At 36.6% G+C, this 72089-nt stretch overlaps 1 protein-coding gene across 5 annotated transcripts; it reads right to left on the reverse strand.

Annotated features, from left to right (window-relative positions):
- Positions 1 to 12231: 12231 nt before the first annotated feature.
- Positions 12232 to 45215, reverse strand: LOC131079684 (NAD(P)H-quinone oxidoreductase subunit N, chloroplastic). 5 transcript variants are annotated; one of them, XM_058017703.2, is made up of 4 exons: positions 44418 to 45198; positions 25494 to 25610; positions 12825 to 12910; positions 12232 to 12701 (listed from the first exon to the last, which is right to left on the reverse strand). In XM_058017703.2, the coding sequence occupies exons 1-4, from the start codon at positions 44979 to 44981 to the stop codon at positions 12623 to 12625; spliced, it is 846 nt and encodes a 281-aa protein (XP_057873686.1). In that variant the 5' UTR covers positions 44982 to 45198; the 3' UTR covers positions 12232 to 12622. The 5 variants fall into 5 exon arrangements, with proteins under 5 accessions (XP_057873686.1, XP_057873688.1, XP_057873690.1 ...); XM_058017705.2 differs by lacking the exon at positions 25494 to 25610 and having other exon boundaries at positions 44418 to 45215; XM_058017707.2 differs by lacking the exon at positions 12825 to 12910 and having other exon boundaries at positions 44418 to 45204.
- Positions 45216 to 72089: the final 26874 nt, after the last annotated feature.

The raw sequence follows: 72089 nt of genomic DNA on the forward strand, positions 1-72089 counted from the left end.
CCACATTGAAGCCTATTGGTTCACACACACACACACACACACACACACACGCGCGCGCTGCGCGCGCGCGCACACACACACATGTATATGTATATGTATATGATACATATGTATATACAAAAAAAATAAAAATTACAACCATAAAACTTATATATATATATATATATATATATTCTTAGGCTAAAAAGCCCAAACTGAAGTCTATCGGCTTATATATATATACAAAAAAAAATAAAAAAATATTACAACCATAAAACACACACACATACTACCCATCTCATTTCCGACTTTCCCTCTGCGAAAACACACACCTGTTTAAAAAAACCCATAAAGGAACACTTTAAAATCCGTGCCCAAAACGTGTCGTTCTCTAATACACACACACACATACATACACATGCACATACACATACACATACACATACATATACATATACATATACATATACATATACATATACATATACATATACATATACATATACATATACATATACATACATATATATATATATATATATATATATATATATATATATATATATATATATATATATATATATATATATATATATATATATATATATATATATATATATATATATATATATACAAAATCAAATGCACAATTACAAATAAAATTAAATGACCACAACCGTGACCTCCTACATATTTCGCACACAACCTTTTAAACGAATGTTAATAAAAAAAAAATAAAAAAATATGTTCATTGTCTTTGTAATTTAATAACCGCAATCATAAAACTTTTATATACACACACACAAATTACAGACAAAATCAAATTCACAGTGTAAATTACAAACAAATTTAAAAAACCCCAAATACAGATTGAGCCAAAACACACACACATTACAGACAAAATCAAATCACAGTGTCCATGAAGCAAAATCACCTTACCTTGATAACCTCAAACCTCAAATGCAAAACCCGAAATATAGTTTGAGCCAAAAAAAATCATATATATATATATACATGTATGTAGATACATATGTACATAAATACATAGGTACCTGTGTACATACATACATACATACATACATATGTATGTATATATATAAATTACAAGCATAATCAAATCACAGTGTCCATGAAGCAAAAGCACCTTACCTTGATAACCTGAAACCTCAAATGCAAAACCCAAAATACAGATTGAGCCAAATCTTTGAATACCCTCTTCTCCAAATAGCCATCTATGAAGATACAATATCCTCTATCAAACCCTAGCGGAAGACACATGAAAATGAACATCTAATCAGAATATAATAGATACTATATATATGCAAAAAATTACACACAAAATAATAACCATGTTCGTGAAGCTTAAATGCCCTACCTCGATTACCTATAACCCCAAATGCAGGACCCCAGTTCTCCAATAGCCACCTATGAAAACATGACACTTATGAAGACGGTATATCCACTATCAAGCCCTAGCAAGAGACACATAGACACCGATACATCATTACATTTTTAAAAATTACAAACACAATCAAATAACCATGTCCATGAACCTTAAACACCTTAACTCAATTATCTGTAACCCCAAATGCAGGATGCCAAATGTAGTTATAGTAATGTCTCTAAATACACACTTCTCCTACCCACATGTACCCAAATGCACATACAAGAATATCACTAAGTAGCCACTTCTCCTACAAAATTTCACAATAATCACAAGAGTCCTCCTCAAAGCCCTGCAAATACCAATAGAGACAATTTATGCAGTGCCTAACTTTAGACAATACCACAAACCAAAATCACCCTTCTGCACATTCAACAAATGGTTTGAATACCCTCTTCTTCGCCTAAACCCAATCACATTACGAATGTTCTCTATCTGCAACCCCTTGTTTGTTTAACGCACACTCTAAAAAATTAGTCTTTCAACAACCATCAATGCTCAAAGCAATGAATTAACTTCCCTGACACACATACCGCTGCCAACCCCAACCATCTCATTTCCAACTTTCCCTCCACCAAAATGCACACCACTAAAAAATCAAAAGCATATAGTAACTTTTTGAAATCCGTGCCCTAAATGTGTCCTCCACAGTTTCCACAAAACCTCTTAAATGCATGACATTAGAGCAAAAAAATGAAAAAAATATGTTTATTGTTATTTTTTTAGGCATTGTCAACAATTTCTTTTTCTCGGTTGGTTGACAATTTTCCGGGCTAATTCCTTCGCCCATCTCATTTCCAACTTTCCCTCCACCAAAACACACTCCACTAAAAAAAAAACCATAAATTATCCTTTTACATACCGTGCCCAAAACGTGTCCTCCACATTTTCCATAAAACCTCTTAAATGCATGTCATTAAACAAAAATAAAAAAGAAAACAAATATGTTTATCATTTTATTTTATTTTAGGTGGCATCAACAATTTCTTTTTCTCGGCTGCCTGACAATTTACCAGGCTAAAAATTCCACACTGATGCCTATTGACTTAAATATTTTCTCGAGTTTTCCGTTGGTCGCTACTAGAGACTTCTCTCTTTGCACAATGCATTGAGGAGGTGACAGGCATAGAGTGGACCCATGTTTTGGTGCTAGAGTTTTCTTTGATTTGGTTCACATCTCATCAGCCCATTTTCATTATCAGTTGGATCGACTTCTCTTGTTTGTTGTCTGTTTCCCATCTAGCTGGCTCAAGTGGACATTTCCTTGGCGTCAATTTGTGTTTCAAAGTCTCAAGCTTTATCACTAACACATCTTGTTTATCAGGCCCACGTTTGTTTTGGTTGACCAATTTTTATTGCGTGGTTCAAGGTAGTAGCGTGTGGTGCAAAGTGCATGGGAGGTTTTTCATTTCCTGTAAAGCAATTCTTTTTTGCCTGTATATACATTGGCTCTCTATTTTGCTATACCACATAAACACAATGACTCAGCCTGCCAAGTCATCATTTGTAAAGTGCTCAGACATCTGCCAACTCAATATCATGTCAACAAAATGCTCTATCAGATTTGACGTCAATAGATACAGTCCGATATCAGTTCAGTGACTCGTGTTAGTAAGTGATTCATCTAAATTTTGCTATGTCAGTGAACATATTTTTTCATTAGCACCATTTGAGTCAAAATATTGTTAGAATGCCACTACTTTGTGCCTTTCCATATTAACTTACCATAAGTGTTATGCACTGCAGTATTTAAAGAGCCAAAAATATTGACATAGCTAATGTGGGATTTTGTTTTTTTCCCACCCTTCATGGTTTACTATTTTGAGTTCGATAGGCGAACTTCAAATGGTGATATCTTGGGCATATGACCTCCTCTTTTAGTGCAATATTTTTTTATTAGGGGTAGCATTCCGTTCTCTTCATAGTGGTGTAGGTGGTTTTCCATTTCGATGCACATATTTTTCAAAAAATTCATTTTTTCATAGTTGTAGCTGAGTAATCCTCTTTTTTGCAACTTCAAAGGCTTTGTTCGAGCTCATACAAACTCCTTTTTAAATGGCGTTTTTTTTTAAAGTGCATGATTTTTGTCTATTTCACTTTGGTGCTATTAGTTTGTAGTCATTGTGAGTAGAAATATCACTTTCCGAACTTGGTCTTTTTTAGGCCTATTTTAACACTTGTAATGCTTACATCTCAATTAGGTCTTTTGCATTAGTAATTTGAGTATGATATAGCCTACTTGAGGTAGTTGTAAAACATTAAAATCAAAAGTCCACTTTGCCTTTGTTTTGCAAGTGGCCATTGCAAGCGCACTAAATATAAAGTGCTAAATCATCATTTGGGGAGGGGATTTGATATAGTGAATTAGGGGAGTGTCTTGTGTGATTGTGATTTTCTTTCTATCCTTGTTCTCTTTCATTTTCCGTTATGGGTTCTCCTAAATTTTCACTTCTAACTCCACATAACTATGCATCTTTGAAAATACATGCTTGGAGTAACTCATTACATTGATGGAACTATTGAAGCACCATCGAATCCTAAGGCTAATCCAAATACTCAAATGAAATGGCTCACTAAAACTACTATGGCTCTTGGAACTTTGAGCAAGTATGTATTAGATGATCTTATCTTTCATATTGATAAGTGTAAGACAATTAAAGATGCGTTGGGAAAAGTTTGGTCAATTGTTGTTAGTGAACAGATTTGTCCTTCGAAGATAACTATACAAATAAACTCAAAATGCCCAGAATGAAGGACAAAAAGTACTAATAGTTGGATAGATTATCATTGAAGTGATAATCTTCCTCTGAATTGAGAGGTACAACTCCCTCTTAGAAGATTTACAATGAATTAAATTGCCGAGATACTTTTAACTAGAAAGCAATAAAGGAAAATAACATTCATCCATAGCCATGAAAATGAATGCCAAAGACTTACAAAACAGATATAAATGAAGACCATTAAATCAAAGTTTAATTTTCTGCACTTATGAATAGCATTTAGACTAAAAACCAAGAGAGAAAGTCGTTGCTCCAATATGGCTTACTTTCAAGCACACAGACTTGTAATAAATCCACATACACAATTGATTATAACAGAAAAGACATTAATAAATAACCGCAAAGGCTCAAAGACCAGCTACAGTCATGAGAAGAATATCAGCAACACAAAGATTGAAGATATCATCTGCATTTTTATTCATGTCTGGAAATCAACTCAAAGATTGATATTTTCTGTACAAAGCATTGCTTAGAAAAGCTTCAACTCCTCCCTTACAAATAAAAATCTAATCTCCCCCACCCACAGGCTGTTGGAAGAAAAGAAAAAGAAGAAGAACCCTTGCTCTTTCAATCATTTCGCCATAAATAGCTACATGAGATCATTATTCGATTTTATAACCGAATCTTGAAAAACCTTTTCACTTACGCTTTTCACTTTCCCCATTACTCTTTTTTTATAACATAAAATACTTATAAACATTAGAAATATAATTCTCTAAAGTTTATAATAATATTTGTATAGGTGGCACTTGAATATTTTAAACCAAGATGAAAATATTCAATATACTGGGCGGGCTGAAAATATTTGTGACAATCAAAGTCTATCTTGGTATGGGGGCCATAACTTTTGTTTCCACCATTGGATCTTTCTCAATTTTGGATATGTTAGCTGAAACCTAGTTTTCTCCATCCTGACCAGAGAGATTTCAAAAACGATGTCTGAGTAAAAAGATATGAGCTACTATGTGCGGCTCTATATGACTGTCATAAAATCAAACCTGTAGAGCTTGAACCTTGAACCTCATCGAACAAATTGAACATCACTAAACTGTTTGAACATCCCTGAACTGTTTGAACTGTATGAAGTTGCTCGAACTGAATGAACTGTTTGAACCTCCCTGAACTGTTTGAACTGTATGAACCTGCTCGAACTGAATGAACTGTTTGAACAGTATATGACATATCACTTGCACAACGCTTAAGTGAACGTTAGCCCGAAAATGTCTTAGACACAACTTAGAACCTGCGGTACCTAAATGAACACTATGAACTCTGTTCAAGATGGTTCAAGGGGTTCAAGAGGTTCAATAGACCATTGAAATGTAATGCTAAGGACTTAGAAATGATTTACAGGAGGATTAGGGATTGAACCAACAAATTTTTAACAAGACAAAGACTCAACTAAAATTTTTGCAAGGCGACTCACTCTTGTTATGAGGGACGAATGACAAGGTAACAATTGTATGGCCAAGTTGATGAGATTAGGGGCTACAAGCTTGACAATGATCTTACAAATTTGGATCCTAAGGATTTTGATACAATCCAAGACTATGTAACTAAGACAAATGAGCTAAGAGCACAACTCAAGGATTGCGACATTGAGAAGAAGGATGTACAATTGGTCTTGAATTTGTTGGACAAGCTTCCTTCAGAGTATGCAACTTTTGTTTCTAGTTTCCACACTCATCGATTGACAATGAGGAGTACCTATACTACACCATCCTTCGATTCATTCACTGAGATGTTGATGTTTGAACTAGAAAAGTTGAACACAATGGGTATTGTCAAGTCATCCAAGTCACATGCTTTGGTGGCTAGTCATGAGAAAGGTTCCAACAAGAAGCAAAAACAATCAAAGCCAAAGCCACAAAAGGGTAGAGCACAATCTCCCTCTCCTCAATAAAGAGATTCTACATCCTCTCATAAGGGGAAATCATCTATGAATGAGAAGCTTACTTGTGCATGTTGCTAGAAGTGAGGACATGATGAACACTATTGTTACAATAAGGATATTGATGAATTGAAACATCTTCTTGAGAAGAAAAGAATTAGTTTACCTTCTATAATGTCTACTTCAGCGTCTTCTTCCAAAGAATAAGAATTTGATAAGGGAAAGAGTCACACTTTTGGGACAAGTAAAGGACAAGCTCTTTGTCCTACTACATGTCATGATTTAGGGATATGGCTTCAAGATTTAGGAGCTTCTCATCATATGAAATATTCGTAGTCTATGCTCTCTTCATTTGAGCCTTGCAATATGACACCTATTTTGATGAGCAATCATACATATATGAATATGATTAGGAAATGATCTATTATTATTGTGGATGACACCTTGAATGATGTGTTGTGTGTCCATCACTTGACAAATAATCTTCTTTCCATCTATCAAACCACACATGGTGTAGCAAGGAATATTGTGGAGTGCACTCCTGATTCAACTATCATTAGAGACTTGGAGAGTAGATCTATTATTGATGTACTAGGGTGGTGGATCATGCATCTCGGTTGTACTCCTTTTCAGACTTTGTTCCTATTGACAAATTTGATTCTTCCGATGATGATCACATTTTTAATGAGTATTCCAATATTGAGGAGAACTTTGGTTACTTGATCTTGGGTGTTCACACATTTGATCCAATTTTTGAGCCTTTCATTTCACATCTACTGTTGCTCCTATTGATGCTTGTATTGCTATAGTTTTGGCTTCTTATGATTCAGTGCAACAAGATATACGTTGTCTTCCAGATATAGTTCCTTGGGATGACTATTTGACATACATTGTAGGTTTGTTTGTGGAGTCCTACATTGCAAATTTGGGAGACATCATTGATGATATTCATCTTCTCTTTGATGGAGATGATCCTTCTGTAGTTGTTGCAAGGGAGCACTTTGACCCTCTTGTTCATTATTTTGAGTTTGATGTGATTGTGGATACTTATGTACAACATTTGGAGGAGGTCTCTTTATCTTTGGAGGAGACACTTGAGTCTTTGGATAATGTTCTACATTCATCTTCATTAGATCCTAGATTGTCTTCTTCAGCGGTGTGGCCTAGTACACCTGATTTGGAAGGGGCAACTTGTAGCATCAACATGGGGACACTTGAGTAGCTTTCAGAGACTCCATACATCTTGAGTTTTCTTCCTACATCTCCCTTTCAGGATTGGGGAGACTTCATACATACACCTTTGGTTTTATTTCTTCCTAAGCGGAGGAATGTTTTTCGACGATCATGGAGTAGCTTCTTCATCCAGTTTCAAGCTACTACCATTGGTGCACATTCTACATTAAGGGGGGCTACTTGGTCTCTCTTCTTCTCTTTTATGGGGGTGGAGATTTTTTCTCACATGGGGTTTTGTTCTTCACATTCTTCTTTGAGTCTTTTGTCTTTTCATCTCTCTTTTGGGGGGTAGTTTTTTCCCACTCGGTCTTCTCCCTTTCTTCGTTTGTGAGAGATTGCATTGCATTTGTACATGGGTACCTAACATGACCAAGTAGCAGGGACCAATCTTGCATTCTTATCCTAACTCTACATTCCCCTAAGTTGCACTTAAGGGTGGGTGTTGGTGTAATTAAGACATTTTACTTTGGTTTATTCTCTTTTAGGTCCTAATTACACTTAAGCCTACTTAGGGAATTGCATAGGAGTACTTGGAGCATCTCCACTTTAAGTGGCCTTATCACTTTATCACATTATTATATCCACCTTTAGTAGTTGCACTTTCCATCTTTGGTAGGTGATCCACCTTTAGTGGTGTTATCATGTGATCACTTTTTCACTTTAAGTGGGATGATAGCTTTTCGCTCTTCTTATCATGTCATGAGACAACAATACTTGTAATTGTCTCATTCAATCACCTTGGCTATATAATCAAGCGGGTCTCCTATGTATTTTAGTCTAGCTTATTGCATTATTGATGGGAATACGGTTTGTTCTTGTCTCTATTGTTCTCTCTTGTTATTGTGCTATTCAATAGGCCTCTAGATCTTGGGTGGCTATCTCCATAGCTAATTCTTACAGGTATAATATTTTCCACACTTCCATAGGCCTTAAATTTTTCTTTTTGTAATTTCACCAAAATTTATATATCTTCATGAAATATTTCTCCCTTTAATATGGAGAAAATAATTGCAAATACCCAAAATAGTGGTTGCCACACATTTTCAAAATCTATTTTCATTTACCAATACTTTATCAATACTTGCAAAATAATTATTAAGTTATTAATTGTTATAAAATGGTTTATAAGAATGCTTTCATGCAGTCTATAATAAAATAAGTTTATTTAATCTTATATTTTGAATAGGTTAACCCTCAATAACACTTTGTTTTAACACCTACCCATATGTTAATAGGGGTATATATTGTCAATTTTTATATAAGAAAAGAAGAAAAATATACATATTTATGTTACAAAAAAAGATCATGTATTTTAGACTATATGAGGATTTTTTTGTCGTAATTTATAATTCTAATGTTCTTAAATGATGCTATACACGAGGTCTTATAAATATTTTTATTGGAATGTGGGACTCCTCAAACCAACCTCTCTCAGACTCATTACATAATGCTCACAGATCTTATAATATAATGCTTTTACAAGAGGAAGAATTATTGAGAAAAGAATTTGTAGTATGTCCAAATAACTCATATTATATTGTTTAGGTCTTACACCCAACGTTTAGCCAATAAGAGGTATAATTGTTATGCATACTCCTCACTGCCAACTCCTTAAGGCTAAGCATTGCTTTGAATTTGAAGAATTTAGTATGCACAATGGGTTTGTAAAAATGTATGCAACTTGATATTTGGTGTGATAATATTAATTATGAATATCTCCATTTAAATAATTTTTGGAAGATGACTTAGCCAAATGATTTCTTTGGCTACTTTAATGGCACTTTGATATTTTGCTTCCACAGAGGGGAGTGCTATTATCGATTGTTTTTTAGAATTCTATGCAATTGCACCAACATTAAATTTAAAAACACCTCGTGAAACATATCACTAATCTATGAAATTCCCTATGAAGTCAAGATCATGATATTCATATATATGTGCATGTTTAGCATTAGAATATTAAAGACCAAAGTTGATAGTGTTTTTAATATATCTTAAAATATGTTTTGCCATCTTTCACATAAGGTTCCCAACTAATTGACAATAAAGAGTAGGGCTAAATTTTTCACACGGAGGATAAGTGTCAAGTTTAATATAATTTCAATAGTTATGATGACTAGTTTGCAATCAAACAAATTGAATTTAGAAATTGAGTATGTTTTGCTTGAGATATAATAATATAATGACAATTTTGAAAATTTGACATACTTTAGTCACTATGAAAATAACCTAAATCAGTTATTTCAAAGGCAAGATTGGGTTTATGCTTGTATATGCATATTACATATGTAAGATTGTTTGTGATGAGCAAGTCATCTACATAATTGATAATAATAGAAATATGATTATTTCCAAATTTGAAATAAAGATCATCTTCGAGATATTTAGGTTTAGAAAGAACTTATTAATTTGGAATACCAAGCTGGAGAAGGTTTTTTGAGTTTACATACATAATTGTCTTTATTTGTTTGTAAAAATATTTGAGGTTGATGCATACATGTCTCTTCTTATAAATCTCCAATTAAGAACATATTGAATTTCCCATCTATTATGGACAAATAGAGCAATGAGTAAACAAATAGTGCTCAGTTTTTCTATAGATGCAAATGTTTCATCAAAGTCTATGTCATGTTGTTGAGAAAAGTCTTTAGCTATTAACTTGGCTTTATATTTATCAATATTTTCTTAAGGATAATATTTAATTTTATAAAGCCATTAATGGTTAATAATGTTATGTTTAGAGGACAAAAGTCTTATTTTAATGAAAGTACTGTATTCTAGTTGCATGACATTTTTCGATTTTAAGTTTTCAATGGCTTCTTCAAATGTTTGAGGTTCAATTTTATACAATGTCATTAAGGCAACATGTGTATGTTGACTTGTCATTTTGTGAAGATAGGAGGGTTCTATATTTGAATCTTGAATTGAAGATTGAACCCATTTAGATTTTTTGAAAATATAATTATGATTAATTTAGAGAACAATTGATTATCATTTTCTTTAAAAGTAGAAGATTCACTGATGTTAATAGGACGAGGGAGATTCTAGGATGTGAATATTTCAACTCATAATCTCTTTTGAAGGGATGATTATATTTATCCCATACCCAACATAAATATTGAGAAGATGGAGAGTTAAGTTTCTATATTTTTGTTTCGGTATGAAAGTAAATGCAAGACTTCCAAAGATTCTAAGATGAAATATATTCGATTTTAGATTTGACCCATTTTTCAAGGGAGTTTTGAAAGATGTAAGGATTTACTATTTAGAATATATATGCCACGTTCATGTCTTAAACCCATATAAACTTAGATGCATTAGTCGAATGCATCATGGATCTAACAATTTTAGTGATTATTTGATTATTCCTTTTGATTACATTGTTTTGTTGAGGAGAATGAGGATTAGTTAATTCTCTTAGTAATGTACAAAATACCCCTAAAATGTCAAATTCTTTATTTATGCATTAGTTCTATCATCAATTTTGAAAATTTCTATTTAACAATTGAATCGATTTTTAATTAGGACTTTGAATTTTTTAAATTTAAAAAACATCATTTTAATTTTTAAGATAATACTCCCAAATCATTCTAATTTTCAGATAATATTCCAAATTATTTTGATTTTAATTTTTAATTTTTATGAACATAGAGAAACCTGTTTAAATAGATAACTTGAAAAGATTCTATCAAGTCACTATAAAGAAATTCTAATGGTTTATGTGAAATTTTATTATGACTTTTTTTTTGAAAGACAGTATGTTATTTATCTAGGAGGCATCATTTATAATTTTCAATTTGTTTTCAATTTTAGGTAATTCAATTATTAAATTATGACCAAACATTTCATTTAAACTTCTAATATTTAGGTGTCTTAATTTTTCTTGTCACAATTGTATTTTAATTTTAATTTTGCATAGATAAACAATTTTTTATCTTTTGAAATATTATTAAAGATAAAGGAACAACTTTTTTAATACTTTTGGTTATAATAATTCAATTTTGATATTTGATGTACCATCCTTAAGAAGAATAGTTTTGAAATTATTTTTAGTGAAGTTGAGAACAAGATAAAATATTGAACAAATAAAGCTTCTCCAATAGATCATTAAAGATTTTATCATGGCTCTAGATCTCCTCAAAAACATGATAATGGGTCTACTCCCACCTTGGGACCTCCACAAAACCATGTTTAATTTTTAAAAGAATAATAGAATTAATTATCAAAAGAATAATAGAATTAATTATCAAATATCAAGATAATATTAATCTCCTAATTCAATATATTCAACATCCAAAGAAATAACTAAATTCTTTTTGAGGGTAAACGAGGCCACACAACTGTTGAATATAAATTGCCTGGTGCAAATTTTGATGAGAAAATCTCTTAGAAACACAAAAATCAACTGTGGCAGTCTTCCAAATAACATCAAATAAAAAGTCCTGCTAGAAAACAACACAACCAGTTTGCATATTAACTATTACCAGCAAATGAATTTCAGCAATTTTCTATGTTCTATTCTTAATGAAGGCTTGTCAAAGTAAGGGGCTGCTGTTAGAATTTTATCCACACCAATCTTCTCTGCTTATTTTTAACCATGCTACTACGTGTCAGGCTGTAGATAGATTTATATCTGTTCTCTTACCTCAAATTTTGGTTTCTTTTTAAGTATCAAGATTCAAAACACATGCTTCTATGCCTAGCCTTTCAGATAACTTAGGTGTCTTATTTGTTGAGTTCAGTTTTCAAGTTGTATTATAACTGAAAGGGAAAAGCATAGAAGTATGCTTATCATATTTGAAAATACAGAAATTTAGGCAGTGAAGAACATGTCAGGTATAAAACTCTATTTACATCTTGGCACATGGCATAGTTACACATCTTGGACGGTATGTTTGTTTAAAGTGAGGAAGAAATGGTGCAACTTGATCATAAGTAAGTGTTTTGTTGTACAAAATGCTGTAATTAGACTAGCCAACAAAACAAATATATCAGCGAGACAATACAACTATGGTGGACAATAATTATCATCCATGAAATGAAGTGAAGAAGAGATGTTATGGATGCCTGCAAATAATACGTACATTGAACTTATACACAACAAACTGGTATAAGAACCAAATTACAATATTCCATAAATGATCATAAACGACTGTTTTATCATATGAGATGCTGTAATTAGAACAGCCAACACAAACAAATACATCAAGGAGGCAATACAACTATAGTGGACAACAATCACCCATAAACCTACACCACTTCCTTTGATTATGGGCAACAAAGAGAGTGACACTTCTAGCTATCAACTTTAAGCAACTTTTCCTGAGAAGGAAGGTCTATGATCTCTCTTAATGGTTTCCACTTAAATTTGCGCCTGCGTAGTTATAATATGTTAACATTGCATCCAATTAAACAATCCCTTGCACTCTTTCAAGCATGAGCTACCTATCTTTCAATAATAACGAAGAAAGGAAATTAAAAATAAATTCAATCGTACCAGTTTCCACATTGTGCAATCACTCTAACTTTGGGTCGTAATGTTGGTAGCAATGCCAAAAATTGTAGCTCTGTTTTTGAGAGGACCTGTGGTTGTTTGAGTAATCAGTTAAAATTTAGTTTAGATATATCACTTACTGCTTGCTTACAAGGAATTGTGTTTTCATCCCAACAATATAGTTTTATATACATTCTTTGCTTAAGGAATGCCGATATTTTATTTTCATCCTACTTTTCACAACTGTTTGAAAGACAGGCCATAAACCATTCAACTAACACCATACAATAGGTATCTTATAGTTGATGGCAAGGTAGGAATGCCTCCTGATAAACTTTACTAAACAACCTAAAATTACATGAGAATTCATGCATAGCATGTAACATCCTATAAGAGAATCACGATGAAATCCATGACATTGGCTCATCACTATCCTGCCAATGTCAAGGGAAGTAAGAGTTATATTGCACAGTTTTGATTCCATTTATTAATACGGTGAAAATTCTTGCTTAAACGAAGAATAACATCCGACTGAAAACTATTCAAAATGAATCCATGTAAATTAACGACTTGTAGCCTTAGTATTGACTCTAGTAAAGTGACTTCTACCCAGCCTTAAGTCTAATCCTTAAACTGCATCATGGAGACATAGAGACATTTTACAAGATAGAATTTTGAACCATTTTTCCGTTTTATGTATAAATTTTTGTTGATTTCTTGATAAAGGGGACGAATGCTTGAAATGTTCATTTTTTGAATATTTTATTTTCTTTGAATATATATTCTGTTCATATTTTGAAAGAAAGGGGACAAATGCTCAAACATGCACAGATAACTTTTCCTCGTTATAATTATGTCTTAAATCCAAGATCACAAGGAGATTTTAGTCCTAAATACTTTCTATTATAGACTAAATGTATTAAAGAAGTATAAAGTAAGGCTATATGGTAGATGCAAATCTGTACTCCAGATAATCACTTATTGATGAAGCTGTAAAGTAGGCCTTGTTAAAACTTAAAAATCAATGCCAAATGGTTGCCACGAGTATATAGAACGTCAGAAATTCAATGAGTTTTCCATTACCATTGCCACTGCTGAAGATTGGAAAACAGAGGGTTGGTGTTTGAACGAGGGAAATGTTCTGATTGTTATTGACCTGTACATATTATTTTCCATGAGGGTCAAATTTGGTGTACATCTATGTGATACAATAAGAAAGAAACCATATTTCCATGGAGTTTTGGAATGGGGGGAAAGGGGGACCAAGGACCTTGATTTGGGTATGATGGGGTGATGATGGTTGGTAGTGTGTTTGATGGGGGTCTGGGGTGGGAGCTCATAATGGGGTCAAGCAGTAGTGCCCCTTGTAGGTGTTTAAGGGCAATGCCATTTTTCATAATTCTATCACTATGTTTTCTGCAACACTAAGTCCTCACTATTTTTGATTAAATCTTCATTCTTTAGCTAAGTTACCAGTTCAGGTTCGGGATTGGGTCAAGGACGTGAACCCGATTCGGGCAAATTTTTTTGCCTTTTGGGTTCGTGGGTTCGGTTCGTCCATACATGTGTGTGTGTGTGTTTAAAGAAATATACAAAATTACAAATCTAAATACATTTAGTAGTATGCTACTTCATCATTGATCAATGCCAAATGCCAAATGCCAAATGCCAATTGATAGTTCAGAATTTCAATAATATCATATTATGTCATATACTCATATGCCATATAATATATATCAATGTATCATAGATTCATATATGTCTAGGTTCACGGGTCAAATGAAAATCATTAGAATTACAAAATTGACAGTCACTTTAAAAGACACTTTATGTGACTTAACCCGGACAGTGAACCTCGGTTCACTCGGGTTCGCGCCTGGGTTCGCCCAGGTTCGGACAGGGTTCACCCCAGGGGCCTTGGGGTGAACCTTGTGCGAACCAGTCACGAACCCAACACAAACCAAGACCCACGCAGACCCGGTCCATGTTAGGGGCTCTAGATAGGCGAACCTGGTAACTTAGTTCTTTAGAGAATGAAAGGTGAAGTTGGAGAACTTTTTTGGTCTAAATGATGAGGGATACACACTTGAAGACAAGAATATTGTCATTCTTGAATCTTTTTACTTATTTCCTTCTCCATTTGCTTAGTTCTAGTAGGTTATTTTAGAATCTATGTACAATAGTCAGCAAAAACGTACAAACATTTATGAAAATTTGATAACAATGAACATCTACCACCACCCCACCCTCATTGTTTCCTCTACTCTCTACTAAGATCAAGGTGTTGTTGACATATGAAATAGTAAATCAAATATTTGAACACTAACTTCCCGAAGTTAATCTCAGAGAGCATGCACCCAAGAAAACAAAAATACTAACAATTGTTTGAACAATATATTTTGCTTCTACTATCATGTAAGCATTCCTTTCTCCTAGGGTCAACCACTTGTACATGCTATAATGTTGTCTGTCTATTCAAAATTTGACACAAATAAAAATCATTATCATGATGTTTTTAGACATTTTAGATGTGGGAGATAACCAATGGTTTTGGAGATGTTTGAGAGACTTAAGGAAATTCCCATTAGGGGGATGTGCCATGTAAGTATTTCCTTCTTCCAAGGTCAACCATTTGTACATGCCATCATGTTGTTTGTTTGTTCAAAGCTTTGACACAAATCATAATCATTATGATGATTTGCTTGACGTTTTAGATGTGGGAGATGAGTAGTACTTCTAAGGATGTTCGAGGGACCTAACGAACTTCCCATTAAAGGGGACATGAAAAAGTCATTTCTTTATGGAAAATACCCTGTTCCCATAAATGACAGATTTTAGGAAGTATGCATCCCCATGGAACACTAGAAAAAATTGTATGCAGATCACGTAAATTAGTAAATACAAGGATGCATATCAATGCAACAATGTATTGACATTAGCACAATGTATGGTTACCTTTATAATCATGTTACAAGCATGTCTTATTGATTCAAGCAAGGTATAGGAGTCCAATAAATTCAGTTCAAAACACACAAAAAGTAGAATGGACATATAAGTAGAAAAAAGCAAAAATGATGCTTTGCTCATATAGGCAAATTCATTACATCTTGGCACATAGGCTTGATTCTTGGCGCTAGGATAAATTATAGAATTTCAAGATCTTTCCGTGATACTCTAGATAAAACTTTTTGAGAGTGAGCAAAGATCCCTCATAAGTTTTGGAAATCCTCCCTATACACATCAAGGGGCTCAACAAAAACCCATTACCATCTTCAAAAATTTGGCGATGATCTCCCCAAATTAGACACATTGTTAAGATTACATCTTATTTTCTCAATGTGGCTCAAAAAGAGTACACATTCTTCCTGATTTGCTGGAATTTGTTGGTATTGACTAGGATCCAAGGTCTACAATGGTTCCATGTATTGAAACAAAGTAATTTTTGAATTCAAATTGGCACAAGAAAAGTTATTGTCTTCGAGAAGGAAACTAAGCATTGCGATCTTGAAGGCAACACTCTCAAGTGATAGATTTTGATGAAGCAATGTTGTTTTAACTTTCAAATTCAAGGTAGATAATGAAGATGAAACATGATCACACCATTAACACATACTCTAGCCTATCAATTTTGAGGAGAAAATTGAATGTACCTCAATGTAAAAGTGTGGCAAGAGGGCCACAATTAAATTCCCTTGCATCAGGCCAAACCATAATGGAACCTTTACAATCACCTAGAAGGAATAACACTCTTAAGTTGTGGTATACAACTAGAAACTTGTAAACATATAGAAAGAAAAGACAATGAAACAAAATATTTTGGTTGATGCAAGATTGTTAATGAATCGGGGATGCTCTTGTAGTAGACACACTTGGCAAGAAATTTGACAACTTTGTGCTAAAAAATAAGGGCTAAGCGATAGGACTATTCTTTTGGTTGATGGCCCATAATTATCAGACCCTTCAAATATAGATAGAATCAATGGAAAAGGTTCATACAGTCGCCATGACCTTTCCTAGCTCCTAGGTCAAAATTTGGGTGGTGAATTGATCTCCTCCACAAAATATTAGCTCCTTTGCAATCTCTCCCACTCCTTGCAACTAAAGAGCTTCTTGATGCATCCATCTTCTCTAGTTCTTGTTTTTGAACCTTGTTCCTCTACTGAGTGTCCTTGCACACCCCTTCCAAGTGTCAACATTTCTACAAGTTGAATTCCTTCCAATGCCATCTCTAGAGCACCTCTTCAATGTTCCAAAGTGAAAGCACATATTACCTTATTGCAAGTTCTCTATTAAAATGTATTCCAATTCCTTAAGGTAGATTCCATTATCCACTACACCTCCTTGACCTCTATTGCTATGTGCTATTGTAGAACTTCCAATGTAAGTACCTCAGACCTTTTGAGTTTCATTCTTGTTGAAAAAAGGATTTCCATTCCCCTTCCATCTTGTCTTTTCCTATACAACACTATGTCCCTTTAGCATTACTAATCTACACCCATACTTCTCACTTTGGCATAGATTAACTTTGCATTATATGATTTTTCCTCAACACCCTCATCATTGGCCAAGACTAATAGCCCCAACAACTTGGAATGCTTCAATACTTTCTACAATCATACTATAGTATCCTTCACAAGTGCCTCTACTAAACATTTTATTGTTGTTTGACTCTTGTAGTAGACTTCCTTTGTGGCCATAACTCATTACAATTGTGAATCAACTTCTTTATTCAAGGTTTTCAATATTTTCCTTCTCTCTCTTCCTAGTATTTACTTATTTGATCTAAACTATTCACGTTTATTAGCTTCAAGCACACTAAGCATCGCATGGTGGCACAACTTCAAAGTTTTTTGTTGTTACTAAGCTCCCCTTTCCCCTTCTTCTCCCTTTGTCCATTATGAGTGTGCTCTCAAATGTCCAACAATATTCTACCTTTTGAATCAGTTGATGGAGACTTTGAACATCATTGGGTTGCATGATCAATCACACAAACTCCTCTCCTATTTTACAAACAATTCTTGTTGTTTCTTATGTTAGGTACTTTGTTGAACAAGGTTCAATTGCCTTTAACTCATGCATTCCTTTTGTTTAGGTATACCATTTCCTCCTAGCATATTTTGCATGTCCTAAACCCGTTGAACTATCTTGCCTTAGACTCATTGATCCTTTTTGATCATGCTTTCCCATCTTTGGTGGATGTTTAGCCCACATCACCTTTTCTAGTTTGACCATAGTAGCTTTCTCAACAACTACAACTTCCACCTTTTTTGCTAACTCAAGAAATCCTTTGAAATCAATATTATTTGCATGTCAACCTTATATTTTTCCTTTGGATTCTTCCAAGGATTCAGACTAAACTGTTTACAATCCTTAACTAGGTTGTAGGTATTGGCCCAACAAGCATGCACAATCTACTTGTTAAATTGTCATGGCCTTCCTAAGAGAACATGATAGACATCCATGGACATGATGTTAGAAATTTCCTAATTCTTATAGGTCACAATGTTGAAGCTCACCTTACATTGCTCCTCAACCAAGATGTGTTCTTTTTGCATACAAGAAATATTATAATAGTTGGGGTTAATCATCCTTTACAACCCTAGTTTGTCCACTTATCACTTTTGACACTAGGTTGTTGGTGTTGTTGCTATATACTATCACATTGCGGCATTTTCCTTCTACCTTACAAACTATGCAAGAAATCCACTATGTTGGTTTTTGATCCTCCATAGATGGTTTCAAGAATACTCTTCTCATAATGAGTGTCTCCCTTGCTATAGTGCCTCAACCTCTTCCATTGGTCCTATTAAATTTTCATTTGCCATAGCAACATGTGATTATCTTCTTTCTCCTACTTGTAATAGTCATTGGCTATTAACACTCAACAACTTGGTGGCCTTGCTTCTTGCATTAAAATAGGTGCTATAGAACCCTCTTCTATGTGATTTAATCTTCCCTAATTCTTAATTAGATTCACAATATTCTTCTTGTTGATGGTTGATTTGAGAAGGATTTATCCCTATCCACGTTGACCTTGATGTGGCTTTTCAACACTTGATCCATCTCTTCCTCCACTTGTTTTGCCTTTCACTTTGACATTCATTTTTTGTCTTGTACTCAACTTATTCTCTACCTTCAAGGCATATTGCTATGCCTCCTTGATGGCACGAAAGAACAACATTCTCATTTCCTCTTGGGTGCCAAGCCACAAGCCATTGACTTATTGTATTGCCTTCTCTTGATTTAGATCATGGTGTGAAAATCTAATGGTTAGTTTGTAGAATTCCTTGTGGACTCCTTCGCACTAGCCTCATATTGTTGTTGATTTTAAAATTTCTTAAACACATCCAATTGTTAGTCCTGTTGTGACGTTTTCACACATCGCCCCATTCCAGATGGGACCCCCTACTTTTTAGGCCCTCTCGATCTTTTGTTTTGGTTTTTGGGGTCTTTTGGTGGTAGTCTCGTCAGTCTTCCTCTCAGTTTGCAAGTGTTTGGGGGTCAATGTGATCAAGTCTACAACTCGTTTGAGCAAATTTGATGAAGTCTAGGGCCTGTTTAGTCAATTTTAGGGTTTCTGCCTTCAGTCCTAGATTTTAGGGGTTTCTTTTAGGGTTTTGGAAAACCTGAACTTAGAACTAGAATCAAGACCCTTCGAGGAGCCTCCCAGTAAAATTTGAGCAAAAACGGAGCAACTTTCTATTTTTAGAAAGTTGCTATTTTTTAGGGATTTTACTGAGTCCTAGAATGTCTTCATTTTGCCAAAAATCAAACTTACTATTTTTAGTAAGTCATTCCCGTGTCCTGTCTAAGGATCTAACACTGACGTTTTGAAACTTTTCTATTTTTGGAAAGTTGGTTTTCATAGGACCATTCGGGCAAACGATGAAGATCAAGCATTCATGAATATTTCCAATTCCGGAAAGCCAGAAAATAGTTGAGTGCTGGAAGCCTATTCCTGAAATGGAAAGCTCGGGAAATTTGTCTCATCTCAAATTCTTATATGGTGACTTGATCTGGAAGGGGCTAAAAATCCATCCAAGTCCGAAAGAAGCATGAAAAGACAAAATTCCTCCTCCACAACAAAATTCCACCCTAGGCCAAGGAAAGGTGTCAAAATGGAGGTCTCATGGAGGATTCACAAATTGATGAATTCCTCCTCCACAACAAAATTCTGCCCCAGGCCAAGGACAGGCACCAAAATGGAGGTCTCATGGAGGATTCACAAATTGATGAATTCCTCCTCCACAACAAAATTCCGCCCCAGGCCAAGGACAGGCACCAAAATGGAAGGGTCATGGAGGATTCAACATTTGACAAAATTCCTCCTCCACAGCAAAAATCCGCCCAAGAAGGTCATAGGGCGGTAGAATGAGGTGATCTTGGAATTCATTGAAATGCATTGAATCCTTGGCAAGCACAAAATTCCGCCATACTCCTCAGGAGCGCGGCAAATAGAGGGAGTCAGGGAAGAATGGAAAACGTTCAAAATTCCTACATCAATGAAGAATTGCGCCTATGAGTAATGGAGGGCGCCAAATAGAGGGAGTTAGGGAAGGTGAAGAAATTTGATGAGTTCCTCCTCTGAGTCAAAATTCCATCCATGCTAGAAGTAGGATTCCAAGAATCAAATTCTTCCAAGGCTTGGAAATGATGAATTCCACCATGAAGAGTGAATTCCATGCTTAATCTTGAAAATTGAAAATATGTCTAAGGCATGAAAATCCAAGGGTCAAGGAAGAATGAAAAGCAAAAATCCCCTTGAGATTTTTTTTGAAATTTCCATTTTTAGACACCAAATCTTGTTAGAATCCAAAATTTTTTGCAGATTTGGACTCGTGGGAGAATTCTCTCTCTCCTGGACTCAGATCCTAAATTTTAAGAAATTTCCTAAAAAATAGGAGATGTGAAAATTGGTCGAAAAGCTCCCTGCAAACATGATGAATTCATAGAGCACACAAATTCCTTCCTCAGGGAAGAATTGCGCCCAAGAAGAAGAAATTCCAGGAAAGGTGAAAATTTGGCTAAGTGTCGGAAATTCCTTCCTTCAGGACAAAATTCCAAGAAAGGTGAAAAATTGACTAAGTGTTTGAAATTTCTTCCTTCAGGACATAGTTCTTGGAAATCATGAAAATTGGCTAAGGCATGAAGAATTTCCTTCCTCAGGTTAAGGAAAAAATTTCTTTCCAAAGGAGAATTCCTTCACAACATGAATTCCACGCTGGGATGAATTGAAGGTGGAAAAACAATTTCTTGGCAAGGAAGGAATCATGGATGAACTGAACAAGAAATTTCCCTCAAGAAAAGTTTTTAAAAATCCATTCTCGAGCATCAAATCACATCCAAATTTCAAATTTTTTTACAGATTTGGATTCGTAGGATAATTTTCTCTCTCTTGGACCGTGGAACCCTAATTTGGAAATTTTCCTAAAAAATAGGGAATGTGCAAAATTGATGAAAAAAATTCTTTAAGCAAGGAAAGTTGAAGAGACTTCAAGAAAATTCTTCCTAAATCAAATTTTCTCTCTTCAACAATTCGAGATGTGCAGGAGTGGATATATGACGATAGGGTCCACTTGCATAGCAAGAATCTATTGAACGCATGGCAGTATGGTGTCGCATTCATTGCCGGAATATTTGACCAAATGGCGACCCGGTCATTGCATGTTGAATTTATGGCAGATTCTTTTTGCATGCAACTGCCGTATGTGGAAATGATGGAGCATTTATGACATAATGGGGTGATTTTTGCATGGATGAATATTCAACGCATGTTGGGCGAATTTGAAGGAGGTGGTGCATTTAATGCACAATGGATGCTATTTTGGGTACTTTTGAATTAATTGTACATGGGCTTGACGGGTTATTAATTGGAGATTCCGACCTTGTTGCATCTTGAGTGGAGAATCTTGTAGGGAAAACCCTAATTAGGGTTTGCATGTAATCATGGCCTGAGACCTATATAAAGGGGTGACCCCCCTCATTTGTAACAATAGGGAGCTTTGTATGAAATTGTTGCGATTAGTTTTGAGATAATAACAATGAAACATTGTTTTTTTTTTTTAAAACTATGCCTGGTAAACTTTTTAACGTGATTGGTGACACTGGCATGACACGCCCTCCGGCTCCACGTGAACGCTTTTGACTTGGAGCTATGAACCAGTGAGGCCACAAACAGGGGACCTCATCCACACACTTCACTTGTTCAAATCCGCGAGCACGATGACCCAACGAAGGCACAAGGCCTTACGAGCACAGTGGCCCAGCAGGGATTTGAACCTTGGTGGCCGCTTCACCAACGAAGTGTTTTAATCGCGACACTACATGTCCGAAGACATAGTGAAACATTGTTCTCTGATGGTGTCCACTTAAGTTATTTTTTCAAAGCTTGCATGGTTTCACCTTCCTCACTTAGAGTAGAAGTAGTATAGTGCTTTGATTTCAATGGAGAATGCAATGGTGTTTGATGAATTTCCATGGTTCATACTTTTTGCATCTTGCTGAGTGTAAGTTGTAGTGTAAAGTTAGCCTGACCCCCCTAAATTTGTGCTAAGTTCGATTGTAGATGGTCATTTGGATTGCGTCGTTTTTGGGTATTCAAATGTACTTTCTTGATATGAAAATCCTCTAGCATTCCCAGAAGATTGCACCGGTTCTTGCAGAGTTGTAGTTGATCTTGGCGAAGCAGAGCTTGGCTTATTTGGAATTTGTCCACCAGAGCACTATCCATTGTTATCACTGCCCTTAGGAGTAGATTTAGATCCTTCTAAACCCTTTCTCCTTTACTTTCAGTTCATTTTAGTCCATTCGAAGCAGAAGCATTGCAGAATTGCCATATCTGATGATGGAGTTCCAGCCACAACAAAGAAGTGAAAGAATGATGCAAACGTAAGGTCCCTTGGATTACCAGCAAACACATCAACCAACTGAGTCATGTCCATAGCATAAAGGAACCTTGGAGTCGATTGTTTGAACTTTCTGTAATCTTAGCATGCAATTGTACTTTGATCAAGAGAGAGTGAGGTGACCATTAGGCAACTTTATTCTGTGTTCTACGCTATCATAAAAAACACGTCAACAAGTCCCTAGGAAGGAACTTATCCTTCAGTTAGGTGACGATCTAATCTCAATGGATGATCTTCTCTTTATTGTTCTTCAATCTTTGACATGTCTCCTTTCACCACAGTGATCTTCTCTTTATTCTAACCCTCTACCAGTTCAAGATTTCTTCGAATTCAAACAACTCTTCCATCTTTGTGATTTAGTTGATTAACTCTTTTGGGTTCAATGACCAATAAAACTTGGCACCTCCATTCACATACCGTGGTCAAACCTTGATAAAGGTCTACAACAATCATTCTTTTCCTGTATTGGTGTTAGATGCTTTTGCATGTTCTCTCTTCTTCTTTGCCTATATCCTCCTTTGAATCAGTAGTGTCATCCTATTGGATGAATCCTCCCCTTTCATATAATTCCGTTGCATCCTTTTCAATAGTTTAGTGACCTCATCTAACTTCCTCACCACATTGGTGATCCTAACTTAAGCCCACACCAATAATTCTTTTGGGCGATGTCAACTATAGGCTAACAATCTCTGTGGGGGTGGATATAGGTGACACTATGTACAAATAGAGTTCTCTTAGATCTTCGGAGATCAAACTTTACCACATGTAATGCACCTCTCTAATACCACTAATGTCAACAAAGAGAAAGTATGAGTAGTTTCATTACAACGTGGTGCATAATCTTGATTCTTGGTGGTAGGTCAAATTACAGAATTTCAAGATCTTGTAGAATATCAAAAGATAGAGATTTGTTTAAGGAATTGATGATTCCTCATAGGTTCAGGAGATCCTCATTTATACACAACAAAAATTTGTTATCATGTTGAATAGTTTAGGGATGACCTCCTGATATTAGACTCATTGTTAAGATTACATCTTATTTATTCAATATGGATCAAAAGAAGTGGATTCTTTGAGATATGCTAGAAGGTCTTGGTGCTAACCAAGATCCTAGGAGTATACTGGTCCCATGTCTTGGTGCAAAATAATTTTTGAATTCAAACTTGCGCAGGAAAAGTTATCATCCTCCAGAATGAAATTAAGTGCAAGGAACTTGAAGGCAACAATCTTGAGTGATAAATAGATTAAGCAATTTTTCCAAAGTTCTAGGCAGATAATAAAAATGAAATATAATCACATCATTACACACAATCCAGTCTATCAATTTTGAGGAGAAAACTGAATTCCCTTACTGTACGAGTGCGCCAAGAAGACCACAACCAAATTCCCTTGCATCAAGCCAAACCATAGTAGAACCTTCAAGATCACCTATGAGGAACCACACACTATAACTTGTAATGCACAATGAGAAAACTGTAAACACATAGAAAGACATAACAAAGAAACAATATATGTTTGGTTGTCAAAGGTTGCTGATGAATTAGATATGCTCGTGCATCACTTCAACTTATTGTTTGTTATTTTCTTTCAACTTCTCAATTCTATGATTAACAAAATAATGGACAAAAGATTTTTCATATAAAAAATATTCCTAGGCATTTAGTTTACTGTAGAAGAAACTCAAGCTTAGGAAAGAAAAGAGGGAATGGTTTATTTTATTCGATGGATCCCTGAGACAAACAAAGAAATACATGGAAAGAATGAAGTTCAATGAATTATGCACAGAGTAGTAGGTGAGAATAAGCTCATCTATTTTGTTCTACACACAATGTAATATGATAAGTAGATGTCGGACTGTATTAGTGGACGATGATGGAACTATAAGGGTCTGCTTGACAAATTAAGACATAGTTCCTTTATCTCGCTATGGTTGAAGTTTGACCAAAATGCCAAGGATCCACAACCCTGAGAAAATATAATTGCTATGGTCCTGGAATGCCTGGAAAACTCAACATGCAAATAGAGGGTAATGTCTTGTATTCAAGGCAAGAATGAATAAATCAGGAGTCAAAGACACTATTTGCGTTTCTTGCCAGAATAAAGAAATTGTATTTCACACCTTCTACCAGTGAAACATACCTACAAGATTTAAATTAGATCAAAACAGAATGTGCTATACATTATGATCCCTCAAAACGGAAAGGATATTATCAGGATACACTTTATAATAAGGGGTCATGACAGTGTCGCAATGAGATCTGGAAATTACTAAGGCTTGAAAACATGTCTTCCATTGGAAAAGAAAAGTAAAATATCCTCCCCAAGAGATTGGCCCGAGTCCTTTGAGTTAAAATTGGCAGAACATAGTACGTCTTCAGAAAAAAAGATGCCTTTTGCAAGTAGGTGCAAAAGCAAAAATATTGTCTTTCAAAGTGCTTACTAAGAGAGCTCCACGTAAAAGGTGATATCTCCATGTTGCCCTTGCTTTTTATGATTTGATATAAAATAGATGATTTTAGAAACAAAATGGGTTTCTTATAAAGTCATCAAGTACACATGAATTCTGATGCATATAGAATCTAGTGAAATCAAAATGTGAACAATTAAGTAAATTACTGATGAGAGGGTAGATTGAAACTAATAACATTAGAGATATTATCAGTTCATTCTGTATCAACGTTATTTTGGAAAAAAGGTGAGGAATTACTACTTATAAAGTTAATATGCAAAGAAGATATAATTTAGATATTGAATATATAGTATATACCTTAGCTTCAATTAACCATAGCACCAAACCCTTGCTTTTTGGTGGAAGTAAAGAGAGTCTATAATCAATCTCTGGTGGCATGTTGAAACGTGCAATTGGTTGCTTCCCTAGATGGGCCTGCAAACGTATCACTAAAATTAACAGAGTCAAAGTCTCATGAGTAGTTACCCAGATAACCTAGCCAAAAATATACATCTAAAACAGAGAATAAAAAACTTATAATATTGTTTAAAAAACTTTCCAAGCAGAACTAATGAGAACAAACTGATAAGCTACTTGCAGTTTTTTCTTCTTTGGAGCTATATTTTGATAATGCAAGCAGTTTGGAACGAGTGGCATGAGAGCATGCACTTCAAACTGACATTCTAGAAGTGACCAGCCTCTTCATGCAGTAAACAATTAGTGAGCGTTTCCAACAGATAGTTCTATGAATAAGTGAAGAATTAAAATATCCGATCTAGAGAATGTGTTACAACTTACAGCTGATCTTTCACAATGTCTTGGCTTGAAGAAAACTATTTATCCTCATCAGATATATAGAAATTAAGCAAATTACATGGCATCCTAATTATAAGCATTTTATATGAATGTTGGCAGTGGTTGTTTGAGAAGTTAAATATATCCTTTGTTATTGGTAAGGATCTCATTTCCCATTTTAGATCTTGGCCCTTTATGTTTGCCTCATCTTTTTATGCATGCCTTTGGATCATATCTCCATCTATTGTGATTTGGAATGTTTGGTTAGAGAGAAACAACAGGATATTTAAAAAAACAAGGTCTCTTGTGTCTGAGGTTCTATTAAAAATTGAATCTTCAATCTCTGAGGTTGCTTTGTCATTTATTTATAAGAATTTGGAAAATCTTACTTCTTTTTCGCACTGGGATAGTAGAGTTACTAGAGTTTGGAAGCTGCTGTCAGTTTTACCCTCTCATGGTTCAATTTTAAAAAAGAATGATGCAATAGGTAAGAGATGCTCTGCTAGATGGAAACCTCCTCCGTAGGGGCACTTTAAACTGAATTTTGATGGGGCCTCTCGTGGTAACCCTGGGCTGGCTGGGGTAGGCATGGTAATTTATGATCACAATGCAAATTTTATTTGAGCTAAGTGTCATGCTATTGGTTTTAAAACTAACAATTATGCGGAATTTCATGCTTTGTCTTTTGGATTGGATATGACAATCTCTTTGGGTATTAAGGACTTAATAATTGAAGGTGATTCTATGGTGATTATTCAATGTGTTATGAAAAAGAAATCGAATTGTTGGAATTTGCAGTATATACTTGATCCCATTTTACAAAAATTAGAATTGTTTGAATCTTTCTTGGTATCCCATTGTTACGGAGAAGTTAATAAGATTGCAGATTATTTGGCAAATTTAGCCATTGATAGCAATGCTAATCAGCGAGAGGTGGGTTTTGAGGAAATTCCTTCTAGGGTATGGGAAGGTTTGCAACGATAGTCATATGATTTTCTTAAGTAACATCGATGTAAAATTTTATGATGATAATTATTCACGCTTTCCCCTTTCATTTCAAGTATTCATGTTCGTTGTCTGGAGAAGTGTTCGAGGTCATGGTATTTGATATAATAGTGTTTTTCCAAAGGTTTTTTGATACTTTCTTTTTTGGCAGGAAGGTTTTTGGCTCATGGGACTTGGCACAGGGCTTTGGAAAATTTTGTCTTCTTCCATTGATAGCAGCTATGGAGTCTACATTTGAAAATTATCCGATGGGTTTTTTTGGCAAATTGTCATATGGGCTCTATGCAAAACTGATATTATATGTGTTGTGACCGCATTTTGTATGTGGTTTTGGGCGGGGTGTATATATTGATCCGTTAGATACTATAGGCTTATTTTATGAGCTGTGACCGGAGGTTTTCTTCTCAGGGTTCTTTCCTCTGGTATGCTCTTTGAATCCTGTGTAAAAAATAAAAAATATTAATAAAAAAGTTTAGTGGAATAATCCACTTTTATTGAAAAAAAAAAAAAAAAAAACTATATTTGAAAATAGTTGCATTATTGATGATGGCACGGGATGATGTTAGTAAAAATATTTTAAGGGTTTACTTTAAAGAGGGAATTTGTATGGTGCAATCATTTGATCTGTCATGCTATCCTTCTCTTTGGAATCTACCCCACTAACTTCGGAGTTTTCCCTGCATAGATTGTATATAGTTCTACGCTTCTATGGCAAGGGCATCAATAATTAGTAATTATTTAGTATGCTTAGTTTTAGTCATTGAAATATTATTCATTTAGGGTAGAACCCTTTTCCTCCAATTGGTGTAAAACTAAGAAACATAGCCTTGGACATAGCAATTTTCTAGAATTCAGTGCAAACCCATAATTTCATTTGCTTGCATTTATATCTAGAACCTATGGCTGTGTGAAGTGATTAGATTTTGAAATCACACACCCATCTCATATTGTGTGCCATCATTAGCCACTCTGCCAACTCTCTCTTTGGTCTGCATATTCCCTTCATAGTTTTAATATCTGCATCCATTGCCTGAACTTTCTGTTTGTGTTATAGAATGACACCTCAAATCAACCATTTGTAGACATCCATTTATTATATCTTTATTTATCTGTTTCTCTTCTGCATATTATTTTAAGGAGATTTGGTATTTTCTTTCAATCAAACTTTTCCTATGTCACAGATTAATCTTTAGTTAATTAGATATATGGGTTGAAGCAAGGCCAAACTGTATAATGGAGAATTAATTACCAAAGTTCACCATAATACTCTGAAGTTCTGAACTAATATATTTTATGCATTGTTGACCTTAAACTCATCAGGGCATAAATATCTTTTAAAACCAAACATTTTGTTATCTTACTACATAACTTGGGGCACACAATGGAGTTTCATAATGCTAGACATATGGATATCTGTATTCATACTAAAAGGATCAATCCGCAGATTGAAACCATATTTTTCATAAATTTAAATGTTGAAATGATTGAACAAACCGGTGCAGTAGTCAGGTTGCTTAAACAGTACATTACAAAAGAGTTGGAAATTATTATAGCCGTGAAAATCAACTAGAAAAGGATTTCACGAGTCTGATCAAATAATGGTATTATAGCTAACAATTATACAGAAAAATATCAAGTACCTTCAAAAATGTTTTAAATATTAATTTAGCTTCCTCTTTGTTGAATTTATAGCTGCGATAGAAGATCTTCATTGTCCTTTATTTAATTTGTGACTTCAGTTATTGTTTGCTGTCGGTGAGATGGTTATGACGATTTCGGTGAATTATCTTTGTAGCTGTCAGTGACTCTTCCTCTCCACTGTGGAATCTCTTCATGTCTCTGTCAGTGACTATTCCTCTCCACCGTGGAGTCTTTTCATTCCTTTGTCGGTAACTCTTCCCCTTCATCATGGAGTCTCTTCATTTTGTAATTCATTTCTTTATATTCATCGCTCCTTCAGTTTCGTGGTCTTCTTCCTCTTCAGCAGATTGTTAGATATATTGGTGGCTTCTCATTTTGAGAGCAAGTTGAGAATATTGTGTATGTGTAGTCTGACAGATCAGTTATATTATATGTTTTCTGTGTTCAGAGCTTTCAGTCTTATGAGATGTGTCATTTGACTTCATTGTCATGGTTGATTTGTACAGAACCAAACTTATCTTATCTTATTGTGATTGATAGTAATCTGAAACTATCAACAGTTGTATTTATTTTCAGAGATATAATAAAGTTCATTTTTGAGTGAGCTGGGTTTTTCATCCTCAAGTGGAGGTTTTTCCCAGAAATAAATTTTGTGTATCTTGTTTCAGATTTCTATGTTGCTAAAACATTAACATGGTATCAGAGCCAGGTTCCTCCTATACAGCCTAACCGCTTGAAGGTAGATCCTGTGCTTTTGTCCTAGGATGGGCACTGCAGTTTAGCATTCTAGCACACCCTGCTACAGGTGGATTTCTGTCGCATTTATGTGGTTGGTCCATCACTTTGTTGTGGATGGTATTAAAGATAGTTCTTTAGATGATGCTTAAACTATGCCCTGGGCAGATATTGTGGATAGATGATGAGTGATGGCGAGGGCCAAAGGCCACACAACCATCAGATCATCACTATGTGCTTTGGTGTGATCAATCCAAGTGAATGGAAATTCCATTGCTGAGCAAAATTATAAAAGGACGAATAAGAGATTGCATTCAAGGAAGGAAGATTGCTTAGATTTCTTCGCAGAGGAAGAATCAACATTCAGAGGGAGTCTGACATATCGTCAGAAGTAACCTTGGACAAGGAGGTCAAAAGATTGATTTCAACTTCAGAGGAAGCATGACATTTCAAATTCAAAGGGAGCTTGACATTTCAGCTTCAGAGGGAGCTACATCGTCATGAAGATTTGGTTAAAGCATTTTTCTCTGTGATGGAGAAGTTTGAGGTGCAATCCCTTGCTAATGAGTTCTTCTCTGTGAGGGAGAAGTTCGAGGTGCAATCCCTTGTTAACGAGTTCTTCTCAGCGAGAGAAGTTCAAGGTGAAATCCCTTGATTAATGAGTTCTTCTCTGCGAGAGAAGTTCGAGGTGCAATCCCTTGTTAACGAGTTCTTCTCAGCGAGAGAAGTTCAAGGTGAAATCCCTTGATTAATGAGTTCTTCTCTGCGAGAGAAGTTCGAGGTGAAATCCCTTGATCCACCCTCTGGGAGTAGCTATGGTGGAAGTGATGTGTATGACTTAATGATTTTTATTTCTGTTTGCATTCACCCTCTAGGAGTAGCTATGGTGAATATTGTTAAGATGAGATAACAACTTTATTGAATAAAATCTGTGATGAGACTCTGTTGACTTTCTTTGATTGTAGCTGTATGTATCTGCCATGAGATGATGAAATGAAGATCTCTCTCTTGCTAAGAGGGAGTGTTGAATTTATAGCTGCGATAGAAGATCTTCATCGTCCTTTAATTAATTTGTGACTTCAGTTATTGTTTGCTGTCGGTGAGGTGGTTATGAGGATTTCGGTGAATTATCTTTGTAGCTGTCGGTGACTCTTCCTCTCCACCGTAGAATCTCTTCATGTCTCTGTCGGTGACTATTCCTCTCCACCGTGGAGTCTTTTCATTCCTTTGTCGGTGACTTTTCCCCTTCATCGTGGAGTCTCTTCATTTTGTAATTCATTTCTTTATATTCACCGCTCCTTCAGTTTTGTGGTCTTCTTCCTCTTCAGTAGATTGTTAGATATATTGGTGGCTTCTCATTTTGAGAGAAAGTTGAGAATATTGTGTATGTGTAGTCTGACAGATCAGTTATATTATATGTTTTCTGTGTTCAGAGCTTTCAGCCTTATGAGATGTATCATTTGACTTCATTGTCATGGTTGATTTGTAGAGAATCAGACTTATCTTATCTTATTATGATTGATAGTAATCTGAAACTATCAATAGTTGTATTCATTTTCAGAGATATAATAAAGTTCATTTTTGAGTGGGCTAGGTTTTTCACCCTCAAGTGGAGGGTTTTCCCAAGATAAATTCTGTGTATCTTGTTTCAGATTTCTGTGTTGCTAAAACATTAACACTCTCAACTGGCATTCAGTTCACCTTGTTGATGCTCATCTGTAAATTTTACAATATGCTTTGCTGTAAGATAATGAAGCTGCAATGCATATATAAAAAAGAAGTCTGATAAATCTGTTTAAAAGAAGCAGTTTACATATAATTTGATGCAATTTATAGAATGAAAAGAAAATAAAATTTATTATGCAATATTTTTTCTTGGAAAATCCTTTTTAGGCAAAAAAACCAGCATAGTATGATTCTTTAATATTGCATAAAACTCACCTGTTCACAAATACAATAATGAATCTCTTACTCAACCCTTTCACATGTGCAAATATTAAAAGGCACATTAAAAGCAGTTTTACACATTGCACAAATCACGCAAAGGTTAAACATGAGTGCTTTAAAACATGGACAAAACTAGAAAATATTCAAAACGACAATATTTTTTTCCAACTGGATAGCCCCATCCGTACTATTGACTAGAAAATATACATCACTTATCCAACAAAACAGATGATATATATGATTTCAGGTCATGATGAGCCTCTCATTGTGTCAGTTGCATGGTATTTCGACAATTTTTTGCATGTTCTCTTGATAGTTTTCCCCTTATTTTTTGGAGAAATTTAATGGAGTCATAGTTTATGGTTTAGGTCACCATGCGGTTGCTTAGCTTATTTTGGCTAGTAGCCACTGCCCAATATTTTTAGCAACAATTTGTGGAGCTAGTGGCCCCATGTAAGAACGCCTGTTCTCCTCAACTCTGAAATTCCAATAATGCTACTAATTTTTAGTTTCTGAAGGTGTTTGTTTGTTTGGGGTTTCTATAGTTTTTGAGTTTGCAATGAAGTTGTGTTTGGGATACATATATCATATGCAAGTGCAATGCATAAAGAAATCTGGAAACAAATTAACGATTGCACTATCACACTAACCATGCAAATAAGTTGGAATTCTATAGACAGCAGCAATGGAGACCTTTATTAATATTGTCCAACCCAAGTATTTACAATGTTATAGCATAAAATTCTCTTATGATAGCGAATTACAGGAACGTGGTATATAGCTGTATGTTGCAAATGATGGTCACCATGTTGAGATGAATGCCAATGATCATCAACAAGCTGGACACTGAGAATAGGACAGATTGAAGCACAAGAAGGTGATCGATTTGGTCCTTCTCCAAAACGCTTAGCATCTATAAGTATAAATTCAACATATAAACCTTCAATCAGGCTTGCATTGCCTAATGCATCCCCTGTGGTAATGAAAAACAGCTTATAGACTTAGGTGTTGGGCCAAGAAATAGACCACTTGCTACTGCTGGGTGAATTGTAGCAGCAAATTAAAGCTTGAATTCTGATTAGCAATGGCTGCCAGGAATGAAGCTATAGGTCCCCAATGGATATATTTTCAAAATATGTTCAAACCCTTGCACAAATACACTTTTTATGCTCAGAAATCTGTATTCTTTTTCTGCTCTTCAAATGGTCACTGTCTCAGCTATTTATGAATCCAAACTCATGCCTTAGACCCAGTGGTGGACTCTGATATAAATCCACTCCACTCTACTTAGAAGGTATAGGTTTGCATCCAACCTTCAACTTCCTAGGATTTTCGTCCTTAGAAACTAACCAGTCGCTGACTTTCAGCAACAAGAAGAAATGGCTTCCATATAGAATTCTCATATATCCTGCTCTTGAAGGAAGACAAGGTTTGTTTATAAAGACTCCTCAAACTCCAAATCAATCTCCATGCTCAATGTGGGATAAATTCTCCTTTACTTTTAATTCCTCCTTATGAAGTAGCTTCTCGAACAAGCTAGAGAGCTTTATTAAATAAAGTGAAATTTTTTATAATATTTATTTTATTTAAGTCACTTTCAGTTAAATTAATTAAAATAAAGTCATCCTTTTAATATTTTATTTATTTGGACAACTTTAGAATAATTAATTTAATTAATTCATTTCACCAAATTTTTGGGGAAATTACACCCCATGAATGTTGAATTTTTGCTGCTTAAAAATGGGCAGTCATATTAAATTGGATTTTTTAAAAGAAATCTTTAGTAATAATTTTTCACATAAATTTTGGAAACAAATAAAAAGGAGGGAGAAAAAATTGTGGAGCCACATGTTATCCTTTCCAATAAGCAGTTGCTGCTTATTTCCAACCCCCCCTTTTTTCAATGCTTATTTTCAATTTTTAAGCAGCTGCTGCTCCACTAAAATAGGAAAAGATTCTAATTTATCCTTTCCGCTTAATTAAAAATTTGAATGGGAACACTCTAATTGCTTAATTTTAAGCATAAATTGCACTTAAGTAGTAGCAAGGGGACGTGGGGTTATTCCTTATTTGCTAGTGGCAGCTTGGGAGTATGTTTCTATTTTTTTTTTTTTTGACACTCACCCGCTGTCCTATGATGCACATTCAATGCACCAAGAAGTTTAGGTGATCATTTATCTTAGAAGCAACATCTAATTTTCAATTTTGGTTTAGCCTCTCTTGTTTTATTTTACATTTTGAGTTTATTCAAATGTTGGACCAATCTTTTTTCCTCCACTCTTTTTAATTTGTTATGGATCTCTTTGTTGGCATTTGCATGAAGATTGCATCATGGAAATGTTATGTTGTCATTGATGTCAATTAACCGGTAATGATGTTGTAATAATGTTGTTATAATATTGTTTTGCAACTGGTAGGAAGAGCTAGTAAAGGGAACTGCAACTGGTAGGTGAGTTTGTGGAGGAAACCGGTATTACTTATGAAATGGAGAGATGAACCGGTAACCCTACTTGTAGATGAGACCAAACCCTAACCAATGGAGCTTGGTGAATCAGTTGAAGCAATTTATGATTAAATGATGAACAGTAAAGATTACGATACGTATGCATGTTGTATAAGAAGTGTTTTAAATGATTCATGGCATGTAGAGATAACGTTTTTATCTTGGGAATGAGCAAGTTCATTGCATGTAATGGTAACCGCGTGATGAGTTACAGAGTTCGATGAAGCGGTGATCAAGGAGCGGTCGAGGATATCTTGAATGATGTGCAGTGATTATTATGTAATTTACTATGTAATCCAACGGTCATACCTGAACCGATTTGTTTGTAATCTCTATGAGATATTAGGTTTGTGTTGTGTTATCGACTTGTTGATTTGTTTATAAGGTCGATGAGTTGTTTTGTTGTAGTGTTGGCAATTTGTGATTGAGAGTAAGAGAGAGTGGTTGCTGAACCTGATAATGTATCTGCAGTATGAGTAAAGGTAGATAGGAGCATGAAAATGATCTGAACAAGCAAGTGTAGTGCTATTCAAATAGATCAGCAAACCCCTATTGTTTTCTAACAATTACAGCAGTCAAATCCCCTAACCGAGTAAGCTCTAACAAGCTTAGTGTTATTCAAATCCTCTAACCAGGTGGTCCATTAGCTTGGATTTCAAATCCTCTACCGAGGTTACTCCTTACAGGGTATTGCTTCTAATAGGGCATTATAGTCAATCCCTTAACCGGGTGGTCCCTAACAGGATCTGTTCTTAACAAGACTTTTGTAAAATCTTTAATAGGCTTGGCTCCTAATAAGGCGAACTTTAGAAGAGTTCAGAATACTTGTGGGTATTCATCCCCACCGTGGCTTTTCCCATTTGGGTTTCCACGTCAAAAATATTGTGTCAAGTGATGAATGCTTTTGTGGTTATGTTTACTATGGTTAAATTGCTTAACTGCTAAATCCACTTTGATATGATATGATAACCGACAACAATTTGAAATATGTTTTAACTTTTAACTACTGTCAGTAAAGTACTTGAATGATTTAGTTAAAAGGTTTTGAGAGCTTCAAAGATGTTTTACTGTTAGTCTGTTATAACACTCAACCGGTTTAACTTGTCAGAAATATTGCATTTGACAGTTCAGTATTTAAACCAGTCAGTTTAGAATTTGACTTGAGAGGTTGATTTTGAGATTGGTGAAAGTCTAATCAGTTTTCTATCTACTGATTCACCCCCCCTCTCTGTAGTTGACCGGATCCTTATTCTTTCATCATACCATCAATTGGTATCAGACCTTTTCAGGTCCTCTAAGGTCTAAGCCTAATAGCTTGAGGTAAAGATCTTGTAGAACATGATAAAGATAGAAGGTCCGAAGTTTAATAGAGAGAACTATAGAATATGGAGTGATGGAATGAAAATTTATATCAAGAGTCTAGGAAGTCAATACTGGGAACATTTTGTTACTCAATATGTTGCACCTAGTGGGACTATGTCTGATGATCAAAAGAAAGAGCAACAAGAAAACAATCAAGCATTGGAAGCTATTATCAGTTCTTTGTCTGATGTAGAGTATATTGATGTCTATGGTCTAGAGACTTCTTATGAGGTATGGAAGAAACTTGAGGAAATCTACAGCGGTGATGAGCATGTGAAGATTGCCAAAGAAGAGAGACTAAGAGGAAAATTTGATGACATGTAGATGGCTAAAGGTGAAAATATTCAACAGTATGGTAAGAGGATCAAGGATATAGTCGGTGAGATCAAGAGTGCTGGTGGTAAAGTGGAGGATGCCACAGTTATTAGTAAGGTGTTGTGAACCTTGCTACCGGTCTACGCTATCCGAGTTGCAACCATTCAGGAGCTAAAGTCTATTGATAAAACTAAGGTAACTCTTGATTCCATCATTGGTAAGCTTACTGCATTTGAATTAAATGGTTATGATGGTAGTGCTCAGAAATCCGAATCTGCATTTAGAGCTTCAGTTTCTAACCCATCTGTTAGAAAAAGTAGAGACGTAAGTCACAGTTATGAATCTAGATCCAACAGAGAAATTGATGATGAAGACAGTCTGGTTGAGCTTGAAGCATTGTTGGCCAAGCGGTTGCCTAGAGGTACCGATAAGTACAGAGGTAAATTACCTTTGAAATACTTTGCATGTAACAAGATTGGACACATTGCAGCTAACTGTCCTAATGGTGACAATGAGCACAAGCGTGAGAAGTTCAAGAAGTACAAAGGAAAAGGCAAAAGAGATTGTCTCATTGCAGTTGATGGTGGTATCACTGATGAGGAATCTGAGGGAGATGCTAATGAAGACATTGTCTTTGTTGCCATTAAAAAGGAGACATCTTATCAGAAGGCATTAATTTCTCGCATGGATAGTTCTGATGATTGGATCATTGATAGTGGTTGTTCACACCACATGACCGGTGACTGGAGCAAATTTCTTACCTTGAAGGAATTTGATGGAGGAGTTGTGAGATTTGGTAATGACTCACCCTGCATGGTAAAAGGAAAGGGAACTATTTCTCTTAATGGAAAGAGCAGTGCAGATGATGTCTATTGGGTCGAAGGATTAAAGCACAATCTTTTGAGTGTTGCACAACTCAATGACAGAGGTTATCCATTGGAATTTAAGAATGGAATGTGCAAAATCTATGGGAGGAAAGGTGAACTAATTGCAATCAGCAAACAGACAAAAGATAACCTATTTCATCTGAATCCTAAAGTCAACAATTGTTTAATTGCTAAAATAGATGATAGTTGGCTTTGGCATTGAAGATTTTGTCACATAAATTTTGATAACATTATCAAAGTTAGTAAGTCCAAGTCAGTGAGAGGTTTGCCTCAGTTGGACGAACCGGTTAATGCTTTGTGTAAAGAATGTCAGTTGGGAAAAATGACATCCTCAACTTTTAAGAGCAAATCTTTTTCAGCAGAACATTTGTTAGATCTGGTTCATACAGATCTCTGTGGACCCATAAGGACTAAAAGTATTCAAGGTGACAGATATTTTATGATCTTCATTGATGATTGCTCAAGAATTTTGTGGGTCACATTCTTAAAGGATTAGTCAGAAGCCTTTAGTAAGTTCAAGGCATTCAAGGCCTTAGCTGAAAAGTAAAGTGATAAGAAGATAAAGTGTCTGAGGATTGATCAAGGTGGTGAATTTACTTCTGAGGAATTCACTAGATATTGTGAAGAAAATGGTATCAAAAGGCAACTTTCTACACTGAGGACACCACAGAAGAATGATATTGCAGAGAGGAACAACCGGTCAGTTGTTGAAGCTACTAGAACGATGTTGATACAAGGAGGTGTACCAAAAACTTTCTGGAGGGAAGCTGTCACTACAATTGTCTACACTATGAATTGGATATTGGTAAAATGAGGTAAGGATGAGATTCCTTATGAATACTGGTATGGTAGATCACCTAATGTCAGTTATTTTAAGATATGTCGCAGTAAATGTTTTATTAAGAGAGGTGACTATGTTAGCAAGTTTGAGGCTAAAAGTGATGAAGGCATATTTCTTGGTTACTCCACCAAGAGTAAGGCCTACAAATGTTACAATAACCAAACAAAGAGAATCATTGAAAGTGCTGATGTTCGAGTGGATGAGTATCTTGAAGTCTCAGGAGAAACTAGTGTGGAGAAAAAGGAAGAAGATACTTGTATTCTGATTTTGGAACTAGAACCGGTGAAACAAGAAACTGGGGAAGAGAATGTTGTTGTACCGGTTCAACCGGAATAGGTAGATTTAGAAGAAGATGATGATAATGAAGAAGAAGAACTAAAAGATCATGATCATGCTATTCCGAGGTATGTGAGACTCAATCATAATCGATTATTGGAGATAAGCATGTTGGAGTGTTAACCAGAAGAAGAATTAGAGAGAATTCTTGCATGATCTCCATTATTGAGCCTAGAACTGCTAAGGAAGTATTTGAAGATGATCACTAGATCAAAGCTATGGAGGAGCAGCTTGATCAAATTGAAAAGAACAACACATGGACCCTAGTACCCAGACCGATGAATAAAAATGTGATAGGTACTATATGGGTATTCAGGAATAAACTGAATGAAGATGAAGTAGTAGTCCGAAACAAAGCTAGATTAGTATGCAAATGTTATGCACAGGAAGAAGGAGAAGACTATGGTGAGACTTTTGCACCAGTTGCTAGACTGGAAGGTGTCAGGACTTTACTTGCTTTTGCAGCACATAAAGGATTCAAAGTATATCAGATGGATGTGAAGTCAACATTTCTAAATGGAATACTGGAAGAAGAAGTATACATTGAGCAGCCAGATGGTTATGCTTTGATTGATGCAAAAGATATGGTATAAAAATTGCACAAGGCACTATATGGTTTGAAGCAAGCATCAAGAGCATGGTATGAGAGGCTACATTCACACCTGATGAAGATAGGTTTTCAGAGAACCAGTGAAGACAACAACATATATCTCAAATCCGAAGGAGATAAGATACTGGTTAGTGAAGTGTTTGTAGATGATATCATATTTGGAGGCAATGATGACATGAGCAATGATTTTGCAAATGAGATGAAAAGTGAGTTTGAAATGTCTCTAGTGGGAGAGATAAAATTTTTCATAGGCTTGCAATTTCAGTAGATGAAGAGTGGTATTTTTATCACACAGTCTAAATATGTGAAAGAGGTATTAAAGACATTAGGAATGAGGTAAACTAGTTGAGACACCAATGGTTACAGGTTGTAAACTTTCTAAGGAAGATGAAGCCACATCTGTTGATGAAAAGGAGTACATGTCAATGATAGGGAAATTGCACTATGTTGTTCACAGCAAACCGGATATAGCTCATGCAGTTGGTCTGGTTGCCAGATTTCAGAAGAATCTAAAAGAGACACACTTGATAGCAACCAAGAGAATATTCAGATATTTGAAAGGTACTATTGACTATGGTTTATGGTATCCATATGCAGGTAACTTTGATTTGAAGGTTTATACAGAAGCAGACTGGGCGGGTAATGTTGATGATAGAAAAAGCACAACCGGTGGTGCATTCTTTCTTGAAGGAAGACTTGTATCTTGGAGTAGCAAGAAGCAAAGTTGTATATCTCAGTCTACTGTTGAAGCTGAGTATGTTGCAGCTTATATGAACTATACCCAGGCTATCTGGATGAAACACATTCTGGAAGGATTCAAGCTGAAGTTTACAGAATAGGTAAAGATCTTATGTGACAACACCAGTGCCATAAATATTTCAAAGAACCCGGTGTTGCATGCTAGAACCAAGCATATGGAATTGAAGTATCATTTCTTGAGAGAAAAAGTGCAGAGTAAAGATGTGATATTGGAGCATGTTTCTACCAAGGAGCAGCTTGTAGATATCTTTACTGAACCTCTGCCTAAGACTACTTTTGAGTATCTTAGAGGTTAGCTAGGGGTTGTGCCCCTATATGAGGTCAATTGAGCATGATGTAGAATACATCAGTCCCAGATCTAATTGCATAATTTTATAGCAGGATTGGTGTAGAGTGGAAGTTATTCCACAGGGGGAGCATCAAGTTACAAGTTGATGATGTTGAACAGTGAAGTTTGACATTGCATGTTTTACTTTCACTTTGGCATTGTTGTCAAAGGGGGAGAAGAACTATAAGACTATGAGGAGAATTGTATGATTGTGAGAAGATCTATAGCCAGTTATCAGTTGAAGTCATGGAGACTCAGTTGAAGGTGCATACATGGTAAAATATAATGTAAACCAGGATTCCTATACACATCACACTCAAGGGTATTGATACTTGTATTTCCATCAATGCCAAAGGGGGCAATTGTTGACATTTGCACGAAGATTGCATTAATGAAATGTTATGTTGTCATTGATGTCAATTAACCGGTAATGATGTTGTAATAATGTTGTTATAATATTATTTTGCAACCGGTAGGAAGAGCTAGTAAAGGGAACTGCAACCGGTAGGTGAGTTTGTGGAGGAAACCGATATTACTTATGAAATGGAGAGATGAACTAGTAACCCTACCTGTAGATGAGATCAAACCCTAACCGATGAAGCTTGATGAATCGGTTGAAGCGGTTTATGATCAAATGATGAACGGTAAAGATTATGACACGTATGCATGTTGTATAAGAAGAGTTTTAAATGATTCATGGCATGTAGAGATAACGTTTTTATCTTGGGAACGAGCAAGTTCATTGCATGTAATGGAAACTGCGTGATGAGTTACAAAGTTTGATGAAGCGGTGATCAAGGAGCGTCGAGGATATCTTGAATGATGTGCAGTGATTATTATGTAATTTTCTATGTAATCCAACGGTCATACCTGAACCGATTTGTTTGTAATCTCTATGAGATATTAGGTTTGTGTTGTGTTACCGACCTATTGATTTGTTTATAAGGTCGATGAGTTGTTTTGTTGTAGTGTTGGCAATTTGCGATTGAGAGTAAGAGAGAGTGGTTGCCTAACTTGATAATGTATCTACAGTATGAGTAAATGTAGATAGGAGCATGAAAAGGATCTGAACAAGCAAGTGTAGTGCTATTGAAATAGATCAACAAACTTCTGTTGTTTTCTAACAATTACAACAATCAAATCCCCTAACTGGGTAAGCTCTAACAAGCTTAGTGTTATTCAAATCCTCTAGCCAGGTGGTCCATTAGCTTGGATTTCAAATCCTCTACCGAGGTTACTCCTTACAGGGTATTGCTTCTAATAGGGCATTATAGTCAATCCCTTAACCGGGTGGCCCCTAACAGAATCCGTTCTTAATAGGACTTTTGTAAAAGCTTTAACAGGCTTGGCTCCTAACAGGGCGAACTTCAGAAGAGTTCATAATACTTGTGGGTATTCACCCCCACCGTGGTTTTTCCCATTTGGGTTTCCATGTCAAAAATATTGTGTCAAGTGATGAATACTTTTGTGGTTATGTTTACAATGGTTAAATTGCTTAACTACTAAATCCACTTTGATATGATATGATAACTGAGAACAATTTGAAATATGTTTTAACATTTAACTACTGTCAGTAAAGTACTTTAATGATTTAGTTAAAAGGTTTTCAGAGCTTCAAAGATGTTTTACTGTTAGTCTGTTATAACACTCAACCGGTTTAACTTGTCGAAAATATTGCATTTGACAGTTCAGTATTTAAACTAGTCAATTTAGAGTTTGACTTGAGAGGTTGATTTTGAGAGTGGTGAAAGTCTAATCAGTTTTCTATCTACTGATTCACCCCCCCTCTCTCAGTAGTTGACCGGATCCTTATTCTTTCATCATACCATCACTCTTCTCCTTCAGTCTTAATTTGGGAGCTTTGGAAGGAAAGAAATAGAAAAATTTTCCAAGGGGGAAAATTGCCATGGGAGACCTTTATTAATAAACTTGAAACAGCCATTGTTGAAGTATTTAATAGCAAACTCTCTTCTCCTAAGTCTAAAAAGTCTCAATTCTCTAGTTAAGACAGCAAAATGAAGAGCAATTGGTTTGGATTGACTAATCCTTTTGTTGGGAAAGAGGGTGAGGCATCCATAAAAGAAAGAGCTTTGATTGTCTGGACTCTTCCAAAAGAAGGCTGGTTTAAAATGAATTTTGATGGGACCTCTTGGGGAAATCCTATAGCTTCAGGCGCAAGATGTATAATCCACCCTTTAGCTGGAGTGGTTGAAGCTAAATAGGCGAAAGTATTAGCAGATGATACCAATAATGTTGCAGAAATCCAAGCAGCTATTGAAGGACTATCTATCTGCAGGGATCTTGGTTTTAAGAAAGTGGAAATTGAAGGAGACTCGGCCATTATAATTAATGCTTTAAGAACTGGTAGCACTCCAAATTGGAGACTCAATTCTTTTTTAAGCAAAGCCATTGATCTGTTAATTTTTTTTTATGCTTTCACCATAAATCATGTTTTAGAGAGGCCAACGGCTTGGCGGATCAATTAACTAATAGGGAAGCTGATGGTTTTAATGAGAAATACATCAAAGTATTTGGAATTCCTAAGTCAAGAGACTCAGAACATGAGTGACTCAGATTTTCTTTTATGCTCGAATATTTGAATTCAGGATCAACGAACAGATTCAGTAGTTAAAGCTTCTTTCTTTTGTGGGATCAACGAACAGATTCAGTAGTTAAAGCTTCTTTCTTTTGTGGGTTAAGTGTCTCTTCTCAGGAGCGCCTAATAAATTGTGGGAGAGAAATTACTTGGTTTGGTTATTTCTCTCGATCTTCCCACTCCCTCTCTTTGTAGTGTTTGGCGATTTGACATATTGCATTAATGTCTCCAACAACTCGGTATATTTTGGTGTGGACTGTTGTTTGGAAAAGTTTTGGCTTGGATTTTCAAATGTTGTTGCCGCCTTTAGTTGGGGCATTTAATGATAAAAAATTATCAGAGGTTGGGTATCCCATAGGATCTCTCATCATGTTTGCCAAATATTTTTTGCTAATTTGGTGGAGGCGGCGTATGACTAAGGTTTCATCTTTAATGGTTTTTAGTATTGGCTTAAGTTAGCATCGGGTGGCTAATCAAAAAAGTTAGCATCAAGTGATTAGCGCCTCCAATAAATTTGACCTCTAATATGCATTTAATTGGAATGACTTGTCATATCAACTTGATATGAGTTAAGAATTACAAAGGCTTTTTCCATATTAATGCTCACTTTGCTTCCGAAGCAAGACACCAACCTTAATCATCCTTTCTCCTTTATCAACAGGACTTAAAGCTCGAAAATTAGTTTCTTGAGGTAATTTTCTTTTTGCAGGGTTTTGGAAGTGTTGCAGAGGATATGGATTCCCCTATCAGGATCATTTCTTCCAAAAGACGGATGGCATTCTTGGGCGAAATCAAAGAGAAACAACTGAAGGAGGTGTTAAATGTGTCACATTTTGTTATCGCGAGGGCAATTAAACGTATTTTAGGAGAAGAATTCCTCAAAACCAACCACAAATATAGGGTGAATATGGATATCCTAACTGTGTTTGTGGCCACCCTTCTCCATACTGGTCTTTTGAAAGAAAAAACTGAAGCATTATGTAGGAAGGTTTTCAAGTCTGATTTGTTGTGTGATTTAAGCAATGTTTTGAGGAATGTCGATGAGAACCTCACTATTCTGTTGCCAAACAATTATATGGTGACTATAAGAAGTTGGAAACCCTTTCCAAGATTTCCCATTCTATATATTGAGGCAGAGAAGCCCTTCTAGGCAAGGAATTTTGGAATCAAAGCTAACGCTAATTTCCTCTGGTCATTCTTTCGTTTTTCTAAAATTACTGATCAGAATTGGATAAAGAAATGTTTTGAAGGGGACGGCCTTTCTTCTCTTGCTCTAGATGAAAGATTGGAGGGTTGGGTAACAGACCTGGAAGAACTTATGGCTGATTTTGGCCCAGAGCCTTCGGATGTGACGGTTTGCTTTCCTCCTCACAAACCAATGCTGGTCCATCAACGGGTTCCAATGATTGTCCATTTAGTGGATACTTCAATTGCTCCAGCCCCCTCTTCTCTTGCTTGGTGATCTTCACAACTCTGCTCGGACCTAGGTGCTTCTTGGTTCGGGTTTGTTTTAAAATCCTTCCATTCTACATCTCGTATGCTCAGATTAGATAGTTTCTGTATCTAGATCTCTTTTTGGCTCTCTACCAAGACTGTAATTTTGATGTCCTTCATTTTGTGCCCTCGATGGGTATTTTGGATTGCCCGGATTTGGCTCTGGTTCTGGTTGGTCTTCTTTTACAGACTTGGTTAAACTTATGTTTCATGTATTTTCTGCTTTTATTTAATATAATCGGCATTAGCCCTTGGTTGTTAAAAAAAAAAATAGTTGAATGTACTTTCCAGTATCAATGACCTACCAATTTCTCATGAGACTTTTATCCAACCTCATCTGAATGTGACCCACATCAAAGTGGCCACTTAAACAGAGGAAGACGCCTGGTGGAAGGCCATTATCATAGCAATAGCTCCTTTCCACTAGATCACACCCTAGTACAATTAATTGTAGGTTGTTTTACAAGAAGTGCTTTATTTGATTTTCTTATAGTGAAAAAGTTCTCTAGCCTGCCTGGACCATAGCCAACTGGTACTCTTTAAAACAACAAAAAAACCTTTTCTGTTAATTAAAACAATATAATCAATCTAAACCACAACAGAAAATTAAATTCTATATTGTGCAATTATACTGCTAAAATGCCACGATGACAATTACAGTCATGGTTTTCAAGGTGTTTTTATATACATTATTAACTCAAAGTGCCAAAGAAAGTTCATAAATTCGGATCCTGCAGAGTTTTTCCATATTCATAATCAGGGTAATATGTATGGACTTATTCAACTCCCCTCATTTGGTCAGTTTTTGGTCAAATTTTTGACATTAGAATCATGATTCATCAATCATCAAGTTTTAAAAAAAAAAGAAAAAATGCCAAGTTTTTGTGCAAAATGTATATTAGAAGCACCGGAATATAATAGTAAGTTCTATGTTTTATTCTCACAATTAGTCTAATTTTAAGACCAAACTGGAGTGATTCACCAACCATTCTATACTTGCAAGAAACTATTTCCTCCCCTTAAGGTTTTCCATCCTATAATTCTTTTAGTCTAAGTCATCAAAATTCAAAATGCTAAAAAATACGTACAGGCCTAACTGCATGGACTTTGGTGAGGTAGGTCTCTAAATCTCCAAGGCCTCTTGCAGTGAGATTGAGTAAGTGGTAGCCTTCATACCTCAACTTGGTTGCATATCTCCCTGAATAACCACCCTCATGAGGAGGATAAATTGCAATTGCCTTGTATTTCTCCACATCCTCATACCAATTACCCAAATCAAACCCCAAAAGGTCCCCTCCAACAAAGTCTTCAATTCCACACCTCACCAAACGAAATTGCCTTGTGGGCGCTCTTGCGAACCTATCAACTTTGAAAGTGTGTTTCCTTGTGGGCGCTTCTCTTGTACTTCTACCATTTATGGAATTGAATTGCCATGTGGGTGTTCTTGTAGTTCTACTAAATATAGCACTGAATTGGCTTGTGGGTGTTGTTGTACCCCTACCAAACTTTGCAGTGCTAATTCTAGCAGAGCTTTGGGCTTTTGGTTTAATTGCTACTGAGAAAATGTGACGCTTGCTAGTTTTAAGTGGATATTGATAATTAAAATTGGGAGTCGAAAAAAATGTACCGCTTTCCACTGCACTGCAAGCCATCTGTTTTTTCAACTACATACAAACCACAAAGATTGACAAGAAACAGAATGTGATTAAAATTCAAACCATTGCTGTTAGTATGAACACAATGTGCAATAATAAAGATAACGTAGATGAAGGGCATAACTCAAGGATTGTTGTAATGAAGAGCTGAGGGAGGCCTGTTTTGTTGTTATTTGGCTTTTGAGTTTTGGGTTTGCATGAATGTGAATGGTGGACAAGGAGATATGGAGAAAGCTAGCAACCAATACTTGGAAGAGCGTGCTTACAATTATTTATCACGAACAAAAAATAAACTACAACCACCAACCATACACCTCCTCTTTCGCCTAAGCAACTTATTATGATGAATATAGATCATTAATCTAGGCCAATTAAATGAATGCACAAATAATCTATCAATCAACAGGTTACTTAACGTCACTTGTAAATGATTTTTATGAAACTAATTGTGAAGGAGAAGGTATTTAGTGGTGGGAATAATGATGGAGAAATAAGTCTAGGCAGAACTTGATCACTTTAATGGTATAAATAGATACATAAATGGTTCAGATTTTAAATTATTCTGGTATATTTTCATAAATCAAATTTGTATCATGTATAACAAATGAAAGTGATTTGAAATTTACAAATCGATTGTTATCTTTGGTATTTGTTTAGGTGTAAGAATTAGCAATATGTAAAAACTGCTTCAAAGAAATTGCCGAATCACGAGGTTTCAATTTCTCATCAATCAACCTTTGTTTTATTAGCTTTACAACCTTCGACAAATGTTGGTGGATAATAATTAAGTTTGTAGGTATCCTAGACAAATGCGGTGTAGATTAGGTTCTTTTTAGTGCTAAATATTGAAGTTTCCTCCTAACAATTTTTCTCTTTAATGCATAAGATTTTCAAATGATTTTTGAATGATCAATTAACGTTCAAATAACACATCTTTAAATACCAAGACAAAACAAATTGTTTCACATCCCCCATGAAGGAAACTTACATGCTAGACATTATAATAGATCCAAAATAAATAAATCAACATTCATCTTTAATATAAAAAAATGGTCAAAGGTGAAGACACAAATTAATCACCAAAGGATAGGCATCAAATAAGGAAGGTAGCTTGTTCAATGAGAAGAGAAATTGCCCATAATGCATTTAAATAGGGTATGGTGTCCATTATTGCCATTTAAGTGGATATGACACAAGTTTGACTAGTGTCGAAATTGAGTGGTTAAGGGGCACTCAATGGGAGGAAGGTGGGGATGGTTTTAAACTTTTGGAGGTCTACAAGGGCATATGAGGTAGGCGGAATCGGAGACAATTCGGTTTTCATTCTCAGTGTTCTGTACTTTGTTTTTAAGGCAAATTTGTTGGGAAGATTTTCCTACATGGAGATTGTAGTGTCGAAAATAACACAATCCTATAAATTTCATACTACACAAAGCCTCCTCCCTAGCTTGAGAAATGATAATGTTGTAATTATGCTATGATGACATGAAAATATTAATTATGTAGAAAAATGTGTTTGATCCATGATTTTTGAGTCCCATTTTTCTATGATGGAAGTACTATGAGCAGATGCCTGCATGAAATGTTAGCATCTTGCAAAAATGAGTGATTTAATTGACCATTAGAGCATTACACTTCATGAGATTTGCTAGTGTAACTCTTATCTACAAGGTTGGGTCTCATAGACATGCTCAAACCTTTTATGTTTATCAAAACTTCCCATTTTGAAAAAAAAAATAGTCTCATTTTGAAGTTTTGAGAAGAATATGATTGTTTCACAACACTTTCCTGAGCTCTTGCTACAATCTATTCACACTACTTATTGACAAAGTGTGATCCATGGCATTGGAAGGATCATCATTGGGAGATTGTGGCAACTTCCAAGAGGGATATTCTTTTGGGATGATTATATCCTCTCCATTGTGGTAATTTGTTTATGGTTTTAATATTTTATTATTACCATAGCATACTTTGATTATCTTTTTACCAAAAGCATTGTGTATTTCATTATCATTTTATCTATTTATCTATCTAGTTGTTTGTGAAGGTTGAAAGACCAAAATGAGGGTTTGACTGAGGCAAGCCCTAAACAACCACCCCAAGATTTCTCTTCATCTTCTTATGTGTAGGTATTTTGAAGTTCTTCATAGCCTTAGACCAAATGGTTATCTCAACTCCTTTACTTTCAATAGTTTATTTCATTATCTCAATAGTGAATATATTTTCTTATTTTGTTTCATTGTGACTTACACTCTTATTGTCTCGAGAACTGTGTAGGAATAAGTTTCTATTGTATTATGTGGACCCCTATTGTCTATCCATATGGGACAATAGTGTGTTGCATTGTAGTTTGCATGAGGTGCTAATGTTTGGGATAAAGGAACAACAAAAGTTACAAAATAACCTTCAACACCTGTAATTTCCATTTATGTTATAACTAGATTATATTTTCATGCACAAAAATAATTATCTTATTCACTTCTTTATAATTGGGAATCTATATTAAGAGAATATTGTAATAGTTTCATATTTCCAATTATAAATAGATAAATTAGATTGTTAGAAAATATTTGGTTTATTTGAGTGTTGCAAGAAATTAAACTCTCAAAGGAGACATCTTCTTTAGTAGGGTTCAATTTCCTTCACTACAAAGACCTATAGTTGTTATCCAAATAACTCTCCCTGGTTGCATATTTTAGACACCTCCTCTTCTATGGTAGCTATATCCTTGGGTTGTCATGCCATGCTGGCATCATTCATGAGCCACACCCTCAAGGTATAATGTAACAAACTTAATGACTTGATCTTCATACATAGGGTTGAAGGAGAGATAGGCATCCAATTTTTATAACCATTCCTCACTAAACAACCATTCAATTTATCATGTGTAGGTATATTGATCTTTCCCAAGAAATGTTGGTTGTAATTACATGATTGATCCTCATAGATTCTTCCTCCCTCTCTCTCTCTCTTAGGTTGTTTCTTTTCATAATCTCATAATAATCAACAAAAGAAATATCTTAATAGATTGTAGAATCCATATAATTATATTAAACATGGTGTTGCACCACCTCCTCGTATGGGCATATATGTAGTTCTCCTTTCAAAATTTCTTTCTCATTTCTCTTTATAAATTTAGCTCCGAATATCTTCAAGACTAGGTTAATTGAAGATGCCAAGTCACTTCCTTCCACTCCATTCAGACTAAGTTTCCCAATAGTCTCTTGTTGACGAATCTCTTTCAATGTCCTTACCATCTTTATCATAGTTTCCCTTAGGGTTAATTGAAATTCTCTAGCCAACTCGCTTTTTTAGTTTTGAGGACATATTTGAAGTGGTCTTCTTCATTTTTATCACTTATAGTTATTTGTTTTCTCTTTTCCCTTCACAAGTACTCAATTTACCTATCACTTGTTTGCATAAACCTACACCACAACACACTCATATACTAACATTAAAGATGCTTTGATACCACTAGAATGTCCCCATAATTTTAATGAAATAACATATTTGAAATATAAATTACAATATTCACCAAATAACATAAAGAAATCTCCACCAAATTATATTCAAAATTCAATAATTACATATTTAAATAAAGTTGCACAAATGATTTGAACTCCAACAATAACTTATTTTGATTATGATTTGATCTCCACAACAAGGGACTATTATGAAAATCATTACACAACAACATAAAATATTAACCAACAATGCACATACCGACTCACTAAACTTTCCTGCAAATCCTTGAAGATCTAAGGCACCTAGTGAGTGAGAATGCTCTCGAGAACGAAATGGTTTTTACCATTTGGTTCCTACAAACAATGGGTTTTTGTCCATAGAATGAAGTTCAACACAAGTGCCTACAAGATACAATAATATAACATAGATGCCTATAATTGAAAAGTCTTCCTAGTTTTATATTCTACCTACACACAAATTAAACTAGTCAACCAAGACTAGTGTTGGCACCAAGGCACGATATTCAAACTTACCCCAATGACAATCCAAACCTCTGATCACTGTTGACGACAACCTTGACACCTAGTCTCCTAAATTGGATATGACATTATTTATTATTCTTAAATCAACCACTTTGACATCTTTAATAAAACCACCTTAGATGAACTTTAAAATATAATAAAATAAAGATATCATCACCATAAAATAGTAGCAACAAAGAGACACAAATAAAAAATTATTAGAAGATCATTTCACAACATAGCATCTATATGGAGAAACCTTTTTAGGAAAAAATCCACCAAGAAGAGATATCAAAGCATTTATAAATTTTATCTTCATTGGGTATAGTGTTGAAGTCAAAAGTTACAAGCTTGAAATCCTCACAATGAAGAAGTAATGTACATGTGTAGTAAGATATTCTAGGAGATTATTATCTCTCCTAATCCAATTTAACTTGAAGATAAATATATGTATACACATAAATCTAGCTCAATTAATTAATCTGGATGCAAAGGTTATTTAAAATTCTTCTATTATATAGTTAAGTCCTCCAATTTAATTATATAATTTATTTTTTCCCAAATTCTTCTAAAATCACAAATATTCCACCTCACTTGCATTCTCCTACAAATCCACATCCTCACTCCTCTTTCCACCTCATCATGACACATCAACATGTTGCAAGTAAATAGCTATTTTACAAAATAAAAAAGGTCAAATATCCTCACATCACATGGGTACTTGGACCTTGCTTGCACTACACCACCTGGATACTTGCACCTTTGCTTGACCATGCTTCCAAAGTACTCAAGCCTTACACTTGGGTATTTGAAACTTCTTTGCACATGCATTTTGGGTATTTAAGTCTTACACTTAGGTACTCAAAATCATCTTTGCTTCTTGCATCTACGTACTTGGATCTTACATGTAGGTACTTGGACCTTGATCGCTCCATACCTATTTACTCCATGTTGCTTCCTTGACCCGTGGCTAGGCAATAAATTCTCATCTTCCATGTACCATCATAAATGATCTTTGCATCCTCACCATCCATTTTTCCAGATTGAATATCAGCCCTTGATTCCATTCAATCTCACCCATGGCCTTGGAAAACCTATAAATAGAGACATCTCCATGCATGAAGATCATCTCTTGTTTTTGCATCATACTAATGTTCATTTTCATCTAGCTTGTGCATCCATTTTAGTATCATTTAGCTTATTTTATCATGTTTTAAACTTAGAATCTTGTTCATATCATGTTTATATTTCCATCTTAGCTTCATATTAGTTTTGTGTATATCTTGCATTTAGCTTAAATTGCACATTATTTAGTAATCTCATTCTCTAGCTTTTTATCTAATTGAATCTTGTGCACAATCTAAGAGCACTAATCTTGCAGATTCAATATGTCCTTAGAGATAGAGGACAATGAGATGCTCTTGAAGGATTTATTGCATTTGATGTCTCTAACATGCTTTTGTTTAAATCTTTCAATCTAATGTCTCATTGGTACACTAGGTGCTAACCTTATTTTGTGTGTACATCTTTGGCGCCCACCATGGGGCAAATTTTTGCCCGAACTTGACATTTGTTTTGCAGGAATCTTGATTTTTCTTGTAGGTTTTTTCGTGAATAGGCAGACAAAAACATGTTTTTGCACATACGACACTTGATTTTGTGCATATGATTCTCATAGTCGCGCATACAACGCCCAGAACAACGCATAGAGAATTTATTTTTGCACATTCAAACATTTCTGTAGCGCATTTAACATTATATGTAGCGCATGTTTTCCTGCATATTTATTCTCAGTTATGCACATTATGCCTCAATTTATCTCATAGGACTCTTATATTAGTGTATTTAATCTTTAGATTAGTGCATATAACATTCATTTTAGTGCATATACTGCTTAGAGTAGCACATATGCATTGCATTTTAGTGCATTTGAAACATATCTTGAAAATCTGGTTTTACTAAGTCTAACTGTTGAATCGTTGGTTGTAGGTTGTTGATTCGCGGGCCAAAGATAAAATTTTTTCAACTATTGACTGGTTTTCTTGCAGGATCGCTTGCCAAAGACGAAGTCAACCAAACTTTGTGCTTGTTTTTCTAAAATAGGCATCTATCTTAATCTAGGGGTTAAATAACTACTTGTTGCTTTTGTGTATTTGGGATCAAAAGTGGTAGGTATATGCTCTCCCCTTTATTGGGTGATCAAAAAGACAAACCCAACTATATTCTCTTTCATTTTTAAAGTAGTGCATCTCTTTAGCAGGCCTGCCCTCCGGAGTAGCCCATAAGGCCGGTGAGAGGAGAACGACCCAAGTGGGAACGACTAATGCCAAGTAATCTAACCCACTAGAAAATAATTGTGGTTTGGTGAAAATCAAATCAATGACAGTGCTTGGGAATAGCTCTCCTCCATACCTTTGGGTATATAAAACCTTGGTTTTCAAGGCTGGGAGACCTCTTAATTGAGTCAAATTAACTTGGCATATTAACTTTGAACACTACTCTACACTGAGAGAACTAATTAACTTGGCATATTTGCCTCAAGAACTAATCACCTATTAAGTCTTTCAACAAATTATTCATGATGCCTATCTACACTCGAAGGCAAAGACAATAACAGGAAGGTTGAGAAACACACTTGGAAGAAAACCCCTTTCATATTTATCAAGGTCTTTAACTATTAGAGAGACATAGGAACTAATTCAAGAAGCTCAACAAAATCCTGAATTTCAAAGGTTTATGGAAAGGCTCATAGAAGCAGACAAAGAAAAGTAATTCCTAATGTTAGCAAGCAAAGGAATCAAACTTCCTCTGGACTTTGATATGGATCAACTAAGGCAGAATCATGATGAATCAAGAGAAGAGATAATGAGGTACACCGACCGCAACGAAACCAACAATCATGAAACCAATCGTCATGAAACCAATTGCAACGAAACCAATCGCAACAAGAATAATCCTCTCATCGCTCTCACACAACAAATGCAAGCATTGCAACAACAAATTCAGGATATGCTACAAGGGACAACCACCAAAAGATACACGTTAGAGGACATATGTCCTTCCATTTGACAAACATCTCAACATGATCCCATTTCCACCAAATTGTGAAATCCCCAAATATGATAAAGACATGGGTGATTTTGATCCACAAGATCACATAAGGGAATTTTGTACCATGAGCATGGAATTTGCACACAACAAAGCATACATGATGAGACTATTCCTGAGGAGTCTAGGGGGACAAGCTATGGAATAGTTCTCCAAACTACCTTTCGACATTAGATCCTTTGAGGAATTGGTAAACAAATTCATCATGCAATATTCCTACAATATTGAACATGAGATCACAATGTTGGATTTATGCAATACAAAGCAAAAAAGTGGAGAACCATTCCTTATCTTTCTACAAAGGTGGAGGAGATTGTTTTCAAAATACCCACGTAGCATACCAGAGAAGGAAAAGATGGGTATCTTCATAAACAACTTGGTGAGTGAGATGACCTATCAATTAAAGTTACAATGTCCTCCTACGTTCGCCAAGATGATTAAAAACAAAGTCCAAATAGAGGAGGCAATGGTTGAGAAGGGAGAACTTAGATTAAACAAAGACAACAAAGGTTCCTCAAGTAACAAAAATCCCAATGATAGTTCTAACAATGGGAAACCGAACTTTTGGATGAGAAATAAGAATGTGGTGAATGATGGAGTTGTTGATGCCAACAATGCCAAACCTAAGCAACTTGCTTTTAATTTATCCGCCAACACTCTCTCAAACAATCAAAACAACCAATCAGACAACAATCAACAAAAACTATTAGTACCCAAACAACGAAGGAAATTCACACCATTAGGAGAACCTTTGGAGTCTACATTCAAAACTCTTCTTGCTAACAAACTAATCACATTACTAGAAGCAAGAGAGTTCGAGCCACAAATAAAACCTTCTTGGTGGAACGATGCCCATTATTATGACTTTCATAGAAACATGGGGCATAAGACTTGCGATTGCATGAGGTTAAAACATGATATACAAGACTTGATAGATAACGAAGTCATAATGGTGGATGGACACAAGTCTAATGATCAACATGCAACATTCTGTTCCCCCCTCCCAAATTATGAAAAGGGTGAATGGTGCAGGGGCACCTCTTCAAGAAGCCAATCTTGGATCTGATGATGAAGATTAGGATCCTTGAGTCATTGTGAATGTCTTTTGTTTGTGAACTTTTCATGTATTCAATAAGGACCCCACCATGTAAACCATTGCCACAAATTAGGCAACTTGATAAGCCAATTTGGACAATTTGGTGTATAAGCGGTAGATTGATGATTGTTTTGATGTTTGATAGGATTTTAGGGTGTGTAGGTGATATTTGGCTGATCCAAGTTATGTGGATCCGAAATTGGCGTGAATCGACAAGTTTGTCAAAAAGTGCAACTTTTGCAAGCAAAAGTGCAACTTTTCCACTTTTGGTGGTTGTAAGCCTCTCAATGGCTCCAACCTCTTCCAAATTCGGTTGGAAATCATTGGGGAAGGATATAAGCCTTGTGGACATGATTCCCAAGGTTAAGAGTTATTGTGGATTGAAATTTGAAGGCAATAAAACACTGAAAACCGAGTTTTCCCAGAAATTCTAAGTTTGCAAAGGTTGTACGTCCTTGTATGGATTGAATTTGATAAAATAATTCATGGAGTAGGTAGAGGATTTAGTTACCTCTTTTTTGGTGGTGGTGTGAATTATTGATCCTTTGTGAGTAGTGAGAACCCATTGATTTTCTGATTGTAACCTGAAAAACAAGGGTTTGGCTAGGGTTTTACCTAAGAATGGCCATATCTTGCATCTCCTTCCTCTAGAAGTTATTTCCTTTGGTGGAATGCAATATTGGCCAGTGTATTCTAGTATTTTCATGGGTTTTTGCAAGGAAGGATTGGTTGTGAGGAGAATGATACAAATCTAGTTAGGCATCTCCATGTGACTACCTTGGATAAAATTAGGACAGTCATCCTAAAATATTATAGCGGTGGATTCCAGGTGTGTAACCCTAGAATTTGATGTTATTTACCATCCCCCACATTATCATGAAGTTGGTTTTGTGATTGAGAACCTATAACTTGGTGTTGCTTTGTAAATTAGGCCTAATTGCCGTAATTAGGTCTCTAGGCTTCTAAGGGGTTAAGACCTTTAGAGTGCTGATCTTACCAAACCATTTTGGGGATGAATCTAAATCCTAAAAGGGTATTTGGAATGATAAATATTTTGTTAGGGTGTGTGTAATATTTTGGAGTTAAGGTCAAATTACTCACTAAATAGGGCTACTAGCCAGTGGGGTAGGTTTCCAAAGGAAGTATAAGGCATTGAAGACATAACCTAAAAATAATGTTTTGAATAGTCCTTAGGAGTCATATATTGACCAATTCCAAAGCCCCCAAGAGAAAGAGTCATGGAGAGGTGTATTGAAGGTGTTGAGGCCTTTTACTCATCTTGAGTAGGAGCTAGGCTAGAGGATTATGAGTAGTTCTAACCTAAGGTGTGGAGTCCTTCTTGGTAGGATGCTTATTGTCATTTGAAGGGTCAAAAAATAAGTCCTTTGGATTTGTTCTTAGGTGTGTGAAGGGCTCTGCATCAGTGATATCAGAGCTTAGGAGTTTCCTTTGGATAGAAGGAGAAGACAAGATGTCAAAGGAAGAGGGATCCCAAGATATCCCATCAAGGATGACCAACGCTGAGTTGAATGTCTTGGTGAAGGAGCAAATGGCAGAGAGAAGAGCAGTTAGGGCTGAGAATCAGGCCTTGAGAGATGATGGGTTGGTGCTTGGGATAGACTAGCCTAGTCTATGCTCTTGGATCCTTTCCTTGGATCACTTGGTGTTCTCCTCACACCCTAGGGTCTCTAGGACTTCCTTTTCTTGAGGAATCCCCTGAACTTGCCCAATCCACCCACCAATGAGTTGCTATGCTGCTCCTAAGGTCTCACCTACTCATGAGACTCAAAACCCCTTACTATGGCTAATAAGGGCTACGCTTGTTCCACACCTTCCAAGGTCTTAGCAAGGTTAAATCAGGTCTTAAACCATGTTTTACATCCCTCCATGTGCCCCCAAGAAGTTGCTACCTTCATCCTTTCTACCGATTTCACTGTTTTGTGTTTTTGCTTACAAAACAGGGCTACAAGGATTAGAACCAATTAGGCCTCCTACCTGGTCCTTTAGGGCTTTCTCTCACAAACAATGCATTCACAACCCAAACTCCCAAAATATACTACCATTCAATTGGCAAGGGCTCAAGGATTTTCTAGGTTTTGGGCCTCCAAGTGGTCGTACAGTGCCTTGGGCAAATTTTGGGGTTTTAAGGGTTTTGTGAGGGTTTTGTGGTCTGCTTGGGTCATAGTGAGTGTTTTGTGTTTTAGCCACCTTGTATGGATTGGTGGAGGCTCCTCCTTCACACCAATTATGCTTCAAACACTCCTCTACACCTCCTCCAAAGGGTGTACTTTCCTCTATCCAACCTTGCTCTCCAAGACCTCTACAACTTAACCTCTCCTAGTTGGGCACTGTTCAGTCTCGCCTAGGATTGGGTCTTTGCTTGGCCTTCCTGCATTTTCAAGGGCCCTGCTTGTTTTTCAGTATGGTACAAGGTCTACACTCTCATTCCCCATGGTTTCATGGTGGTTCCAGAACGGGGAATGGAGTTATGCAACCATTTACACAATCTTGTCCAAAACTGGACACTAAGAAGACAATTTACAAACTATTTACAAACACACTCAATCTACAAATAAACACCTAAACTAATTGCTTGAAATGAAATTATTTACATCATGAAAGACATTCCACATAGTTTTGGACATATCTCAATCCATTAACTTGCTTGGTTGCTTCATTCAAACTGACTGGTAACAGTTTTACAGTCTCAGTCTGGTCTTTTTGCTAGGGCCGTACAATGTCTGACATCCAACCAATTAATTTAGGGTTTGCAAATACTTATACTACCCATACCTCGACCAGTGTGCCAAAATTAGGGCTCTCCACGCACAACAAGGGTGTATGACCATTTTGGGTGGAAAAAGTTGCTTGACAACTTTTAAAAGTTGTCATGCAACTTTTGCATCTTTTGAGCAACTTTGCCATTGTTGCTTTTCATGACTCCTAAGCCTATTTTGGGCTATCCTAAGGACATCAACATGCTAATAAGGCCTAACACACATTCCAAGCACACTCAATCTCTCCTGCACAAGAAATCACAACAAAACAGTAAGGACCTAAAACTAGGACCTAGTCTAGCACACATGAGCTCATGGCTCTTATTCATGTACAATGGCTTCTAAAGAGGCATAACACCAACAAAAAAAAGAAAGAGAAAGAGTTTGGAAGGTTTCTTCTGCACCATACTCCCCCTCTGCACATAACTAAGAAAAAGAAGAAGAAATGAGAGCAGGGTCTATTCCAAGTGTCTTGAACTTGCTCTCCTCCACCCATGTAGCTTCAGATACTGGTTGATTTGCCCATTTCACTAAGTGCTCCATGTAGACCTAGTGTCTAGTAGACTTCTTCACCCTTGATTCCAAGATCTCCTCTGCTTTAGGCTTCTTCACTTGAGGTAAGGTATTTACATCCAAGTCTTGTAATACCTTAGCTTGATTCTCAGTCTGCCCTTCTATCTCTCCCTTGTACTTTACCAGATCAGCAACATTAAAGACTGGTGAAATGGCTAAGTCTGAAGGTAAATCAACCTTATAAGGGTTCTCAACATATTTTTCCAGAATTTGACAAGGTCCTACTCTCTTCATCTGCAGTTTGGTAGGCTTACCACTTTGCATCCTGGCTTTGCTCAAATGTACCATCACATAGTCACCCACCTTGAACTAAACCTCTCTCCTTCTCTCATCCACTTTGGCCTTTAGTTTTTGAGTGGATTCAAGGATGGCCTTCTTAACTTGCTCTTGAACTTCCTTTTTGGTTTGAGTGAAGTCCTCCACTTTCGCACTCTTCATCTCCTAAGGACTAAGGTCTCTCAACTCACATACTCCCCTTGGATGTTTGCCATACACAACCTCAAAAGGGCTTCTACCAGTGGTCCTATTCACACTGTCATTATATGCATACTCTTCTTGAGGAATGATTAGGTCCCATGTCTGACCATATTCCCTAGTTAGACACCTCAACAAATTTCCTAACACTCTGTTGATGACTTCAATTTGACCATCTGTTTGTGGATGGTAAGCTGAGCTAAATGACAAGTTAGTTCCTAGTCTCCTCCATAATGTTTGCCAAAAATGACCCATGAACTTGTTGTCCCTGTCTGAAACAATGCTTAAAGGGAGTCCATGAATCCTAACAATCTCTTTGAAGAAGAGATGTGCAATATAGCTAGCATCATGTGTAGTCTTACATGGTATGAAATGACTCATCTTGGAAATCTATCTACTACTACATAGATGTTGTCCATACCTGTTTTAGTCTTGGGAAGTCCTACTACAAAGTCCATGCTTATACATTCCCAAGGTCTGTTAGGGACCGGTAATGTTGATAAAGACCAACATTGCTTGATCCTCCTTTTGCTCTTTGACACACTCCACAATTGCTCTACATACCTCTTTACATCTCTTGGAAACTTTGGCCAATATTAGTACCTCTATACTAAATCCAAGGTTTTGTTGACTCCAAAGTGTCCACTTAAACTGCCATTATGTTTTTCTTGGATGAGGTTCTCTGTCATGGATCCTCTAGGTACACACAACTAGTTACCCTTGAACAAGAGACCATTTTGGAGAGTGTAATATGCATACTCACCATGGAAATGGTTCTCAAACTCTTTGCAAACCTTGTAAGCTGATGAGAAGTCTTCATCTCCTTCATAGAGGTCTTTGAAACCTTCTATGCCTTTTCTCTACAACTGTAACTCTTGAACTGTCAACAACTTCCTACTTAAGGCATCTACCACCTTATTAAGTTGCCCCTTCTTATGCTTGATGGTGAAGGTGAAGGATTGGAGGTATTCCATCCATTTCAGATGTCTATTGCTTAGCTTCTCTTGAGTGTTAATGTAACTCAATGCCTGGTTGTCTGTGAACACTACAAATTCCTTTGGGAGTAGGTAATGCCTCCATTTCTTTAATGACTGGACTAATGCATACAACTCTAGGTCATAGGCTGAGTACTTCTTCTTTGCTTCATTAAGCTTCTCATTGAAAAATGCCACATGTCTTCCCTCTTGACTCAACACACCACCTACTGCAATTCCACTTGCATCACACTCCAAAGTGAATAGCTTATCAAATGTAGGTAGGAGAAGGATAGGTTTTGTGGCTACTTCTTGTTTCAACAATTGAAATGCTTTGTTAGCCTGCTCAGTCCATTTAAACTTAGTTTTAAGGCCTCTTTTGATGGTGTCAAGGATTGATGCACATATGCCACTGAAGTTCCTCACAAACTTCCTATAGAATTGAGCTAATCCATGGAAACTTCTAACCTCAGTCCCTATTTTAGGTGCAGGCTAGTTTAAGATTGCCTCTACATTGCTTGGATCCATCTTCAAGGTTCCTTTAGACACCACAAATCCTAAGTAGACCAGCTCTTGTTTCAAGAAGTCATACTTCTCTAGGTTGATGGATAGCTTCTCCTCATGTAACCTCTCTAAGACTAACCTCAAATGCTCAAGGTGCTCCTCTTTGGTTCTGCTATAGATGAGAATGTCATCTAGGTACACCACCACAAATCTGCCTTTGAAATCCTTCAACACTTCATTCATCAACCTCATGAAGGTGCTCGGAGCATTGGTGAGTCCAAATGGCATCACAAGCCATTCATACAATCCTTCTGTGGTTTTAAAAGCAGTCTTCCACTCATCACCCTCCTTAATTCTTATCTGGTGATAACCACTTTTAAGGTCTAGCTTGGTGAAATACATAGCCCCTCCTAAACAGTCCATTAGATCCTCTATTCTGGGAATAGGAAACCTACACCTTATGGTAATCCTATTGATTTCTCTTGAGTCAGTGCAAAGTCTCCACTTACCACCTTTTTTTGATGCTAGCACTACCAGGACTGCACATGGGCTGATGCTCTTCTTAATCAGTCCTTATTCCAATAACTCCTGCACTTGCCTTGCTACCTCCTTATTCTGATCATGTGTAAGCTTATATGCAGCCTTGTTAGGTAAGGATGCACCGGGAACAAAGTCTATTTGATGACTTATAGACCTTCTTGGTGGGAGTGTTGCAGGTGCTCCATCACTCACTATGTCCTTATACTCTTGCAACATGTGCTTCACCTCCTTGGGTATCTCTGCCTACAACTTGTCTTCTTCCTCCTTTGGCTTCACAAAGATGGCACACTTCACTATCTCCTCCTCATGTAGCAAGTTTAAAAACTCTTTACTGGTAGCCAATAAAACACTAGGTGTTCTTGAAGTTCCCTCTTCATTCTCTGTCAAAGACCGAATCTTGAAGGTCTTGCTATCCTTCTTAAAGGAAATGGAGTTCTCCTCTCCATCATAGATCACCTTCATATCAAATTTCCAGGGTATTCCTAGCAATAAGTTACATGCATCCATAGGTAACACATCATAAAGGATCTTATCCTTGTATCCTCCAATAGAAAACTCTACCCAAGTCTGCTCATTGACTAGCACACTCTGCTCATGATTCAACCATGTCACCTTGTATGGGTTAGTGTGGGGTATCCTTGTGAGTTTCAACTTCTTGACTGCCTCTTCTGATATGATATTGCCAGTTGAGCTTGAATCAACTATCACCTTGCAAACTTTACCAAGAATCTTGCACCTCACCCTAAACAATGCTCTCCTATGCTTAGGTTCATTCTTCTCTGGCTGTCTTATCAAGACCCTATTGAACATCAGATTTTCTCCAATCTCTAATTCAATATGGTCCACCTCAGGTGTCTTGCTACTTGAAGAGTCTTCATGTGCATATGCAACCTTCTTTCCACTGTTTGATGATGTAGGCTTGTCAGGGCATCTATATGCCAGGTGTCCCAATTGTCCACAATTGTAACACTTCATTGTTGCAAAATAGGAGTTACCTCTGCCGGTACCTCTACCCCTATTTGGACCACCTTGTGCACCTCTTCCTCTAGAATGTCCTCCTCTGAGATTGGCTTCACTGCCATGCTTAGTCAACTTGGTTTCTCCTTGGTTCCTTGGCTCATTTGCCTTGCTTTGGTAACCACCTCGGTGATTCAATTGATCTCTACCTCTGCCTCTACCCCTGTTATTGGAGTCTCCTTTCCTTTTATTCCTCTCTTCTACCTTGGTAGCAAGCTGATGACATTTTTGAATAGTTGTAGGAGTCCATAGGCTTATCTCCTCTTGAATGTTCCACTTTAGGCCGCTTAGATACCTAGCCACCTTAATAGATTCATCTTCTTGGACTTTGGATCTAAGACATAGCTTTTGAAACTCCTCTATGTAGGAGGTCACATCAAGATCCTTCTACTTCAATCCTTGTCTCTTCTTATGAAGTTGGACTTCATAATCCTTTGGTAAGTAGTTCTCCTTAATCTCTCACCATAGCTTTCCAATTTTCTATAGGTAGCTTTCCCATACTAACTCTTTCTTCTTGCAGGTACTTCCACCATGTCAAAGCTGCTCCCCTTAATCTTGATTTGGCAACTTTAACCTTTTGAGCTTCTATCACTCCCTCACACTCAAAGTGGTTTTCCATGCGCTCAATCCATTCCATAACAGTGTCTATGTCCATTCTTCCACTAAAATGTGGCAATCCTTCAAAGGCTTTGGTGTTCAAGGCCTTAATAGCCTTCACAAAAGGTTCTTCATTGAACAAGGGATCTGGTTCAGGGATAATGTCATCTATGTCTATAGTCTTCTTGCCTTTACCCTTGGTGTCTTCATCCCAAGGTCCTTGTGTCCTCTAATCCACCACTTCCTGCAGTTTATCCCTTATCTCGCTCATAGCTTCTTCAAGGAGTCTATTCTTCTCCTTCTGTTCTTCCACCTCTCTAGCCAGCTCTGCATTACTGACCATTCTTCTCTCCCCTACTGATTCACCAATATATAGAGACATACACAGTCCAACAAGTCTTTAACTTGTTCTAATACCAATCTGATGGGTTGGTGCTTGGGATAGACTAGCCTAGTCTATGCTCTTGGATCCTTTCCTTGGATCACCTGGTGTTCTCCTCACACCCTAGGGTCTCTAGGACTTCCTTTGCTTGAGGAATCCTCTGACCTTGCCCAATCCACCCACTAATGAGTTTCTATGCTGCTCCTAAGGTCTCACCTACTCATGAGACTCAAAACCCCTTACTATGGCTAATAAGGGCTACGCTTGTTCCACACCTTCCAAGGTCTTAGAAAGGTTAAATCAGGTCTTAAACCATGTTTTACATCCCTCCATGTGCCCCCAAGAAGTTGCTACCTTCATCCTTTCTACCCATTTCACTGTTTTGTGTTTTTGCTTACAAAACATGGCTACAAGGATTAGGACCAATTAGGCCTCCTACCCGGTCCTTTAGGGCTTTCTCTCACAAATGATGCATTCACAACCCAAAATCCCAAAATAGACTACAATTCAATTGTAAAGGGCTCAAGGATTTTCTAGGTTTTGGGCCTCCAAGTGGCCGTATAGTGCCTTGGGCGAATTTTGGGGTTTTTAAGGGTTTTGTGGTCTGCCTGGGTCATAGTGAGTGTTTTGTGTTTTAGCCACCTTGTCTGGATTGGTGGAGGCTCCTCCTTCACACCAATGATGCTTCAAACACTCCTCTACACCTCCTCCAAAGGGTGTACTTTCCTCTATCCAACCTTGCTCTCCAAGAACTCTACAACTTAACCTCTCCTAGCCGGGCACTATTCAATCTCGCTTAGGATTGGGTCTTTGCTTGGCCTTCCTGCATTTTCAAGGGCCCTGCTTGTTTTGTAGTATGGTACAAGGTCTACACTCTCATTCCCCATGGTTTCATGGTGGTTCCACAATGGGGAATGGAGTTATGTAGCCATTTACACAATCCTGTCAAAAAATGGATAGTAAGAAGACAATTTACAAACTATTTACAAACACACTCAATCTGCAAATAAACACCTAAACTAATTGCTTGAAATGAAAGTATTTACATCATGAAAGACATTCCACAGAGTTTTGGATGTATCTCAATCCATTAACTTGCTTGGTTGCTTCATTCAAACTGACTGGTAACAGTTTTACAGTCTCAGTCTGGTCTTTTTGCTAGGGTCGTACAATGTCTGACATCCAACCCATTAATTTAGGGTTTGTAAATACTTATACTACCCATACCTCGGTCGATGTGCCAAAATTAGGGCTCTTCATGCACAACAAGGGTGTATGACCATTTTGGGTGGAAAAAGTTGCTTGACAACTTTTCAAAGTTGTCATGCAACTTTTGCATCTTTTGAGCAACTTTGCCATTGTTTCTTTTCATGACTCCTAAGCCTATTTTGGGCTATCCTAAGGACATCAAAATGCCAATAAGGCCTAACACACATTCTAGGTACACTCAACCTCTCCTGCACAAGAAATCGCAACAAAACACTAAGGACCTAAAACTAGGACCTAGTCTAGCACACATGAGCTCATGGCTCTTATTCATGTACAATGGCTTCTAAAGAAGCATAACACCAACAAAACAAAGAAAGAGAAAGAGTTTGGAAGGGTGCTCCTACACCAAGAGATGAGATGGACTGGTTGAAGGACAGAGTGAAGAGGGGAGAAAGAGACTCTGGAAGTGTTGAAGAAGGGGATGAAGAGGAGATCCCTAGGCAGGAAGAACAAGAGGTTCCTGTAGACTAGAGACCCCTGATGAGTGCCCTCAAGTCCATGGAAAGAAGAACAATGGATGTGAAGTTGGATCTGCCAGTGTTTGCAAGCAAGATGGAACTTGATACAGTGACGGAGTGGATATACTCCTTGGACAATTTATTTGAGAGTGAAGTTATACCAGAGAACCAAAGGGTGAGGATGGCCCAATCCAAAATGAAAGGGGCTGCACTGACTTGGTGGACTTTCATCCAGGATGGGAGGGTGAAAGAGGGAAAGAGAAAAGTTGCTACTTGGAAGAAGATGATGGCTTTGGTGAAGGAAGCCTATGTTCCAATGGACTATAATATCCAATTGCATAAGAAGAGACATAACTTGAAGCAGAAGGAGATGGACATGAGTTCCTACATAGAGGAATTCATGACGTTGTGTGTGCTCAGGACCAAGGTAAAGTAGAGTGAGGATGAAAAAGTGGCAAGATATCTCAATGGATTGAGATTTGCCATCCAAGAAGATTTGAATCTCCACACCCCAGAGACAGTTCAAAAATGCTTTCAGTTGGCACTCAAGGTGGAGGAGAAGTTAAATAGAAGGCAAGAAAAAATAGTAGAGGCAAAGGGAGACAAAAAAGAGGGGAAAGAGGCCCTTTCAGAGGTAGAGGAAATGGTTTTGGATACCAAGGTGAGTCTAGTCAAGAAGGCACTAGAGGAGAGAGCAGTTACAACCAAGGAGGAGGCTACAATCCAAGAGGGAGCTTTAGGGGCAGAAGACCATCCTCTAGAGGAAGATCCCAAGGTAGAGGACCTCCTAGATGTTACAAATGCAAGCAAGAGGGGCACATGGCCAATAGGTGTCCAGAGAAGGCTACAAGATCCATGGGAGAAAGGAGGAGCAACTTGGTGCAGGAATCTGATTGCCAAAGTGTGACAAGTGCAAACACCTATCAAAGTGTCAATGCTCCTAATAGCTATGGCTACCCTGAAAGAGGAGAGACTCTGATGATGAGGAGATAAGTGACCACCATGAAGGTACTTGATAAGGAGCCCCCACAAAGAAAGTCTATTTTTAAAACTACTTGCAAGGCAGGAGGGAAGGTATGCAAGGCCTTGATAGACTCTGGGTCTATTGAAAATTTTGTGTCCCTTGAAATGGTAGAGAAGCTTAAGTTGAGAAGGTTGCCACATCCTTACCCCTACAAGGTCTCATGGCTCACCCAAGGTCAGCAAGTAGTGGTAGAAGAGCAGGCTTGGGTAGAGTTTTAGATTGGATCATATAAGGATAGATTGTTATTTGATGTTGCCAAGATGGATGCATGTCATCTCTTATTTGGAAGACCATGGCAGTTTGATTTGAAGGCTTATCATGATGGGGTTAGAAACACCTATTTAATCACCAAGGATGGTAAGGTGATAGAACTATTGCCTCTAATGGAGAATGAGATGGAACAAAAAGGGAAGGATGCCAAAGTATTGTTAGTAGAAGGAAAGAAATTCATGAAGGAGATTGCAAAGAATGATGCAGTTTTCTATGCCCTCATTCCCAAGTCCAAGGTGACAAAGAAGGAGTAGTTTGCAGAGTGGAAGGAAGATGGAGAGAGGCACATAGCCTCTGTAGTTAGACAATTACTTGACAAATACAAAGGCATCATCTCAAATGGAATGCCAAGATCCTTGCAACCGGTAAGAGACATAAGTCATTGCATAGATTTTATCCCTGGGTTTACCCTACCAAATAAAGCAACATACAAGATTACTCCAGATCATAATGTAGAGATGGCCAGACAAATTGAGGAGTTACTAGAATCGGGGCTAATTGGAAAAATCACAAGCCCATGTGCAGTACCTGTTGTCCTTGCACCCAAGAAAGAAGGCACTTGGAGGCTATGCACAGACTCAAGGGCCATCAACAAGATAACCATAAGGTATAGGTTTCCAATCCATAGGATAGAGGATTTATTGGATTACTTGGGGAGAGCTAAATATTTCACCAAAATGGATCTAAACAATGGATACCATTAGATTAGAATAAAGCCAGGGGATGAATGGAAAACAAATTTTAAAACCAACGAGGGGTTATATGAGTGGAAAGTCATGCCATTTGGGTTGTCCAATTCCCCTAGTACCTTTATGAGGTTGATGAATGAGGTCTTGGTGGAGTTCATAGGCAAGTTTGTAATAGTATACCTAGATGATATCTTGATCTTTAGTCACACAAGGGAAGAGCACCTCAAACATGTAGATATGGTCCTCAAAAGGTTACATGAAGTGCAACTAATGATAAATTTGGATAAGTGTTTGTTCATGCAGGAGGAGATCATTTACTTGGGCTTTGTAATCTCACAAGGTGAGTTGAAAATGGACCAGGAGAAGGTAAGTGCTATATTGTCTTGGCCAACACCTAAAACTATGAATGATGTCCGAAGTTTCCATGGCTTAGCAACTTTTTATAGGAAGTTTATAAGGGGATTTAGTCATGTTTGTGCACCAATGCTTGACACCATAAAAGGAGGCCAAAAGTGCAGGTTCAGTTGGACCAAGGAGGTAGATGGCCCATTTGAAACTTTGAAGAACAAAGTTGTAGAACAACCAGTCCTTGCCCTACTAGACTTCAATAAGTTATTTCAGGTGGAATGTGATGCAAGCCACATGGCTATTGGGGTAGTACTTAGTCAGGAAGGAAGGCCAATTGCCTTTTTTAGTGGAAAACTAAATGATGCCAAGAGGAGATATTCATCCTATGATTTGGAGATGTATGCTTTGGTTCAGTTATTGAAGAAGTGGAGGCGCTATTTATTGCCAAAGGAGTTTATAGTGTTCACTGATAATCAAGCTCTAAGTTTCATAAACAATCAAGAGAAGTTAAACCACATGCACATGAAGTGGGTAGAGACCCTACAAGCCTTCACCTTCAACATCAAGCACAAAAAGGGGGTCAAGAACAAAGTTGCAGATGCCTTAAGAAGGAGGGTCTTAACTGTCAACCAAATCAAGATGGAAAGTGTTGGCATTGAATCCTTGAAGAACATGTATGATGCTGATGAAGATTTTGGAGAGATCTATAAGGCATGTGAGTCTTTTGGTGAGAGGTATCATGTTGAATTCTATGAGTTTTTGATACAAGATTGATTGCTATTCAAGGATGGACATTTATGAATTCCTAAGTGTTCTACGAGGCTGAACATCATTAGGGAGAATCATTATGGAGAAATGGCAAGACATTTTGGCATTGACAAGACCCTTGACCTTTTGAAAAGACACTATTACTGGCCTAAGTTACAGGCAGATGTTAGGAGGTTTGTAGAAACATATGTGATCTGTCAAAAAGCCAAAGGGAAATCCACTAATGCAGGTTTATACCAACCTTTACCCATTCTTTCTAGGCCATGGGAAAGCATAAACATGGATTTTGTGTTGGGTTTGCCTAGGACAAGGATAGGGTTTGACAGTGTTTTTGTAGTAAAACCTCTTGTGATGCCTCATATGTTGCAAACTTATTTTTCAAAGAGATAGTCAGGATACATGGGTTGCCTCTAAACATAGTTTCAGATAGGGATGTGAAGTTCATAGGTCATTTTTGGAGGACCCTTTGGAAGAAGTTGGGAACCAACCTAGTTTTCTCATCAGCCTACCATCCCCAAATGGATGGACAAACTGAATTTGTCAATAGGTCCTTGGGGAACCTATTAAGATACTTGCAAAGGCAACAAGGAGAAAAATGGGACAATATGCTATCACAGGCAGAGTTCTCATACAATGACACCATAAATAGAAGCATTGAAAAATCTCCTTTCCAAATTGTGTATGGTATCCACCCAAGGGGTGTGTTAGAGTTGAGAGATTTACCCAAAGAGGAGTCCATTAGTGCAGATGGTGAAGCTTTTGCATCAGATATCAAGGAGGTACATGATCAAGTGAAGTCTCATCTCCAACAGTCTGCAGAGAAGTACAAGGCTTATGCTGACAAGAAAAAGAGGGATGTGCATTTGGTGTTGGGGACTTGGTATGGATGCATTTGAAGAAGGAGAGAGTCCCAAAAGGAAAATACACAAAGTTCATGTAGAGGAAGATTGGACCATGTCAGATTGTAAAGAAATGTGGGCAGAATGCTTATGAAATCCAACTTCTTCCTGATCTTGGATTGTCACCCATTTTCAATGTGTGTGATCTCACACCTTACAAAGGCAATGCTAATGAAGAGGAGGAACCAATGCAGGTTGCAACAGATGATGATATTCCAAAGCATGATCCACCAAAATTAAGCAAGGTTATAGACACTAGAATCACAAAGAGAACAAGGAACAAAGAGTACATAGAATATTTGGTGGCTTGGTAGGGAAAACCAGACTTTGAAGCAGTTTAGATGATAGAAAACCAAATCTCCAACCATGGTGCAAACCTCCAAACTCTAATCTCAAGTAGGCTTGAAATCTCTTCTCCTAGGGGTATGGTGCAGGGGCACCTCTTCAAGAAGCCAATCTTGGATCTGATGATGAAGATTAGGATCCTTGAGTCATTGTGAATGTCTTTTGTTTGTGAACTTTTCATGTATTCAATAAGGACCCCACCATGTAAACCATTGTCAAAAATTAGGCAACTTGATAAGCCAATTTGGACAATTTGGTGTATAAGGGGAAAATTGATGATTGTTTTGATGTTTGATAGGATTTTAGGGCATGTAGGTGATATTTGGTTGATCCAAGTTGAGTGGATCCCAAATTGGTGTGAATTGACAACTTTGTCAAAAAGTGCAACTTTTCCACTTTTGGTTGTTGTAAGCCTCTCAATGGCTCCAACCTATTCAAAATTAAGTTGGAAACCATTGGGGAAGGATATAAGCCTCATGGACATGATTCCAAAGGTTAAGAGTTATTGTGGATTGAAATTTGATGGCAATAAAACACTGAAAACTGAGTTTTCCCAGAAATTATGAGTTTGTAGAGGTTGTACATCCTTGTACAGATTGAACTTGACAAAATAATTCATGGAGTAGGTAGAGGGTTGATTTACCTCTATTTTGGTGGTGGTGTGAAGTCTTGATCCTCTGTGAGTAGTGAGAACCCATTGATTTTCTGATTGTAACCCGAAAAACAAGGGTTTGGCTAGGGTTTTACCTAAGAATGGTCATATCTTGCATCTCCTTCCTCTAGAAGTTCTTTCCTTTGGTGGAATGCAAGATTAGCTAGTGTATTCTAGGATTTTCATGGGTTTTTTCAAGGAAGGCTTGGTTGTGAGGAGAATGAGACAAATCTAGGTAGGCATCTCCATGTGACTACCTTGGACAAAATTAGGATAGTCATCCTAAAATGTTGTAGCGGTGGATTCCAGGTGTGTAACCCTAGAATTTGAGGTTATTTACCATCCCCCACATGCTCATGAAATTGGTTTTTTGATTGAGAACATAGAACTTGGTGTTTCTTTGTAAATTAGGCCTAATTGCCCTAATCAGGTCTCTAGGCTTCTAAGGGGTTTAGACCTTTAGAGTGTTGATCTTACCAAACCATTTTGGGGATGAATTTAACTCCTAAAGGGTATCTGGAATGATAAATAGTTTGTTAGTGCGTCTTTAATATTTTGGAGTTAAGGTCAAAATACTCACTAAATAGGGCTACTAGCCAGAGGGGTAGGTTTCCAAAGGAAGTATAAGGCATGGAAGACAAAACCTAAAAATAATGTTTGAAATAGTCCTTAGGAGTCATATATTGACCAATTCCAAATCCCCCAAGAGCAAGAGTCGCGTAGAGGTGTATTGAAGGTGTTGAGGCCTTTTGCTCATCTTGAGTAGGAGCTAGTCTAGAGGATTGTGAGTAGTTCTAACCTAAGGTGTGGAGTCCTTCTTGGTAGGATCCTTATTGTGATTTGAAGGGTCAAAAAATAAGTCCTTTGGATTTTTACTTAGGTGTGTGAAGGGATCTGCATCAGTGAATCATCCAAAGATGACAAAGGCAAGCTTGTGAACTATACTCATGCTTATGATAACACAATTAATAACCTTGAAGCATATGAGCCACAAGTTAATGTCATCATCATAAAAGGGAGAGAATAAAATGAATCCACTAACATGATCACAAGAAGCCAGGCTAAGATAACCTTAAAAGGAGTCTCCCCATCAACATCATCCACTCCTCAATACAATATTGTGGACCAACTTCAAAGGATTCTGGCACAAATATATATATTAGAGTTTCTCATGCTCTCTCCTACTCACAAGGAGATTTTGGAGAAGGCCCTCGTCGAAACTACGGTATCGAATTTTCTTGATGTGATGCAATTTGAAGCCATGGTGGGGCACTGAGTTGCCCCTCATTAGTTATCCTTTTCAGAAGAAGATGACATGTCTTTAAATCACCCACATAATCTCCCTCTTCACATTGAGGTCATGATCCATAAGAATCGAGTCAAATGTCTCTTGATAGATGGAGGGGCTGGCCTAAATATATGCACATTGAACTTGGTCAAGAAATTAGGATATTCAGAAGATGCTATGGCACCAAGGAGAAATATCATCATAAAATCCTACGATGATGCAGAAAGATCCTCAAAAGGATTAGTGATATTACCTATCAAGGTGAGACCTACATAGAAGGGAACAATATGGCAAATCTTAGACTTGAATTTTTCATACAATATACTTTTGGGTAGACCATAGATACATGAGATGCAAGTAGTGCCGTCTACTTACCACCAGTGCCTAAAATTTCCATGTGATGGACAAGAAGTTGTTATTCCAGGGGATCCAAATCTATTTCCACATTACAACTCACTCAAACCCATGAAAGACATTATTGTTCCACATAATAGGGAGGCTCCTGAAGCTTCTCCCTCAAACCAAGGAAGAACACCTAATCTAGAAAATGTACAAAAGGCTTCTTCATCTGGTACTCCTAACATGGATGGTCCTATGGCAGCTCTATTGGCGAATTTTGAGAAGAAGCTCAAATTGAAAGACAAAGGGGTAGGGGAGTATTCTATTGAACACTCATTGGCTCTGGCACAATTATCACTCTCACCTCAATCATATGGAAGACCATCTGCATCACAACCACAAGTATCAAAACCTCACACAATCTATAATGGTACCTTTATCAAAGCCGCAACAACATTGTCAGAAGAAGATGAAGACAAGGATGTTCTAAACTGGTTGTACAAGGATGAAGACAAAACCAGAACAACAACACAAGATATCCAAATACCCACAGAACAATATGAGAAGGGCTTTCTCATTATGCAGAAAATGGGATACAAAGGAGCCGAACCTATAGGAAAAAGAGAGGAAGGTATGGCAGAACCCATTCTTCCTACTTTTAGAATTTCTAAAGACAAGATCAAACTAGAGCTCATAGAGAAAGTAAACACAAGTTTACCATCAACGAGAGAGTCAATGCTCCCATCCTCAGATAATGTTGCTTCATCAAATCACTTAGACAACGTTATACCATCAGAAGCACCAATGGAGGTTGTTTCATCAATCACAATAGAAGAGGCAATCACATCAGAAATAATAGAGGAAACTACTCCCCCAGTTACACCAAGAGTAGTCGTTCCTGACATATATGAGAAAATTCAAAAGTAGGACGAGTATAGTGGCTCTGATTCAAATGAGTGAGAATGGGATTCGCCATCACCTTTTGAATGGTTGTGGGATGACATTGAGATTGATGTAATTCATACCTATGCACCTACATTTGATGAGGGCCAAATTTCGAGGCCAAGACCTTTTAATTCTGAATCGCAAACTTCCATCTAAGACTCTAGTGAAGACTATCAAATTCATCACACTAGAGAAAATTTAACCTCTCTATTCCCACCTTCAACGATAATACTGCTGTCAGGAATTTCACTATTGTTGACCCCAATGATCTATTACCCTTAAGACATCGTGAACTTATTGATTGGGACCAAACCAAGCTTGCAGAACTTGAAACCTTTCCCAATGACAATGTCATCACTATATACCTTAAAGCAATTGAACCTATGGTCTCTTCCACTAAAGAAATCAATAACGCGACTCCAGCTCAGGGGAGTATCAAGTCTTTTAGTCGCAAAATTGAAATAAATGAGTTAAAATAAAGATCTAATGGTGAAAACCATCTAATGACAACATTAGATCACAAGAAAGTAAAAAGAAAGGACGTATCCAATGGTGAAAACCTCTTAGAGGCACCAGAGGATGAGAGACTTGATACTCTCCCTGAACACTATTAGGAAAGGTCAACAATTTTGATTGAACCAATAATACCAGTTGTAGACACCCAAAATTGTCCAGTCTAATTAAATAAATATTTTATTTATTTAATTATCTAAGCTTAATTCTTCTATTAATTAAATAAATCTTTATTTATTTAATTAATTCATTTATCCTCTTCTAGCCTTATTTCTCATTTAAATAAATACATTTATTTATTTAAATTATCCTTTTCTTAAATTAAATAAATATCTTATTTATTTAATTGATCCTACTTCTTCTATTAATTAAATAAATATTTATTTATTTAATTAATTCATTAGCCTTTTCTACCCATGACACATGTCATTCATCTCTTAATTCATACACTACCTACCCCTTTCATTATTTTATTATTTCTTTTACCTACCCTCTAATCATAGCCAACCTCCTTTTACACCTCTCAATCTTATCCCTCCATTTCATATAGTGTCTTCTATATAAGGAGATACTTCCTTCATTATCAAGCCCTAACTACTTGATCAATTGACTACACTACGCTTTTGAGCATATGCGATCCTACTTGCAACCACATTTCCGTTCTTTGTTGAGCTCTTGTGCACATAAAATCTGAGAGCAAATGTATCAAGCAAGATCAATGGAGATAGGAAGAATGGAGATCCAAACCCTATTGGACATGTGATGGTATAATCTTTGTGATTTCATTTGATTTGCATTGTCTTAGGTAATCTTCATATGTTATGGTGGATCTTTGTTGTTGTTAGGCTAGGGTTTTGTGGTTGAATTCATTTAGCCTTTCAATATCGTTATTATTGTTATCCATTTACACCATATACATTTTTGCACGCCCGGTGGGACTCTTGTCCCTTTTTGCATTTAACATCCTTGTTGCAGATTTTGTATTTTGAAGTTGCAGATCTAACGTTTTCGACAACATTTTGATATTCTCGCGTCTGCGTAGTTTCGGATTGCGTTTTTGATTTTCTGGCGCGTTTGCGACATCTAGAATCGCGTCTGTGTTATCGACAGTATTTTATTTTTGCAGGTTCCCTAAATCGCGTTTGAGTTCCTCAGTCACATCTGCGGTGTTTTTATCCGCGTCTATGTCCAGAGGTCGCGTCTGCGTTCTGGAGCCGCGTCTGTGTCTCACAGAACCGCATCTGTGTCATGAAGTTGCATCTGTGTCGAG

The sequence above is a fragment of the Cryptomeria japonica genome, chromosome 9 (assembly GCF_030272615.1).
Source record: "Cryptomeria japonica chromosome 9, Sugi_1.0, whole genome shotgun sequence".
NCBI lineage: Eukaryota > Viridiplantae > Streptophyta > Pinopsida > Cupressales > Cupressaceae > Cryptomeria > Cryptomeria japonica.

Coding starts and splice junctions, on each gene's coding strand:
- LOC131079684 (XM_058017703.2), bottom strand. CDS start 44,981: ATGGCTTGCAGTGCAGTGGAAAGCGGTACATTTTTTTCGACTCCCAAT. Junction 25,611..44,417: donor AAGTCCATGCAGTTAGGCCT/GTACGTATTTTT, acceptor ATACGTTTGCAG/GCCCATCTAGGGAAGCAACC. Junction 12,702..12,824: donor ATTGCACAATGTGGAAACTG/GTACGATTGAAT, acceptor ATAACTACGCAG/GCGCAAATTTAAGTGGAAAC.